Source organism: Ahaetulla prasina, chromosome 14 (assembly GCF_028640845.1).
Source record: "Ahaetulla prasina isolate Xishuangbanna chromosome 14, ASM2864084v1, whole genome shotgun sequence".
Taxonomy (NCBI): domain Eukaryota; kingdom Metazoa; phylum Chordata; class Lepidosauria; order Squamata; family Colubridae; genus Ahaetulla; species Ahaetulla prasina.
Genome location: NC_080552.1, coordinates 19,945,471 through 20,006,418, shown reverse-complemented (window position 1 = coordinate 20,006,418; position 60,948 = coordinate 19,945,471). Strand labels below are relative to the sequence as shown.

General features: G+C 42.9%; 2 protein-coding genes across 2 annotated transcripts in view; both read right to left on the bottom strand.

Annotated features, from left to right (window-relative positions):
• Nucleotides 1–2,686: 2,686 nt before the first annotated feature.
• Nucleotides 2,687–45,805, bottom strand: SMURF1 (SMAD specific E3 ubiquitin protein ligase 1). The gene is made up of 18 exons (XM_058157770.1): nucleotides 45,358–45,805; nucleotides 25,552–25,590; nucleotides 24,492–24,600; nucleotides 23,006–23,139; nucleotides 22,808–22,873; nucleotides 22,090–22,165; nucleotides 20,987–21,231; nucleotides 20,014–20,098; nucleotides 19,305–19,451; nucleotides 17,420–17,513; nucleotides 15,425–15,528; nucleotides 13,811–13,925; nucleotides 9,128–9,306; nucleotides 8,253–8,390; nucleotides 6,270–6,390; nucleotides 4,495–4,696; nucleotides 3,704–3,779; nucleotides 2,687–3,115 (listed from the first exon to the last, which is right to left on the bottom strand). The coding sequence occupies exons 1-18, from the start codon at nucleotides 45,410–45,412 to the stop codon at nucleotides 3,016–3,018; spliced, it is 2,085 nt and encodes a 694-aa protein (XP_058013753.1). The 5' UTR covers nucleotides 45,413–45,805; the 3' UTR covers nucleotides 2,687–3,015.
• Nucleotides 45,806–51,055: 5,250 nt separating this feature from the next.
• KPNA7 (karyopherin subunit alpha 7) overlaps nucleotides 51,056–60,948 on the bottom strand; it is a 13,525-nt gene continuing 3,632 nt past the window's right edge. Inside the window, exons 4-10 of the mRNA XM_058157915.1 lie at nucleotides 60,257–60,525; nucleotides 58,234–58,316; nucleotides 56,411–56,674; nucleotides 54,971–55,204; nucleotides 52,487–52,669; nucleotides 51,993–52,142; nucleotides 51,056–51,207 (exon numbers count right to left, since the gene is read on the bottom strand). Of these exons, the coding sequence (XP_058013898.1) occupies nucleotides 51,124–51,207; nucleotides 51,993–52,142; nucleotides 52,487–52,669; nucleotides 54,971–55,204; nucleotides 56,411–56,674; nucleotides 58,234–58,316; nucleotides 60,257–60,525 (1,267 nt within the window). The 3' untranslated portion in view covers nucleotides 51,056–51,123. The remainder of the gene's footprint in view (nucleotides 51,208–51,992; nucleotides 52,143–52,486; nucleotides 52,670–54,970; nucleotides 55,205–56,410; nucleotides 56,675–58,233; nucleotides 58,317–60,256; nucleotides 60,526–60,948) is intronic.

The window sequence follows — 60,948 nt, the reverse complement described above, 5'->3', positions numbered from 1 at the left end:
GGAAAAGCCGCAAATGCTTATCCGAGGTAAGACTGCGGGGGGGGGGGGGGCAGGAGGAGTTGTTTCGCACTCCAACCTCAAGTAAGCTTTACTCGCAGTTTTCAAGGAGGACTTCTGCTGATCTGTGCGATACTCGGGATGGAGGAGAACATCCTTCATGCTGGTGGGTTGTTGTTGTTTTTTGTCCTAATCGTTGAGCTGTCCCAAAAACTTTCAGCAGAAGTGATCCTTAAGCCTAGCTGAGATTCCAAAAAGCCCACCTGCCCATGTTTTTTTTTTTTTTACAGTTTCTTTGATATGGGGGGAGGAGGGGTGGCTAGGCGGCGTGTTCACCTGAGGCACAAGCCAGAGCCCTTCCAAGCCCCTTGTCAAAAACAAGTCGCACCTAGTTTTGCTTTCTGATCTTGCCTGAAGACCTTCGCGGAGGGATCAGCCGTGCTTTCTTAGTTGATGAACAACTTTAGAAGAAGGCAACTGGAGGAGGTTGGGCAAAATTAAGAGAACTTTCTTCCCATCCTCCAAGGTACCGTCAGAGAGCCCGTTCTTCTGAACCCCACCATCTTGATCATCCTTCTAGGGCGGAGGGGGGTGGGGTCTTCAACTTTGGCCACTTTGAAGACGTGTGGACTTCGACTCCCAGAATTCCTCAGCCAATTCTGGAGTCGGAAAGCCACACGTCTTCAAAGTGACCAGGTCCACTTGTCCTTGGATTTTTGGACGTGGCTGAAGCGCCACGATATGAGACAAGAACGATGCAAGGATTCAGCCTATAAATGCCATGGAAGGGATCTCTGCCGTGGCCAGCCTATTTTAATGCGTGGCTCGAGGAGAATTGCTTACCACACTTCGCGCCGTTTAATAACTGGGAAACAGACTGTGCAAATAATTTTAGCGGGAGCAGAATTCACACCTTTATGATTTCTTTAGAGGCTTAAATTCCAGTGGTAGGGTCAATCGTGATCCCCACGAAATATACAGTAAAATCTTCAAGAGCCCTTGGAAAAGCAGCAATGGTGGTAGATTTCTATTGTCCAGAAGTTTGTTAAGATCCTTCCAAGATCTAAAAGAGCCTCCTTGATCTAATCCCCTCTCAGACAATCCGCAATGCATTTCAGTGGCCTCTTAAGTGCAAACAAACCCCGGAAGGACATTGCGAGTCAGTTGTTAAGTCAACCACAAAACCACAATCGTTTCGCCACACGGTGCAAATATCACAAAAGGTAGATTTGCCTTCTCACGTGGAATCTTTTTAAGTTATCCGTCGCCGAGGGTTACAGTCAACTGAATAAACAGGAAGAAAAACAATCCGGGGATCTGGACAAGTTCTCTAGATTTTGGTTTGTCCTATCACAGTTTAAAGCTATTCTCGATTGGTTGTGTTAAGTGACGATAGAAATATCCTCGTGGACAGACAGAAACAAACAAAAATAAGCCCACACCAACATGACCCACGTTATGAAGTTTGACACCTTGTTAATATGCTTCTTTGCAAAAGGAAGAGGAAGGAAAACTCTCACAAAGTGTCAAGGTTACACTTGATGATTAGTGGAATTTCTGACTCCCCCGCCCACCCAAGGGAAATGTTATCTTGTTAACAATCACCGGCTTTCTTCGTTTGTGCAAATGAAAAAGAAGCGTTTGGACAGGGGGCTGGAAATCTTACCATTCGGATTCGTCCTTGCCCTGCAAGTTGCGTGGAGGGCAACACAAATTGGTATCGGACTGTGAAAATTGGCTAAATTGTGTCTGGGGGTGGGGGGAAGACTGGGGGGAAAAGGAAAAAAAGAAAAAAAAAGACAGAACCTGGAAACAGTTATTTGGGTTACTCAGTCTCTATAGGCCGAGGCCTGGGTTAGAACTCTTTTCACAAGAGCCGTTCTATATTCCACAGAGTTCAGAAATGGAACTGGATTCCGTTTATCTTTGCTGTGAGCTATTTCCTGTGGAAAGAATTTCGGCCGTTTCACATCACAATGAAAGCATTTCAGAAAACAGAGCGAGCGAGAGAGAGAGAGAGAGAGAGAGAGAGAGAGAGAGAGAGAGAGAGAAAGGGTGGGGGGGATAATGTGTGGTTTCTCTTGAGAATCTGAGCTGTGCCCTCCTTTCTCTTTAACAGATGCCAGGGATGACGAAAAAGGAAAAAAAACAGACAATTATTCCAAGGAATGGATTTATCTCCTATGCAAAGCGTCCCCGCAAAGGAGAAAAAAACCTCACATCGTTCAAGATGGCTTGATTCTCCTGAATTGTTCCTCTTAAGAGCCAAGTCATCTCATTCACAGAAAAAAGAAAAAGAGAGAGAGAGCTTCCTGACAAGGAATAATAATCCTCAGTTTTCCTATTCTTAGGGGAGCTGCGCGCTCATCTCGGCATTCCTTAAATGGGATTTCCTTGAAATGTGCTAACGGGAATTCCAGTGCCAATCTTTCTTTTTTTTTTTCTTTTTATTCATTTATCTCCAGAGTTTCTGGATTCTACAAGGGCTCAGGGTTGCTTCGAAGACAAACATCCACAGACACCTACCGACCAAACTCCTCGGCAAACCAATGGCAAAGATACTCAACTACAGTTTGAATCTCCTATAAAAAAAAAGACCACAGGTCATAGACCTTATCACAATATGTGTTACAAATCTAGCAGAATTATCGCGGGTAACCGAAACCGAACGCTGAACCTGGCTGCCTGGGTTTGTGTGTGTGTGTGTGTGTGTGTGTGTGTGTGTGTGTGTGTGTAGTTTTGTTTTGTCGTTGTTGTTTCCTGGGAAATGAAGAAAGGAAAGGGAGGGTTATTGTCACAAGAGGGAGAAAGTATGTTTGGGGACCTCCAAAAATAAAAAGCCTCCCTCTTCGCCGATGCCATCGAAGGAAGGGGGAAAACAGCCTTTGCACCCCTAGTTGTCAAGCAAATCCCAACACTTTGGACAAAAAAAGAAGTTCACAGCAAGCTTCTCCTTACAGCTTTTTTGATTTGGTGGTCCGTGAGCTTTAGCAGTATCGGTTTCCTTTGGTTGCCTGGTCACTCCACCGCAAAGCCACAGGTCTCTTCCACGGCGGTCACTAGCTTTTCGTAAAGCTTCTCGTAGGACTCGTAAGGCGGAATGTCAATTCGGTTAAAGCTGCAGGAGGTTAGGAAACACAGGGTGCGTTTGTTTATTGATTTACTAAACTTACATACAACAGTTCACTTAGTGACCATTCAAAGTTACAAGGTGACTCGGGGTCGTTTTTCCCAGTTACAATCTTTGCAGCATCCCCGTGGCCATGGGATCAAAATTCAGATGCTTGGCAATTGGGTCGATAATTTATGACGGTCGCAGCGTCCCAAGGTCACGTGATCAACTTTGGCAACCTTTTGACAAGCGAAGTCCGGGGGGGGGGGGCGGGCGCCAGATTCACTTAACAGCCGGGTTTACCAACTTATCAATTGCAGTGATTTAACAACGGTGGCAACCAAGGTCGTAAAATGGGGCAAAGCTCACTTAACAACTGCTTCATTGAACCACAGACGTTTTTGGGCTGAGGGTTAGGGTTACACGCAGAGAATAAATGGGTTTAAGTGTCAGGCTGAAGGAGGTTAATCTGGACACGCTCCATGCCTCGTTTCTTTTCGCAGAAGAGTTTACAACTTCCATCTGGGCAGAAACAAAACACATTTTCACAGCCTGGTCTACTCCCTGATTCGCGCTCATCGCGGAGGGACTTACCAAGTATGAGCTTTCGGGAGGTTGTCTGTGTTTGCATCTATCAAGTGGATAGTAAACAGCCTGGGTCCTGCCGCGCCTGTAGAACCTTGCAAATAGACATTCTAGTTAAGGCCCTTCAAAAGCCTGGCTATGTTATCATGCTGCCCTGATCTCTGGTAACCTCCGATATCAAACAAGCCGAGAACAGGAAACCAGGACTCCTGCTTTAGGGGTGTGGACACACCTGGCACAGGATGCCGGGTGCTAGGAAGAGCTCTATTCCCAAGGCCACTCTCTTTTGGCCCCAGATTCTGGAAAGCAGCTGCTTCTCAGAGGACACCAGAGCTGTTCAGGCAGAGGCCCGGAAACATCGGGGACCTCAAAGCTTTGATTGGTTGCCAAACTGTCGTTTTCACCAAGGCAGAGAGATGTTAATGGATAAGGAGTTGCTGTATTTCCTAGGTTAATTCAGGTTTTTGTCCTCATCTACCCCACCTCTTCGCTGCAATTCTGTTTTGTCTTTCTTTTATAAAAAAAAAAAAAAAGAGCACCCCTCTAGTGCAAAGTCTGTCTCTGACCTTTCGCCCCCCCCCCTCCCGGCAAATGGGTAAACTGAATCTTGGCTCAATTCAGTGTTAAGGCAGCTTGGTTTATGTTCAAAGGGAAGTCACGTATTTTTCCAATAGAGGGTTGGGCGGGACAGTTAGAAAGGAGAGGGAGGGAGGGCCAACTGACTGGCATGAAAAAGTAGGTCTCCCCTCCCCAGCTGCATGTGGCCCAAGTCTGCTAACTCAGCCCCCCCGATCAGTCACCTTGCAAAGCCTTGAAACCCTGAAGGGGAACCCGCGTGGAGCCCGTCACAAACTGGAGCAGCCGCGCTCTCCGTTCCTCGTCGAAGGCCTCCACCGCCTGCCAGAACCACTTGACGATATTGCTGTCGGCCATGCAGTGCTTCAGACGCGTGTTGGATTTCCAGTCATTCAGATCAATCTTATCTAGGCCACCGATGATGAGCTGGGAAATAAAAATAAAAAAAAGTCCTTTTTAAGCACCGGGACAACATGGGATGGTAGATTTATATATCGCCCTTGACCAGAGGTCTGCAAACTTGGCTCTTTTAAGACTTGTGGACTTCAACTCCCAGAGTTCCGCAGCCAGCAAAGCTAGGAGTTGAAGTCCACAAGTCTTAAAAGAGCCAAGTTTGCAGACCCCTGCCCTTGACTGCTAGGCTGCAGACGGCTTTTGAGCAGGTTTTTCATATTTCCATCATGCTTTTTAAAACAATAATGACAAAATAGATTAAGATTGGTTAATCGCTGCATATAGGGCAACAGAAATTTAGATAGTCAGCTGAGTCCCCACACAATTTTCAAGCAGTCTGCCTACTGCTCTCCCTTGGCATCCAAGATCTGAGAACTTTAGCTCCCAGAATTCTTCAGTCCACATGTGTGGACTTCCAACACCCAAAATCCTCAAGCCAGAAACTGCTTTTATGGGCTATTGTGACAGCTCTGATACCTAGTTTACTCTTCAAGTCATGCATCATGCCCTCTGAAAAAAAATCTTAGGAAACTGACTCAGTATGAAGAAAAGCAGAACTATTTCAAGATGGAAGCACTGGACTCTTCCAATTCTCTACCAGGATTTTAATTCTGAATACTTTCTTGCATTCCTTAGCATTTCAGGAGACCGTAAAAGGCAGAAGATATTTCTTTTCCACTATGTGTTTTAGAATAGAAGCTGCCCCAAATTTAAGTTTGCCAAGTCAAGGCCCCCAAGTTACGAAATTAACCCAACAAGACAGACACAGACTTCAGAGGATAATTAGAACTTTAGAAAAAACAATGGCTACCAACCTGCCTCCCACTGAGGACCTGTATACTGCACGAGTCAAAAAGAGAGCTGTGAAAATATTTACAGACCCCTCGCATCCTGGATATAAACTGTTTCAACTCCTACCCTCAAAACGATTTTATAGAGCACTGCACACCAGAACAACTAGACACAAGAACAGTTTCTTCCCATCACTCTGCTAAACAAATAATTCCCTCAACACTGTCAAACTATTCACTAAGTCTGCACTATTAATCTTCCCATCGTTCCCATCACCCATCTCCTCCCACTTATGACTGTATGATTGTAACTTTGTTGCTTGTATCCTTACAATTTATATTGATATTGATAGGCTCCTGATTGCTTATTTGTAGCCTATGACTATCATTAAGTGTTATAAGTGTTGTACCTTGATGAAGGTATCTTTTCCTTTATGTACACTAAGAGCATATGCACCAAGACAAATTCCTTGTGTGTCCAATCACACTTGGCCAATAAAAAATTCTATTCTATTCTATTCTATTCTATTCTATTCTATTCTATTCTATTCTATTCTATTCTATTCTATTCTATTCTATTCTATTCTATTCTAAATGTCCTTCAAAATTAAGCTTTCTGGGCATTGCTCCCCATCTTTGGACAGAATTCTATCTAACACATCAATTCAGGACAAGGAAAATATACGTAGAGCTATTTTAGCTTTTGAGGCTACATGAACAGCAGCAAGAGTTAGTGTGAAGTATACAACCGATACCTCAAGTTCCTTATGGTCAAAAGGCTTCAGGAGGTGTTGAGGAATCAGTTCATTAAAACCTTTTTGAAGGGCCAGGAATTGGGCTTCAATCCCTCTCATGAACCGCCAGTTTACATACAGCCTGGGAAAGAGAAAGATAAATCGCAGAATTACTGCAGAATTACTACTGGAGTGGTGAGAATTTTGCACAGAAGATATAAAACCTGCCCTCCAGTGGAAGTCACAGGCTGTCTAAAGAAATAAACCAAAACTTTTGAGGGAAATTCCAACCCTGGTGACTTCATGGACATGTCCAGATAGTATTCTTTTTTAGCATCACAAGCAGCCTCTTCTGGGAGATTGTCCAAGCTCCGTTGAGTCTACAACTCTGATTTTCTGGTCTACCTTGCAAACACCGGCCATGACTAACTCTATTAGCATAGGTTTACAACAGAAGTAGTCCTGACTACGGGTAGTCCTCGTCTTACAAGAGTCCATTTAGTGACTGTTCAAAGTTACAACAGCACTAAAAAGGGGACTTGTGACTGTTTTTCATACTTACGACCAGTGTAACATCCCCATGATCACATGAACAAAATTCAGACGGTTGTCAACTGACTCATACTTATGACGGTTGCAGTGTTCCGGGGTCATGTGATCCCCTTTCGTGACCAAAGTCAATGGGGAGGCTGGATTCACTTAACAACCATGTGACGAGTAGAGTAGAGTACGGTAGGATAGGATAGGATAGGATATAGGAATGAGGAGTAGAGTAAGAGTAGAGTAGGGTAGGGTAGGATATAGGAATGAGGAGTAGAGTAAGAGTAGAGTAGGGTAGGGTAGGGTAGTATATAGGAATGAGGAGTAGAGTAAGAGTAGAGTAGGGTAGGGTAGGGTAGGATATAGGAATGAGGAGTAGAGTAAGAGTAGAGTAGGGTAGGGTAGGGTAGGATATAGGAATGAGGAGTAGAGTAAGAGTAGAGTAGGGTAGGGTAGGGTAGGATATAGGAATGAGGAGTAGAGTAAGAGTAGAGTAGGGTATGGTAGGGGTAGTATATAGGAATGAGGAGTAGAGTAAGAGTAGAGTAGGGTGGGGTAGGGGTGGATATAGGAAGAGGAGTAGAGTAAGAGTAGAGTAGGGTAGGGTAGGGTGGGATATAGGAATGAGGAGTAGAGCAAGAGTAGAGTAGGGTGGGGTAGGGTGGGATAGGAATGAGGAGTAGAGTAAGAGTAGAGTAGGGTAGGGTAGGGTAGGATATAGGAATGAGGAGTAGAGTAAGAGTAGAGTAGGGTAGGGTAGGGTAGGATATAGGAATGAGGAGTAGAGTAAGAGTAGAGTAGGGTAGGGTAGGGTAGGATATAGGAATGAGGAGTAGAGTAAGAGTAGGATAGGGTAGGGTAGGATATAGGAATGAGGAGTAGAGTAAGAGTAGAGTAGGGTAGGGTAGGATAGGATAGGATATAGGAATGAGGAGTAGAGTAAGAGTAGAGTAGGGTAGGGTAGGATAGGATATAGGAATGAGGAGTAGAGTAAGAGTAGAGTAGAGTAGGGTAGGGTAGGATAGGATAGGATAGGATATAGGAATGAGGAGTAGAGTAAGAGTAGAGTAGGGTAGGGTAGGGTAGGATATAGGAATGAGGAGTAGAGTAAGAGTAGAGTAGGGTAGGATAGGATAGGATATAGGAATGAGGAGTAGAGTAAGAATAGAGTAGAGTAGAGTAGAGTGGAATAGGAATAGGAATAGGAATAGAATAGTTGGAAGGGATCAGACTAATTTAACCACTGCAGTGATTCACTTAACAACTGCAGCAAGAAAGGTCATAAAATGGGGCAAAACTCACTTAACAAATGTCTCACTTAGCAACAGGAATTTTTGACTCAATTGTGGTTGTTAAGTTGAGAAGCCCCTGCCCTTGGTAGTGGTATCGTTGTGTGGTCTACCTTGCTGGACTGTCAGCATCACACTGACAGTCCTGGGCCAGAGGAGCCTCCCCTGAGGGTACCTGACATATTCTTTCTTGTTCTCCTCTGTAACGGAAACGTTTCTCCCGTTCGGTTTGAGTTCATGCTGCAGAATTCTGCCGAATGCATTGTGTTCCACGCAGAAGGTATGGTCCAGAACTGGAGTGATGTCATTCTCTCTGTCAACAAGAATGGCAATGCCTTACAAGTCATTTCTGCAAGCGAAGGTGTGTTTTATTTATCTAGCCGGACCTACTGAAACTTGTAATTTTAAGAGCAGAGCTCTCGGTGGCTGATCCACACTTTAGTAAGCAGTTGTGCATCGTGCAGTTTTTTAATATTCCTCCTTGCAGAGGAAAAAAAAACCCTGCTGCAATTTTTGATTATGGTACTTTACTGATGTAAAGAAAGTTAGTTTTATACCTGCACGTAGGAATATTACTACGCAACTGAAACATAGGGAACGCAAATTTTTTTTTAAAAAAAGATATTTTCTGATCGAATTCTGTCCCCAAAAATATTCCTTTTGATGCACTGTTGGTTGACTTCCAGAAATCTAAACTACTTTCTCATGCCTCTGTTATGAGCGAGACTAAAGATTAATTTAGCAATTACAAGCAAGCCAAATCAACTCAGAATCAGAACCCAGCTGAACAGGTTTCTAATGAAGTACAAGAATGACTTTCTCGTATGGAACAGTTATCCAGAAGTTCCACTGCTGATTGTTTATAAAATTATCCCAGTTGTTTTTTGTTTTTTTCTGGGTACTTTTGGAAGTTCTTAAGTATCCACCCTGCCAAAAGCAGCTTTAAAATCTACGTAGGCACCAGTGATCGAGGTCAGGAAATCTGTTTCATTGGAGCTGGTCCTCCTGGGCCAATCAAAACATTCTAAGATTATTGGACAGAATACTTACAAAATCCAGACTAAGCTCTTATGTAGCTCTGGATCCACCGACTCCAAGTCAGACAACTGGATGGGTTTCCCCAGCAGCTGTTTGTAGAAAGGGACCGTGAAACCCCCGTTGATGTAATGCCCGTGGAACACCGCCAGCCCCATGATCCGACCGACAAAGTGGAAATAAGACAGATGGTCCTGAAAGATATGCCAACCACCAAGGTGGTCATTCACCGGGAGAGATGCCAGCCACGGCTATCTTAGTTGCCTTTCGCCAGACTTTTAGTTGGTGTGATGTGGGGAAGGTGTCATTTCCATTATTTCAAAACGGTCTAGCTGAGAAGCATCAGTACGTCCCATGAATCTGGTATTTGCACTTTTCCAATCAGTACAATTAAAGGTAAAGGTTCCCCTCGCACATATATGCTAGTCGTTCCCGACTCTAGGGGGTGCTGCTCATCTCCGTTTCAAAGCCAAAGAGCAGGCGCTGTCCGAAGACGTCTCCGTGGTCATGTGGCCAGAATGACTCAATGCCAAAGGCGCATGGAATGCTCTTACCTTCCCACCAAAGGTGGTCCCTATTTTTCTACTTGCATTTTTTACGTGCTTTCGAACTGCTAGGTTGGCAGAAGCTGGGACAAGTCACGGGAGCTCACCCCGTTCTGCGGCACTAGGGATTTGAACCGCTGAACTGTCGACTTTTCGATCAACAAGCTCAGAATCTTAGCCACTAAGCCACCGCGTCCCTTACTCAGTACAATTAGGTGGGTTGTGTTTTTTTTTACACTGTAAATAGACTTGAGTTTCTCAACCTCATCAACATTTAAGATGGACTTCGACTCCCAGAATTCCCCAGCCAATCTGACAGTCGAAGTCCGCACACTTTTAAACAGCTGGAACAGAATTTCACTAATCAGCTGCTTATAAGAAGCTGGAACAATCCTTTTGTCTCGCTGAAGATTCACCCGGCGTATTTTTAGCCTCCTGCCCCTGGGGCTTGTCAGCTGCAGGTGTTTTGCCAGGAGCGGAGGGATTTCTCTTAAATGCCAAGTTCAAAGAGATTGTAGTTACTGCTGGAGGGCAAGCGCAAGGAAAGCAAACTGAACAGTTAAAGGGAGGCGCTCCTTGGGAAGATAACGGTGCCAGGTATTCTTTTCACCCAGCGTTTCTCAACCGTGGCAACTTTAAGATCGGTGGACTTCAATTCCCAAAGCTCTACTGGCTAGGGAATTCTGGGAGTTGAAGCCCACAGATCTTAAAGTCACCAGGGTTCGGAAGCACTCAGTGGTGGGATTCAAGTAATTTAACAACCGGTTCTCTGCCCTAATGATTTCTTCCAACAACCAGTTTACCAAACTGCTCAGAAAGTTAACAATTGGTTCTCTCGAAATGGTGCGAACTGGCTGAATCTCACCACTGGAAAGACTGCACTAACCCATTTCTGTTCAGAATTTCACCTCTCTCTCAAATTCTTCGCACATGATGCCAACCCCTGACTATACCCAGTCCTTAACTGGGGTGTATTCATTTTTAATTTTTGCACGTCTTGAATGCACGTGGTTTCTTGAAGATGTTAAATGGCAACCTCCTTGCAGAGACATGGTGTCCTTTTGGGGAAATCGTAACGGACAAAGAAGGGAATGCATTTGTGATTAAAATACAGAAGCAACTTTCCTGCTTTGGGTTAACGCTTACTCCGCTAAAAGCCTAAACATCTTACCTTTTCAAGGAGGGTGCACTTCAGCTATCCGTGAGCTGTTTACCTGCTCTAACGCCAAGAGCTCCAGGCGGCATATTTAGCAGGCCCTCTCTTACCATAATTTTAACGCAACCTCAGCCCTGCAAGGTAGGATAATCTAGGAGAGCGGCTTGCGCAAAGAACTTTTGCTATAAATGACCTTGTTCTTGGATCTCTCCAATTCACCCAGGAGTTGAAAAAAATAACTGGATGGCATTGAATCAACCAATAATTTATGGAGACAAGGTGGCTCAGTGGCTAAGATGCTGAGCTTGTCGATCAGAAAGGTCAGGCGGTTCGAATCCCTAGTATAGGGTCTCCTGTGTGAGCAGAGGGGTCGGACTAGATGACCTCCAAAAGTCCCTTCCAACTCTGTTAACTGTTTTACCGGTGCCGCCCCATTTTGAAGTTTTGTTTTTTTCAAATCACTTAAATTTAGGATCAGACTCCATCCAATCCTAACCCACTGTTAGATAGTAGCCTAGTCTATATACACAGGGAATGGTTAGTATGTGCCTATGGTTGTTTGAAGAGATGAATTCCAAGGAGCTGCCTAGGGCAATTAATATTTAGTGGGACATTTTGCAAACAGGGGTGGGCAACCTAATGCAATCACCAGGTTCTCCCCTTCCAGCCGTTTCATGCAGCTTCTCTATGGTTGCTGTTCATTATGAAAACTTGGGGGGGAGGGGAGAGGATGGTCGGGGGGGAGGGGAGGAGGAGGAGAGGAATGATTTTCCCTTTAAAACCGGTCTATAGCCTAGAGCAGCCGAGACAGTTATTATAACGAATTCTTTTGGGTCGCTGCAACATCCTCAGACACTTTTGGGTGCTTCCTGTGATGCTTTTAACCACAAGCTGTAAGTCAGGGCTGAGTCACAGTTTCACGCTGAACTATTGTGGCAGCAAAAGGAAGGTCCCTCCCCTCCCATGAAGAGAACTGTCTCTTTTTCCTCCTTTAGGCAAGTGTCCCCCTCCCCACCCCCACCCCACCCCTTTCCCTCCACAGAAAGGGAGCTTGGGTGATTTGATTAAAACTCAGGATTTTTTTTTTCCTGCCCTTCCTCCTCTTCTTCTCGCCAGGTTGCCCTTCCCAGATCTTCCATTCTTCACCACTGGTAGAGAAAAGCTAGGCTAGTGTTGGCGAACCTTTCGGGCATTGAGTGCTAAAGCGGGAGCATGCACGCCAGGGGTGAAATGCTCCCAGTTCGGACGGGATCGCCCGATCCGGTAGCGATGGCGGTGGGTGGCTCAGAGAACTGGTAGCAAAAATCCCCTCCCCCACGCCTAGCTGAGCCGCGCAATCATCAGAGGTTTTTTTTTTTTAAAAAAACTTTTAAAAGCATTTATTCTTCGACCAAAAAGGTTGTAGAAAAAATGCTTTTAAAAGTGTAAAAAAAAAAAAAAAGTGCTCACGCCCATGTAGTCACATTACCCACCCACCCCAACCAAGCCACGCCCAAGATCCGACAGTAACAAATTTTACATTTCACCACCGGTGCACACATGTGCGGGGGAGCGCCGAAAACCAGAAGAGCAGTTTCCCGGTATGCATACATGCGCCAGGAAGCTACGCACCGGTCACCTGGTCTTTTGGTTTCTGGCGCACATGCGTGTGCGAAGACCAGCTGGCGTGCCTAGAGAGATGGCTCTGTGTACCACTTTCGGCACGCGTGCCATAGGTTCGCTATCATGGAGCTAGGCCTTCTCAAATGCTCACTTTCTGATTCTACTCCACATCCTTTCCGACATGCGCAGGCCGGCGGAGAAGTTCCTATGCATGGATCCCTGACCTGGCTTAGCTCTGTGGTGAAGGCCTCCCAATAGCCCAAAGATAGAAAGGAACTGAGCATGGCAAGCAGCTGCCCAGACCAATCCTTTCAAATTTCAAACGAAACCAATCCATTCGCTGGCAATTCCCTTCATGCCTGACAGCTCTGGGGCTGGCACTAGTAATAGGGATGATACTGGCAAATATCAGAGGAAGAAGGCCGAAAAGGAAAATGGAAACGGATTTGTGGAAGGAGCAGCAATAACAGGCACAAGGCCAAATCTTAGCTAGGGAAGGAGGGAGGACAGGGTGAAAATAGCCAGGCAACATTCAGCTCTAAGCCATGACCTCATTTTGGCCCCACGTACTTTTTGTCCCAGTTGATTGCAAAAGACCAGGGCCATCACGACCCTTCATAGCGTTGCCCACGCCTGCCTTCGTGGAAACAAGTTCGGGCTACACCAATTAGTCCATTAGAAGCAAGTTAGTTCAGCTTTCAGCCCTATTTCATGTATGCTTACCTTCCATGGTCTATGGGGACTCGACTGAAAAATAGATATTCATCGGTTCGCAGAGTGTACGGAAAATCAAACAAGGGAGGAAAAAGATTTCACTTTGGCCTCCCAGTACCGGACTGTGTATTCTCAGGGCTACTTAGAAGAACTCAAGTGGCTGCTGCCAGGTGGGGGAAGGAGCAAGGGATTGCTAGACTGGCTGGGAAACTGTTATGGAATGCGGAAAATGAAGATCATGTGACCACAGCAGCCACCCAGCAGAAACTAGTAGCACCGAGGCAACCACAATTTCCACAAATTTTATTCCTTTGGAAATCACGGGTCCTGGATTTTGAGCTCATTCTGTAAATTAGCCCACTTGAGGTACCTGGATTCAAAAATTGTTTTCCTGTGATAAACTATCTTGCCCAGGTAAAGGTCATGACAATGAAAGTTTTAGTTTTTACATAGTTTTAATTAAGTGTTGTACGCCACTCAGAATCACTTTTCGTGAGATGGGCAGCCACGCAAATTTGTCAAAATATATAAAATAAATAATATCCTGTGGAAATCTAAAGCCAAATGAGCTGACCACTGAACTTTATCTTATATATTTCCCCTGGTTTCAGAGACGGTTGCTCCTTCTAAGGTTCATATTCAAAGAACACAAATAGATCCTTGGCTTTTAAGAGTACTTACGGGGTTGATGGAGGAATCGGGATTTATTTGCAGCGTGTAAATGTTATCAGTTGAATATTGGAAAAGCCCGTAATATGGATTCAGCATTTCGTGGCATAGAAGGTACAGCCATTCCCTGCCGGATGTAATTTTCAACACGATTAGAAATGGTTGGGGGGGGGGGGGGAAATGAAAGTAAAAGTTTATTCCACTTCAGAAATTGGATTAATTTCCAAGGTGGTCTATGATAGTCTTAAGCTCAGCATCTTTAAGACGAGTGGACCGGGGGAATTTTAGGAGTTGAGGTCCACGGATCTTAAAAATTTGCTGAGGTTGAGAAATGCTGGTTTATGAGACAGCATAAGACGCTTTGGAAAAAGGCTGACTCCATCGAGCGAGATTTGCCAACATTTTAAAAAAAACCATTGTGGAGCAGGGTCCAATCGCAACAGTTTTTCTGGATCTTCCTCGCTCTGTTAAAGACAGGCATTCAACAGGAAACAGAATAAGAAACAGGCAATAGAAAGTTTGGGGTTGTTGTTTTTTTTAAAAAAAGAAGTGTGAAGATTTCTTTTTGTGGGCAGATGGTGCCCGATGAGCTGAATACCTGAGATAACAGGTATTTAATTGCATAATGGAGATCTTCTGCCTGCCCCGCCCCCAAACCAAAGGGAGACATCTGGTTAAGGCATGTTAGAGCATTCAGCATCCGTCTAGACAGCATTAAAGCGCAGACGAGATAAAGAGATGCTGAAACTCTTCCGCAAGGGGGAGGTGATGACAAGGGAGAGGTCAAAGGCAGAGAAGTCCCAGACTAAAGAACAAAACGAGAGAACAGTATCAATAGACAAAACAACCAAAAAGGATTTTTTTTTTTTAAAGCAGCCATTTAGATGCTGATGGATTCAGCTGCCTCGGGGAAATGAGGGGGGGTGGGGGGGTGAGAACCACCCAGGTTAGGTGAATCAGGAGAACCTTTTCCAAAACAAGTTAGAAAGTTTGGCTTGCCCAGGTGTATTAGAGGCAAAGGGATCTACGGCAACACATTTCACATTTAAAGATTTGCAGGATAGAAAGCAGGGTAAAAAGGAAGAAATGTTATTTATGTCTACCGGGCCTACCCCACTGAACAGGTTCAAATGTAGCAGAGGCAGCTTTGGTTTCTTTAAGAATGGTTCTTATTGTGGGGTCCTTGGTGCTTTTTGAGCTTGGTTGTTTTCTTGCAGATGTTTCATTGCCCAACTAGGCTATATTATCAGTACTAGAAGGCAGTGGGGTTTGCTTCTGTTTATATAGGAAGCATCTATACAAGGGGCCACCAAGAACCACCACAAGGAATCAGCAGGAACACTTCCATCTAAACTGACTGGTCAAGACAAAAGTATAGAACAGGGGTCTCCAACCTTGGCAACTTTAAGACTTGTGGACTTCAACTCCCAGAATTCCCCAAGTAACTTTAAGACTTCTGGAATTTTTTGTAGCAGGGGTCTCCAACCTTGGTCCCTTTAAGACTTGTGGACTTCAACTCCCAGAGTCCCTCAGCCAGCAAAGCTGGTATAGAAAGAGAGCAAAATCCCTCCCCCCCCCAAAAAAAATATATAATCCTAAAAGCTCTTTTAGAATTCTGGCCCTTACCTTGCCACTCCACCATAATCTAGGCCTTCCTCCCCCCGAAATTTCACCATCAGCCTCTTCTTCAGATCTTTCGGCCTCATCTTCATTATTTGACGGTAAGATTCCTATGCACAGAAAGGGAAGCACTTTAAAAAAAAAACCCACCATTGTTTTACCAAAATAAACTGAACTTCTCACAGCTCTTTCCGACCCTATATTAGAGAAAAAAGAGGAATCTTTCAGCTGTTTCTTATCTAAACGTGGTTTTGTTCTCGAGGCTCAATATTGCTCAAGCCTCTTGGAAAAGTGGCACGATGTAAAAGTGCAGTTTTATGAGCCGAATGGATGTTCTTAGCTATTAGAGGTGCACTGCAGTTACTGCCCTGGTCTACTGGAAAGGCAGATCATAAATAAAAGTACAGGGTAGGCTTCGACTTACAACCACAATATGCAGACATCCCAAGTTTGAATCCAAGTAAGGGTATGGCTAGCTGATGAGAACTAAATAGCTTGAAATAGATCCATACTAGTCTCCCTTTATTTCTTTAAGGGGCGTGCATAAGAGCACAAAAGTGTCTACCGTTCCTGTCCTATTGTTCCCTTCATTATATCAACTTGATACAGTTGATGCATATTTTTTACATATATATATATATTTTCTTCAAAATACGTTGTTTTATCTATGACAATTATTTGTGTATACTGTTGTGACAAAAAGAAATTAAAAAAAATAAAAAAACCTGGGATCCAAATTTCCGTTGCTAAACAAAGCAGTTGTTAAATTCGTGGCAAGCCAATTTTCTCGCTTTCTTTTGACACAGCTGTTAAGCGAATCATTGTGGTTGTGAAGTGAACCACGTGGTCATTAAGCAAACCCAGCTTCCCCCCCCTCCAGTGATTTCGCTTCTCGAACGTCGGTTGAGAAAGCCGCAAACGACTGTCACATGACACACCCGAATGCTTCCACCGTTGTGAATATACACCGGTTGCCAAGGCTCCAAGTTTTGAGCGTAAGATGATGGAGATGCCGCAACAGTTGTATCTGCAGAGGCCGGTCGTAAGTCCGTGGTTTTTTCCCCCCCCAGTGCCGCTGCAATTTCAAAAGGTCGCTAAACGAACGGGTTGTAAGTTGAGGACTACCCGTCTCTGATTCACCAGCTCTTAGCTGGTACCCAAACCGCATCTAGGCCTGGCAGGCCCGACTTGTGCTTTATGGCAGGCGGATGAAATCCAGATTACAGGGCCGGTTTAGCTCACGCTGGTAAGGCCTGTTATTAAGAACACAAAGCCTGCAATTACTGCAGGTTCGAGCCCGGCCCAAGGTTGACTCAGCCTTCCATCCTTTATAAGGTAGGTAAAATGAGGACCCAGATTGTTGGGGGGGCAATAAGTTGACTTTGTAAAAATATACAAATAGAATGAGACTATTGCCTTATACACTGTACCCAGGGCCTGGATGAAAAGATAGTTTTGAGGGTCTTCTGAAAAGCTAAAATGAGGGGGGGAGGCTGCCCGATTACTGGAGGCAGGAGTGTTTTCTATGGTGAGGCAGCCACATAAAATGCATGTTTTGAGGTCACCTTAGTTTAGGGTGTCCAAACTTGGCAACTTTAAGAATTCTGGGAGTTGAAGTCCACAAGTTTTAAAGTTGCCAAGTTTGGACATCCTGCCTTAGTGGGTAAACATTTCAGGAAGGGACCTGAAACATGCCTACTCTGTCCAATCTGGTACAAAAGGAGATACTAGAATAGAATAATAACTTTATCATCACTTTGAAAGTACACTAATCGGCAGATATTAAAATATTTCCCTATGCAGCCTACTGCTTCACTACCTCCATATTATAATTATGGGGTCCTGACAGGACTAATCTTGCTCTGATTCTCAGCCCCACAAACCAAGCAGCAACCGAAGGGCAACCTACTTCATTATGTGATGCAGTCTTGGGTCTGTGAACTGGGTGGTTCTGTTATTATGATCTACAAAATATATTCTTCCTGATACTGTACTTCTAACCTCCCAGCCCGGAGGCAGAGGTCCAAGTTCATCACAATTCACACTGTACCCAGGGCCTGGATGAAAAAGATAGTTTTGAGGGTCTTCTGAAAAGCTAAAATGAGGGGGGGGGGAGGGTGCCCGATTACTGGAGGCAGGAGTGTTTTCTATGGTGAGGCAGCCACATAAAATGCATGTTTTGAGGTCACCTTAGTTTAGGGTGTCCAAACTTGGCAACTTTAAGAATTCTGGGAGTTGAAGCCCACAAGTTTTAAAGTAGCCATGTTTGGACATCCTGCCTTAGTGGGTAAACATTTCAGGGAAGGGACCTGAAACATGCCTACTCTGTCCAATCTGGTACAAAAGGAGATACTAGAATAGAATAATAACTTTATCATCACTTTGAAAGTACACTAATCGGCAGATATTAAAATATTTCCCTATGCAGCCTACTGCTTCACTACCTCCATATTATAATTATGGGGTCCTGACAGGACTAATCTTGCTCTGATTCTCAGCCCCACAAACCAAGCAGCAACCGAAGGGCAACCTACTTCATTATGTGATGCAGTCTTGGGTCTGTGAACTGGGTGGTTCTGTTATTATGATCTACAAAATATATTCTTCCTGATACTGTACTTCTAACCTCCCAGCCCGGAGGCAGAGGTCCAAGTTCATCACAATTCACACTGTACCCAGGGCCTGGATGAAAAAGATAGTTTTGAGGGTCTTCTGAAAAGCTAAAATGAGGGGGGGGGGAGGCTGCCCGATTACTGGAGGCAGGAGTGTTTTCTATGGTGGAGGCAGCCACATAAAATGCATGTTTTTGAGGTCACCTTAGTTTAGGGGTGTCCAAACTTGGCAACTTTAAGAATTCTGGGAGTTGAAGTCCACAAGTTTTAAAGTTGCCAAGTTTGGACATCCTGCCTTAGTGGGTAAACATTTCAGGGAAGGGACCTGAAACATGCCTACTCTGTCCAATCTGGTACAAAAGGGAGATACTAGAATAGAATAATAACTTTATCATCACTTTGAAAGTACACTAATCGGCAGATATTAAAAAGAAATTTCATGGCATATATTAAAATGAAATTTCAAAAAAAAAATCTATTCTATTCTATTGCATGAGGCTCTCAAAGAGGTCACCACCACCTCCAATATACACTACATAAACATGTATTCTCGAGAGGATTCACACACACACACAAAAAATAACATGGTCTCGTGCCACATTTAGAGGTGAAAACTAGTGTTCGCATGGTGATATGGGGGTGGGGGGGAGAGAGAGATTAATTTCTTGACAGCACCAATCCATGAAAGGCAACACAAGCATTTTTTTGTTTCTTTGAAGCAACATCGGGTTGTTCCTGCAAATTCCCTATCAAGCTACCTGCCTTAAAGAGTTACACAACCACAGGGGTGATCCAAATCTCTAATAATCTTGGGATAACAATGACGAATTTCATAGGGGGAAGCTGTGAGAGCGGTCCTTGTGTCCCCCAACGTACCTTTTAAAATGTTGTACCTTGATGAATGTATCTTTTCTTTTATGTACACTGAGAGCATATGCACCAAGACAAATTCCTTTTGTGTCCAATCACACTTGGCCAATAAAAAATTATATTCTATTCTAATTAATTTCTTCTGGAATAAGACTGAGAGCGTTCAAAATGGGAACAACTTGTCGTAAAAAAGCTTTCAACATATTTTAACCTTCCAAATTCTTCCTGGTTCAACATTTGCTCAATGGCATCTATTTTAAGGGCTCCCCAAAAGATATTAAAATATTTCCCTATGCAGCCTACTGCTTCACTACCTCCATATTATAATTATGGGGTCCTGACAGGACTAATCTTGCTCTGATTCTCAGCCCCACAAACCAAGCAGCAACCGAAGGGCAACCTACTTCATTATGTGATGCAGTCTTGGGTCTGTGAACTGGGTGGTTCTGTTATTATGATCTACAAAATATATTCTTCCTGATACTGTACTTCTAACCTCCCAGCCCGGAGGCAGAGGTCCAAGTTCATCACAATTCACACTGTTAAGGTCTCTGCAAAAAGAAAAAAGGGGAAAAAATGGAGGAGGAGGAACTAGATTTAACTCAATGCCAGCATTATATTAAATTCTTTGAACATGTCTACAGAAAAGAGAGACCATGTAAGTCTCCAAATCTAAGGAACGTATGGTTTCACTTCCTGCAAACATCTAAAGCAGGGATGTTAAACTCAAGGCCCGGGGGCAGGATCCGGCCCTTGGGATGCTTAGATCTGGCCCACGGGACCTCCCTGGAAACAGCGAAGGACCGGCCCGTGGTGTCTTTGCCAGCAAAAATGGAGCTCGGGAGGGCCATGTGCGGCCCTCATGAGCTCCGTTTTCGGCTGCGACGGCCTCCTGCAACTCTCTGCCAGCGAAAACAGAGCTTGGTTTTTGCTGGCAGAGCGCTTGGGCCATGGCAGGGGCCTCTAACATGAGTGACGTCGAGCCAGCTATGCCCACCCTAGCCATGCCCACCTGCACCCCCCGAGGTCAAACACAACCCTGATGCAGCCCTCAAGGAAATCAAAGTTGACACCCCTGATCTAAATCTACTCAAAAGCAGCGACTGTACCTACCTTGGTATCCTGGGATCGTGCCAGGTGCTAACCCCAGTTTGTGTATGCAAAAAGTAAACTTGTCCCTGTACTGTTGTCCTTTGCTCTAAAGAGACAGAAGAGAAAAGAAAAAGAGGCTAACAGAAAATGCAGAAATGCCTCACAAAACTTGGTGACTGAAGCCAGACCGAGTAAAACTGAGCTAAAGCTTAAAACAGTAGTTTATTTGCTTCCCTTACCTCTGTCATTGTTACAACATGAAGTGTATTGTGGTTTCCTCGCTTTTTAAATTAATTTTTGCTTACCGCTCATTCAGAAACTCAGTGCTGGAGTTGGAGCAATGTCCAGTCTTGTTTGTCATTCGCATTTTATTGGGCAGCTGTTTTAGGAGCTGCAAAAGATTTGCATGGTTCCCTCCCAACTACCACGAGAATCTGGTTTTAATATTGCCTTGCCAACAGGCCACGTGAACAGCAGTCCAGCGGCAAAATCCTGATACATTCATTTGAGAAATTCAACACTAACAGGGTTAAATTACCATCTGGCCAGTTCCAGGGGAAAAAGTTCTCCCACTTATTCTGCCTCTTAGACAAAAGCCAATCGCACATCAATAAACATAAATATCTCAGAAGTAAAACTATGGTGCCAAGTGAAAAATCCCATAAAGAGAAATGCCATTTCTGGGTGCAAAACAGGATCTTCCCCCAACATCCATTTTACCTATCTTATCTATCTATCTATCTATCTATCTATCTATCTATCTATCTATCTATCTATCTATCTATCTATCTACCTATCCATCCTTTCCTTCCCTTCCCTTCCCTCCTTCCCTCCCTTATATGCCACCTGATTCACTATGCAAAATGACTCTGGATGGCTTGCAGTGCCATAAAAAATATAGGAACAATTACACATATAAAAGATAATGGAACCACTCGGTCTTGGCCTCGGGATTGCCAGAGTAGAGATGGGCATCAACCCCGCCCAAACTCACCATAGCCTTCAGGCAGATCTGGTGATGGCGACTGATGACCGTGGGGCCTATTTTGGGGTGTCTGGACATGGCTTCTTACATCAGGACCCCGCAATCGCTGGACCTGCAGGGTCTGATCCTGGCCAGGGGTTTCCGCGAACCTGCAGTTCCCTCCACCGGCAGCTCCTGTGCTGTCTGTATATGGGGCTGGCTCTTCCATGTAGCAGCTCAGGGGCCTCCCAGGTCCCGAGTCTTCATAAACCGTTCTGAAAGTAGGAAGCTCATGAACAGATTTTCGCACATCCCTAAGGAAGTGTTGGAATAACCGACATTAGGGGAAGGGGCCCAGCCTTTCCAAGGAGATCTCACTCTCTGGAAGCCAAGAACCCAGAAAATTACCTTGAAACACAAAACTCATCTGATTCACAACTGCAAGATTTGGGGGGTGGGAGGGGGGAGGACATGTGTGCCAAAGACTAAATTTGCATTTATCTCTTAAATGACCACACTTCCTCCAGTGACTCACTTAATGATGATAAAATGCCGAGGGAAAGCGATCTGACTTTTCAGCCCTCATTCTTTGCTGCAATTGTTGTTGGGTTGTTGTTTTTTGTCCCAATCACTAAATTTAGCTTTTATTCTTAAACTGATAGAAGAGAATGTTTGTAGCTCAGGGTGGAACTATGTGGTCCTTGGTGCTATCTGAGACTGGTGGTTTTCTTGCAGATGTGTCATGATCCAACTCGGGAACATCATCAATGCACGATCACAGATGATGTTACCTAATTTGGAACTTTTACTAATTTGGAAGTTTCGCTGGCTGAGGAACTCTGGGAGTTGAAATCCACAAGTCTGAAAAGAGCCAAGTTTGCAGACCCCTGTTCTAGGGGACCAGAGACTGCACATCGTGGGACAATCTTGCACAATATGTTTAATAGTCTGCATATCTGCACAATCACCACAAGGGGAATCTTTCCACCCCTAGTGATGTAGGGCAGGACACGTAATTCTATTCAATTTCGAACTGATAAAGTGAGGCAAGTTTGGAAATAAAAGACTGCAAGAAGACTCCAAGCTCGGAAAGCACTAAAGATCCCAAATTGATCGGAAGACAGTATACCTACCCTTCATTCTCCAAGAGCCCCCTGCAGTCTACCACAGACCCTCCTGTGCCTATCCTATCTCGTGTCTGCAGGCTGACTGGAATGAGAAAAAGAGAAACAAAAACTCAAAACATTTCAGTATGCAAATAGAAGAGAGCAACGAAAATACAAAAACATTTTTGGGAAGTGGTTTAATTTGACATGGAAAGCATTTGTACGCCTTTTTTTTATAGACTCTCAAGTCTTTGGCCATGAGCCACATGCAGAGTTCCTTCCTATGAAGGCAGATCTGAGTACTTTGCTGGGACAACTTAAGAGGCAGTGCATTTTCATATTCTAATAATTCAATCAATCTTTAACGACAAAAAGAAAAAAAAGAAGAATATAGTAAGCCTTCTATTCCTAGTGCCGCATTAAAACGTCAGGAATTAAGGCCACTACCAATTAAAAACAATTAAGAAAGCAGCCACTGCCCAATAATTTAGACTGCAGTCCATAAAGTACTTTGGGCTAAAACACAAAGCCTTCCATATTAACATGCAATTGCAAAATTCTTTTCTCTCCAAAGAGCAAGGAGAGCAAATTTCTCACACTAGGGGGCAACCTAAAAAGGAATACTTTTTTTTACCACCTCAGTCACACTAAAAGGTATACTTTTAATAAAGTTATTCTGCTCGTTATATCTGGAGTTGAACACCACAGCTATATTTTAATTATCTGTTCAGGTACTCTTTCTTACCAACTATCTGGCCTCGGATTGCATCAGTGTCTGTGGGATTTAGTTTGCATAGATCCAAACGCTGGTCTAAAATGAACAAGAGGGAGGCAACAATTCAGCCAAGAATATATACACAATTGGGAATCAGTGTTCAGAACAGAGACACAAAATGTTGCCCAAGCCAACCCAGAAAACATTTGGCAATAAAGGCATGCTTACATCCCGTATCTTTTAGCCTGCTGATGGCGTTAGAAAGAAGTCGGACGCATCCCAGGAAGCCAGCTCCCTGTTTTTTGTGAATTTTCTTATGGTTCCAGACACTGATGGTGATAGAATCTGATTTTCCAACGTATCTAGAATAATCAGTCGGAGGAGGATATTTAACCGAGGTTCATTGTCTGGTACAACTTCCCCATTTATGAACCCATTTGAATAATGCTTTGGTTAACACTTCTTCTTTTATCAAAGAAGAGAAACATGCAACTAATCACTAGATTACTGTAATTTGCACAGCATGTTAAATAGATAACACACAAACATTTGTTAATTGCAGACAACCTTATTATAAACTACAAAAGTGCAGAGCTCATTAGACCTTGGAAAAGCTGTTTTTTTTCTTAAAACTGCAGTTACTGCATCAAGGCTGGTTTTTTGCACTACAAAGGACAAGAGACACCTTCAGCTCCTGACAGCCGAGGAATTATGCCAGGATTTCTAGAAAAAGTGATCTAGGCTTCCATTTCTGGAATCCAGAAGTGAGATAAGATGCAATGTTTTTTTCAACTGAGGGGCTTTTAAAAGTACATGAAGACATAGTCACTTGGGCACACCTAAAATAAGTGCCTGGGAGTCTAGCCGATATCTCAACTCCCAAGCCCCAAAATTAAGTCTTGCAAATTATTACACAACACATTCTCTAACAAAACATACTAATAATCATCCCCGGGGGGGAGTGGGCATTGCCTCAATATTACTTCGGATCAGCACTGCTAGTGTAAAGCATTTCAGATGACCAGTTGCGTAAGAGAGGAAATGTAGAAGGAATGGTTATTTTATGGATTATTTGGGAACTGCTTTCTTAAGACTATTCGGTAACCTACTTGCATTCATTGTGTTATTTCTCTCTTGCTGTTAAGTTACCTTAGGCCCTGGTTCCTAGGTACAGATCAAGGTTGTGGATACTTCACGCAAATAAATATGTCAGAAACAATGATGGTGTCTTGGAACCCACCTCAGTGAAGCAGGCGGCATAGAAATTTAATCACTCCCACTTATGACTGCATGACGATAACTTTGTTGCTTGTATCCTTACGATTTATACTGATATTGTTTCCTGGTATGATTTGATTGCTTATTTGTATCCCGTGACTATCATTAGGTGTTGTACCTTATGATTCTTGACGAACATATCTTTTATTTTATGTACACTAAGAACCGTATGCACCAAAGAAGAATTCCTTGTGTGTCCAATCACACTAGTGCAGGGGTCTGCAAACTTGGCTCTTTTAAGACTTGTGGACGTCAACTCCCAGAGTCCCTCAGCCAGCAAAGCAAAGCTGGCTGAGGAACTCTGGGAGTTGAAGTCCACAAGTCTTAAAAGAGCCAAGTTTGCAGACCCCCTGCACTAGGCCAATAAAGAATTCTACTACTTCTACATCAGTGAAAAAAATATGTAAGTAAAATAATTGCTGAACAGCCAACTTACAAATCATAATGCTGGTTCCACTTGGGATCTAAGGTGTTCTTCACAGTGTCGGTGGAATGACACTGACCAGACCCATCCACCACAATCTTCGCAAAGGGGTCAGGAAGCCCTGCAAAGGACGAAGGCAACCCAGTCACCACAAAGACCAATGAAGCTAGCGGATGACTACTGAACCACAATGTTTAACAACTGCTCTCTTTGTAATCCTGAGAGGTAATGTTAAAACAGTTGCTGGGAATACAGAACATTTTCTCGCTGGTAAAGTTTTTTTTTTTTTACTATGGAAGGGGTAGAGCATGGAGTAAAAAAAAACAAAAAAAACACAGACCGTGAGCGAAATACACTCAGACCTCTTTTAGTGGCCTCTTGGCTTAAGGTCTCTATTTCAATCTTTAACCCCACCTCCCCAAAGACCCCAAACCTAGAGCAACGTTGGAGCCAGTCAACTTTTGCTATGCTGTACATGCCTTGGGTGGCCCTTGATTTAAAAGCTGCATGCCCCTGGAAAAGAACACGAATTTCCCGTGAAGCTCTCGATCACTAACTAATTCCATGGTGTGCTATTTTTAAAAGTCCCCTGAAATTCTGAAAAATGCAACTAAGCCTTTTTCGGGTTGCTAATGTACGATCTTCAGCGTGTCACACCAGGCCTGTCCGGGAAAAGAACTTGCGCATTTCTTAATGCAATGGTGATTCCCGGTTAATAAACTGGGACTTGATCCTGCCATCTCACAAGAGGAGATATTAACCGTGGCTTACAGCGCCTCACCCAATTTGGAAGGAAGAGAGTGAGCATGAGCAGAAATGTATTTGCTGGCAGCCGCCAGAGTTGAGCTCTGCCTTTAAGCAGCTCACAGCAAAAAGATCACTGCTCGCTGCTTCGTGGTCTGGTGAATAGAAGTTTCAGACAGTTACGCTTCCGACTCTCGAAAAATTTTCCTTAAATACCCTCAGCAGAAACATACAAGATCAATAGACATACTAACATCAGTAGACTAGCTTCAATAAGCGCGAAGGATGCGGTGGGGAGGTATGAAAAAGTATATTTTCAGTTACTTACTGAAGAAATCTTTCTTTGCAAGATTCTTGGCACAAAGCACTGCGAGAAAAAGAGAAAGGTTAGCAGATTCCACTCATATTTCAGCATAAACAGCTCAAGCTGGGAAAAGATTTCTCTTACACACCCCAGGGCACAATTTATAAAAAGCTCAGAGACGCATACAACTGGATTAATAAATAGCAGCATTACGTTTTGATTATTTTCATGAATCGCACAGCACATATTTTCCCAAACCTGGGCTTTTGCCTTCTAATTCATTTATATGGAGAAACCATGGAAAGTTTGTTCGTTGTACTAGGAACTTTTTTTTTTTAATTGGCCGTTTCTAGGATTTTGAGAACTCAGACAAGGTTTGGCTTGTGTGATCAAATTAAAGCCTTGTTGAGATTCAAGTGTTTTCCAGCCAGCTTTGTGGTTTCTTACTAGAGTTTTTAAAAAGTTATTCTTCCAGCAAAAGGAATCGACACTTAGTATTATCACAGAGGTGCTATTCTTAACAAAAATGTTTTTGATCACTAAAAGAAACCAACGATAACATTACAGACGGGAGCAGAAAAAGCAGCCTGAAAATTCAACCAGTTGCCTTTAAACAAAAATATTGTGAAATGCTGCAATTATGAGACTGATTGAAAAGCATTCATGTGGAACAATTCTCAGGGCACAACTTCTTTTATTCATAATCCTACTGTGGGTAAAGTTGCAGAAGTAACCATGTCACACACCTCAAACTTCAACTTCTGAACTGACTCTCTATAAAAGTACCTTTCCTTACGGGCAATGAACGTATCAATAGCCTTAAAACACACACACTGTTTGCTGCTACAGGCGCTCAATATAACAGGAAGTCCTCGACTTACAACGGTTCATTTAGTGACCGTTCATAATTACAACAGCACTGTAAAAAAAGTGACTTACGGCTGTTTTTCACACTTAGAACCGTTAGGGCATCCCCCCGTGGTCACGTGATCAAAATTCAGATGCTTGGCAACTGGTTCATATTTATGACGGCTGAGGTGGCCTAGGGCCATGTGATCAGCTTTTTGTGACTTTCTGACGAGCAAAATCAACGGGAAATCCAGATTCACTTAACAACCATGTTACTAACTTAAGAAATGCAATGATTCACTTAACAACTGTGGCAAGAGAAGTCTGTGACAACTGTGGCAAACTCACTGAATGTTTCACTTGGCAATTTAAGTTTTGGGCACAACTGTGGCCCTACAGGTCAATTACCGGTATTACAATACCCTTATTTTTGCGATGTACTTTTTTAAACAATTTCTTGCTAGAATTTAATGACAAATAACTTTTGACTTCCAGCATCCACTCATGATAGGGAGTTCAGAAGGCTGTTACTTGTGCATGCACGAGCAAGCACATCAATAGAAACATAAAGAAGACTTTGAAAGCTAAGACCAAAGGTTTGTTTAATCAGAAAATCCATTCTAGTCCTGCTCTGTCAAATACACCCATTAGCTGCCAACAGCTGGCCTTTAAAAGTGAACCCTGAACACGAAGGTTCATTTATATAGCAAAGTCAATACCAAGGCCCAAAACAAGCCACCTTCTCCCGATTAGAGGCGTGTGACAATAGGGGCTTTAAGCTTCATCCGAATCATCCAAAGTGCTTTCTCCGTTTTTAATTTAACGAAAACATTCATTCCTTGACATCTGTAGTTACATGAAGAAAGGAAAAGGCTGGTTGAACAATGGAAACTATGCCATGTGTCTGAAAGAGAGTTTTAGACAAAAGAACATGTAGCTGAAAGGAATGGCGTCTCCTTCCTGCTTCACATTAGGTTTCCTTAAATTCCACCTTTTTTTTTTTTGCTGCTTCTTTCAACTGAGTTTACTTTGCTATCAGGGTTCAGTTGGGGGGACAAAATGAATCTGACAGGCTTAAGACTGTGGGCCGCATCCAACACACTGAAATGTAACAGAAATTAAAAGTCCTGCATTTGGATAGCAAAAAAAAAAAAAGCCCAAGAGATGATGTTTGGCCTGGCAGTGGTGCATACGAGAGAAGGACAAGAGGTGTCTAGCTAGTCGCAAACTGAGCAACATTGCCAGCAGTGCCCTGCAATTGTAAAATAAGTTAAACCCGTCTTAAGCTGCTTTAAGCGAGTAGCTCCATTCTGTAATACAGGGTTAGGCTACGCAAGTGGAGAACGCTCTGGATGAAACGTTTCAAGAAAAAGGCAGAATGAGCGAGACCACTTGCAGGTGGATGGGTAGGGATAGCTAAAGAGGTAGAATGGAAACGTTAGGAAAAACAGTTGGAAGAGCTGGCTATATTTAGCCTGGAGAAGAGAAGATTAAGGGCTGACAGAATAGCAGTGAGGAGATGATCCATTCACCTTCGCTGGAGGCATTTAGTAGAGGATCATTAGCTACTCCTTAGTGGTGCTGCCGTCACAATATTCCTTTCAGGGGATTGGGCTGGATGAAAGCCAAGGCCATTTTCAATTCTATGATTCCCCGACAGCTGATAAGACTACCGGAAGCTAAATCAGGAATCGGGAAATCGATTGTCCCAATATTTTCAATTAGACACGATCAGGCTAGAACTTTAAACGGAAGGATCTGCTGCCACCATACAGCTAGCCTTCGACTTACAACCACAACTGAGCCCTGAATTTATGCTGCTAAGTGAGAAATCTTGTTAAGTGAGTTTTGCCTCATTTTTATGACTTTTCTTGCCACATTTGCTAAGTGGATCCCTGCCGTGGTAAAATTAGTGACATGGTTGTTAAGTGAATCTGGCTTTCCCATTGAAGGTCGCAAAAGGGGATTGTGTGACCACCGGACACTGTGACCATCATAAATATGCCAAGCCTCTGAATTTTGATCACGATAACAGGGGTGCTGCAATGGTCGTAAGTGTGAAAAATGGATGTAAGTCTTTTTTTAGTGCCCTTGTAATTTTGGATGGTCACTAAACAAATTGTTGTAAGTCAAGGACTACCTATATCTAGTTTAGCCTCTCAAGTGGTCATAAAGGGGGAAAAAACTACTGTATCCTAGTTACCAGATCACATTAAAATAGTCCAGAGCTGGATTTTTTCATCGCTAAAGAATCTGCAATCTCGCATTTTTCTTTCTCTTCATTTGGTTTTACAGAAATAACACATCTTTGGCAGGAACAGCGAAACATAGGAACATTAATTTGACTACTTCATGAGATCTGATTGTGGTTCAGTCAAAACAGAACTGTTATTTCTTTTATTCATGTCTTATCAACTGCAAGCCAAGAATGAACCAACAGATACTTCATTTCCTCAAGATAGAATTACAGAGTCTGGTTCCTTACAAAAGCAATCACCAACTGAGTGCCCTCGACATAACCCATACTTCAATTCCCAGAATTCCCAAGCAACATGGATTTTACCTTTGCAAATTGTGAGAACTCCAGGGAGAAGGGCTCGCGACAATAACTGGGTGTGCAGTGGGGACATGTTATAAAGCCATATGCTCATTTTAGGAAGCACAATCTGTTTGGCTCAATGGTTTTCGTGTAATACTTGCAACTTGCTGAACTCCCTAAATTCCCACAGCAAAATCAGAATTCGCTCTATGCTCAGAGCAGCCCAAAACGCTATGAGTTTTTGCTACCGGGCCACCATTCACAAGGTTTGCTTTCGTCATAGTATAAGCTGACTGAGAAATACTGCAGGTTAGACAGCTAGAGATGAAAAGGAAAAGAGACAAAACCAGTCAAGTAACACTTAACTCAGGTTGCAAAAATTCAACCTCATTCTTCGAGGGAAAGAATTTTTTGATCTTTGCAGTAATGGAAGAAAAGCAAAAAGAGAGACTGCCATAAGCCAAGATCAACAGCTGGGTAGAACGATGCAAGGTTAGGATGCAGACAAAGCCTGGAGGTAGCTCTGATTTTGTAGAAATTTTGGAAATAAAGACTTTCATTAGCTCTAGTGTTGGTCAGCTCCCTGGCAGCTTGCCTGGGCAAAGAACAGGGGTTGGACTAGAAGGCTTCCAAGGTCCCTTCCGACCCTATTATTTTATGTTTTATGAACTCTGAAGCGCCACAAGGAATTAGAAAAAAGAATTTTGGAAAGGCGACCAATATCAACAAGTTATGTGAACAACTTGTCAGCCACAACTGATCAGGACAGTCTAAGCAAATCACAAGTTTTATTCCATACTTTAAATGTTGAAATAAACCATTCTCACAACTTAATTCTAAAGCTTAACAAGACCTATAGAAACATCAGAAAGAAACAGCTCAACAGAAAATGCAGATATTTTCTCCTTGCCACAAAAGTAAACATGTACATCATTAGCAGAGCCAGAATGATCAAACCACGTTGTCCTCCCAAAAGCAGGTCTAAGTAAACTCTCTCTTATGTATGCCAAGAAATTCTTGTTATCAAAGGCATCCGGCTGCTGATACAGGGATGGAATTCAGGATATTATTCCTCCCGAATTAAAACCAATACCCTTCATTAATGCAGCCGGTTAGACTCACAATTTCTCTTACGGACAATTAATGAACGACCATCTTGGGGAAGGAAGAAGTTTTCTTCCAGAAGGCTAAAAGCACCGTTCTTTTTCCCTCATGGCCAATAGGTAGTTGATGTTCATTGGATTGACATCAGAACTTATTGCCAATTTCTGTCCAGCCCTGGCCTGAAACTGAATGTTTTGTACCTCTATAGCTATCTAAAATGCTAACATTTTCTGTAATAAACTTAAAGGCAGTATTAATCCTCCTGAGTAGTACCAAGGATTTTATCCTGTCGTATATGCTACAGACACCACTGTAATTCCTGAGTTGGATAAGTGTGCTTGTAAGAACCTGTCTTAAGGCCACCTGAGAATTTGCTTCTATTTCCACAAAATACCAAACTAAGTCGTTCAAAAAAACAAACTACAGTAACACATAATCTGATCATTCAACAGCAGCATGCTACGATTTTCTAAACGTCCATTGGAGAGCTGACAATCTATAACTTCTGCGCATTAAAATAGTATCAACTGTGTAGTACTGCATAAGATCTATTTATACGAAGCTGAAAGCAATTCAGGTAGCTATTAAAGAATAGCAGTTCCTCGCTACTCATCCATTAAGAAGCTAGAATTCCTCAGGATTTATTCACACCTTCTTAGCCACTTAAATTCAGTCTAACAGCATTCACATCCAAAATTTTAAAATAACTCATCATGCTTAGCATTATCCATACTCGACAGAAATTCCATTGAACAGAGTTGGGACCTAATTATACTTCAAGTGCTTTATTAAAGTAACAGATTAAAGACTCAATGGAAAGATAGTCAAAAGAGAGAAAAAAAAGAAGCCTCAGTAGCAGACATTTCAGGGTTGACTTTGATCATCTGTATCATCTGAAGACTTTACCACCTCCCCAGCCCCCCCCCCCCAACAAAAATCCTTGCAGCATTTCTGCGCTGCATTTCAAGAAATCCTTATTTTTAGTTTTCCGTAGGACTTTCCCTGCTTAATTCCACTGAAAGCTATCTCAGTGCACCAAAGTTCCCTTAATGGCTTTCAGATCTGCATAATATGCAATTCCCCAAACTCAAAAATCATCAGTGACCTATTTAGGAGGGAAACTCTTTTCTAGTAATTCTATACCCAACGGAAGGCTATGTGCCTCACAATGATTTCTTTCCTGCTTTCCAAACGGGCGACGTAATTTGAACAACTGTACCATATTAATTAGAGTGTGATATAATATACTACCAATAAATACAATCAAAAATCTACAGATGACCCCTGAGCTCTCCTACTTCAAAAAAAAACAAACAACACACCCCAACACCTAAGTGCATTTAATTGGAAGAAATTATGACAAACAGGAGCAGCTTCATCCTAAATTAAATCCCCCAGAATGCTAGTTCAGATTTAAGTTTTAGCTGAAATTTGATAAAAAGTTTCTCTTGACTCTCTTCCCTATGAAGTTATTAAATATTTATTTTGTCGTAACACCCTCATTGTAGTATTCTTCTCTTGAAGCAGATACATTCATTTCTGACGTGGGAGGCACTTGACAATGAGGAAAATTCATTACCTGTAGTCCTCAACTTGAGGCCATTCGTTTAACGGCCATCCAAAGTTACGACGACACTGGAAAAATGTTATTTAATGACCGGTCCTTGCACTTAAAAGCATTGCCGTATCCACACTTGTGTGATCAAAATTTGGGTGCTTGGCAGCTGGCATGTACTTACCAGGTTTTCAGCCTATCTGGGATCACATTTGTGACATTACAGGCAGTCCTCGACTTACAACAGTTCATTTAGGGACCGTTCAAAGTTACAACGGCATTTTAAAAAGTGACTTATGACTGTTTTTCAGAGTTTCAACCCTTGCAGCCTCCCCGTGATCATGTGATCACAATTCAGACACTCGGCAACTGACTCATATTTGTGACGGTGGCAGTGTCCCGGGGTCATGTGATCCCCTTTTGCGGCCTTCTGACAAGCAAAGTCAATGGGGAGAAGTCAGATTCACTTAACAAACGAAGGGTTACTCACTAATAAACTGCACTGCTTCATTTAACAACCGTGGCAAGAAAGATGGGGCTGTGTGGCTCAGACTGCTAAGACCGTCTGTTATTAACAGCAGCTGCTTGCAATTACTGCAGGTTCAAGTCCCACCAGGCCCAAGGTTGACTCAGCCTTCCATCCTTTATAAGGTAGGTAAAATGAGGACCCAGATTGTTGGGGGCAATAAAAGTTGACTTTGTATATAATATACAAATGGATGAAGACTATTGCTTGACATAGTGTAAGCCGCCCTGAGTCTTCGGAGAAGGGCGGGACATAAATGCAAATAAAAAAAAAAACTGTGGCAAGTAATATGGGGCAAAACTCACTTAACAAATGTCTCATTTAACAACAAAAATTGTGGTCGTAGGTCCAGGACCACATGTATGTTGGTTCCTGTCTGGTTTTTTTTTCCTATGTAAATCATTAACAAAACAACAAAAGCAGCAATGAAATGCGGGTGCTGAATCCAAAAGTGAATTCAGACTTCTAATGTTTTTTTTCTGATTTCCTCAGAGAAGGAAAGAAGTCCAAGCTGAATCTCTAGGGCTCTAAGTCAGGGGTCTCCAACCTTGGCAACTTTAAGCCTGGAAGACTTCCCTAGCCATTTGGCTGGGGAATTCTGGGAGTTGAAGTACACCAGGCTTAAAGCTGCCAAAGTTGGTGACCCCTGCTCTAAGTCACCCTTGTTGGTTACTCATTTTCTTCGACTGCCTGAGAGCAAACCTCTCTGTTATTCAATAAGCCATGACACCTGAAGGAAGAGCTGTAGAATTCTTTTTTTAAAAAAAAAGCAGTTTTAAAATGCTCGCTGCTTGCATAATTCAGACAATGTTGTCCATGTATGAGATGCATGTTCTTCCTCCCACTAGCAAGCATAACTCAGATTCCAAGTTTCACTTCATTTGCCAAAAATGTTATGCATACTTAATACTTACAGTTCGCTGAAAGTTCTGGTTCAGGACAGTGCTGTACAATGACCCATAAGGGCAAATGAAATGAAGAATCAGGCTGTATTGGCCAAGGTCAAAGATACAAACATTTGGATCACGTTTGAAATCCAAGCACTTCCCCAAGCTTTAGTTTCATCAACACATCTCCAATGTTAGTCAACACTTGAGAATGGAAACTGCTAAACAACCTGCTCTTGAACAAAACTTGAGTGGAAAGAAATGAGATTTGTGTAAATCCAGACTGATCAGCCAAAACCAAATGATTTTTTAAAAAAGTAAGTACTGTAAGCTTAGGACCAGATCTTGAATAGAAGACAACCACAAAATGTCAGGACTTGAAGCTAGACTGCAAAGATACGCACACGCATATACATCCAAAGTAACGCAACAACAAACTACTTTCGTCCTATTGCCAAAGAAAGCTCTTGCAATTTTTCTTTCTTTTTGAGGCAGGAGAGTGTGATTACATTGTGGCCCTCAGGAAGCATTCAAATCTCTGCAAATTGTCTAGTCAAATGGATAACTGACATTGGAAAGTCTCCTCTCCTTCCAAAAGGACTCTTAAAAAGCCATTCCATAGTTAGAAATGATGAAATATTTCTTATTTTTATAATACTGTTCAATTTATTCATATAAAATCAATCCATTTATTCATATAAACATTTATATCTTCCCATTCCAAATGCCTCTTTACAAGAGCACTGAAGAAAGGACATCAACCCTCTCCGATACATTTGAATCCCAATCATAGGGTGTTTTTTTTTTAATGTTTTCAATCGGCAAAAATTCATTTCCAGATAAATCAGTTGATAAGAAAACTAATTTTCATATGTACTGAAATATCTACTCTAGGCAAAATACTGATTGTTCAGTCTGCATTTTGGCAGATCACTTTCTATTCACCCAGTGCTCTTTTGTAAGTAAAGATATTTGCACCTTCGGTCCTCAATGCTGACAGAGCAGAGCCAGGAGACTGGATTACAGGAAAACTGTTTGTAGGGCACATTCAGAATAGAGTTGAGGATATTGCCGGATTTGAATGAACCTGTTCTAGCATAATTTATAGCCACTTGTGATACAAAGTTCAGGAAATGTTGTCTTTAGCATCTTCTATTGTGACTGAACAGCCTTGTGAATCATTATGTTAAACTGTCTTTAAAACAAAAAGCAATTCCTGGCACTTGATTTATGTGGCTTCGAAGTTAATAGGTACAGTTCCTTTAAACCCTTGGAAATCAATGGGTGAAACAAGACCCTCAGGCACAGAAACAGTGGTGGATTTCAAAAAATTTTACTACCGGTTCTGTGGGTGTGGCTTGGTGGGAGTGGCTTGGTGGGCGTGGCAGGGGAAAGACACTGCAAAATCCCCATTCCTTCCTGATCAGCTGGGACTTGGGAGACAGAGAATAAATGGGGGTGGGGTCAGACAGAATTTTTACTACCGGTTCTCTGAATTACTCAAAATTTCCGCTATCGGTTCTCCAGAACTGGTCAGAACCTACTGAAACCCACCTCTGGATAGAAAGTAATGTGTGGCCCATGACTGTCCTGGTGTTTCCATACCTATTATCATAACTTGGAAAATTGAATTATTCTGAGAGTTTATAAGTAACTCTTGTTGAGGGAGGGAGGGAGGGAGAAAGAGAAAGAGAGGTGGGGGGAAGCACCAATTCTGTGTTTTAACTTAATTTGGTACTTTTTTTATCTATGCTTGTAAACATTTGCATCTTTAACAAAACTGCAAAGAATGTAAGGTAGCCGTAACAATGCATGCTATTATGAAGGAGGGTCTTTTTCTAACTAAAGCTGTATCAGCCTATGTAATGCACTTTTGTTCCTCAAATATGACAGCATTCCTCTAAATCTGAATCTATACTCTGTTTGTATAGAGTAGATCTGCACTAACAAACACTGAGCGAACAAAAGAAAGTGCAATGTAAACTTGCTGTCTAACCACTGATGAAGAAAGCAGATTGTATTCAGAACATCTAAAATGACAAAATAGCCAAGACCCAGCAGGACAAATTTACTTGTTCTGAATTATCCTAGTAATATTTCTCCCCCACCTTTTTTTTTTGCTCACAGCAAAACTGCACTTAAACTAGGGCACTTAAAACATTTTAATAGTGATATGACTCTACAGTACTGTGGAAACCAGCTTTGTCACTATACACAAGCAATGTGATGCTCCTTAGTTGCAAGCGATATCTTTCTATTCCATGGGTCAAGATGAACTATAGAACTTCGTTTCTATTGCACAGCTAATATGGTAAAGATGGTGGCATTATAACACAACATCATGTAATAAAGCAGCCGTCTGCTTTCAGGGAGGATTAGATTTAAATCGAGTTGATTTAAATCATGATTTAAAAATCACTAGTAAAAAGGCTTGATTTAAATTAACTCAATTTAAATCATAATTTTTAAAGAGCAACTGTCATCTCTGTCCTGCAGCAGCTCCTCCTCTGACCTGCTGTTGACTCACCGACAGTTCCAGTATTGCGGAATATCCAGCCTCATGCTCCTAACTAAGCTCCATTTCATGCTAAATTATTAATGTATCTTAAATAGAGACTATCTTTAGATAGACTTTTACTCCAAAAGCATTCTATTAAAATAAATTTGGCAAAAATAAAAAAAATCCAAATTAAATTAAAAAAAATGATTTAAATTTTTAAAAGTCCATTTTTTTAATTTTTTTTTAAAAAGTCATCATTTTTTATCCACCCTGTCTGCTTTTAATTATGTGGATTATGGAGTGTTTGTGAAAAGTCCATGCAGACTCATAAATAAACACCTAGACAGACATCCTGGAACAGCAGGGAAATTGTAGACAGTGGCATCCTAGAGGAATGAAAAGCAAAATGTACACATCATGCAACCATTTTTCAAAGTTCACTGTTAACAAGATAATTAGGAATGCCCATCCACAAATCTGTTGGGCAATCATAGAAATCCTTGCACCGATGGGCTAATTAAGACACTAAGAGATGGAAAAAAATTCCTGAAATACAACATAGTCCATTACTCTAAATCAACTTTCGCCAACCTGGTGCCTTCCAGACGAGTCAGACCTCAAGCTTTCATAATTCCCATGGAGGAGCAAGGTGACTGGAGACAATTGAAATACACAAGAGGGTAATCTAGAAAAACTGTCTGAATTAAAATGGCAGGAAGAAACTGATTAACATCTGAAATAAGTCCATTGCTCATTTAAATATTGCACTTTAGGAAAGAGCAACCTATCCTTCTGATAGCTGTCACGATTCTGTTGCTCCAATTTTGCAAAGTACAGACAGTCCTCAACTTATGACCACAATTCAGCCCAAAATGTACATTGCTAAGTGAGAAATTTGTTAATTTGAGTTTTGCCTCATTTTACGACTTTTCTTGTCAAGCTTGTTAAGTGAAGCGCTGCAGTTGTTAAAATAATAAAACACTGTTGTTAAGTCAATCTGGTTTTCTCATGGACTTGGCTTGTCAGAAGGTCGCAAAAGGGGATCACGTGATCCGGGGACACTGCAACCGTTGTAAATACGAACCAGTTGTCCAAATGTAAATCACATGATCATGGGGAGGCTGCAATGGTCATAAGCGTGAAAAACGGGTGTCCCTTTTTTCCAGTGCCGTTGTAGCTTTAAACGGTCACTAAGCAAACTGTTGTAAGTCCAGGAGTACCTATAGTCAAAAGTGGTCCAGATCATACTTCCATCCTCCAAGGTGAATTCATCTGAGAATTTATATTAGTCTGAAATGTCCCAGTAGACAGACCAGCTCTCTTTTCCACCTCTCTCTTCGGTCCATCTTCTTTTCTGGGAATAGTTTACAAATATGTGTCGATTCAGTTAAAAACAAACCGTCCTGACATTTTAATTAGAATTTTCCCTAAGAAATATTTTTGACTGCAGGTTAGCACATTTCAGTCTCCCTCTTCAAGTTTTTGAAACCTTCTGAGTGACAGGGGTGTAACTTTAATTTTTCATTTTTAGCAAGGAATTCAACAGATCATGGACCGATTTGGTTTCCTTCTTAGCATTTTAGTATTAGAAAAGAATACAGTTGGCTGCAATTCTGGGAGGCTGAAGGCAGGGTAAAAGATTTAGCAACACCAAACAAACATCACTAGCTAAGCAACCAAGTGGCCTTCCAGATGTGCTGGATTTACATCTCTCAATATTCCCGGCCAACATGATCCAAGGCCAAATGTCAGGAAATACGAGAACTGAAATTCAATTCATCTGGACAGCACCCATTTGCGGAAGGTTACAACAGAGAAAAGCGCTTGCAGAAAGGGTTTTTTCCCCCCTTCCTTGTAATGTTTGTAGCTTCTTTTCAAGATGCTCCAATTTATAAAGAACATCCTGAGTTATCCATTAAACTGTCTTTGACATATTGCAGACATTTTTGATTTTTTACTGTATCTGGGAATTTCTTTCCTATCTCCCAAATGATGATGGCTGCGTGGCTTGATGAAATGAATTAGTTGGAATGAGTGGTTTTAATAAAGCTACTGTATAGTTTGTGGGTGTGCCTATTGAGGAGGATGACTATATTAAATAAAGAGAAAACATAATACAAAAAAAATCATTATTTCCCTATTTGTTTTTCACCTTCTGTAACAGGTGCTCAAAGTGGCATACGTTACATTCCCTTCTCCTATTTTCCACAAAAACAACAATCTTGTTGGTTCAGGCTTAAACTGACCCTAAGAGCTTTTATGGCTGATGGTGGAACAGAATTAGAAGTGAGGAGACCCAGATTCAACACCTTAACTTCTACACTGACTCTTGCTCCTATGCGAATAAGCTTTGAGAAAATTACTTCCAAAAGAACACAAGTAGCACTCCAGCAGTTTAGAAGAGTGCTATAAATTTACTTTTCCTTGAACGAGGAGGGAGCAAAATTTAACCTACATTCTATAATTGTTCTTAGCATATTTGACAGCAAATCGTTAAGGGGTGAGCATGTCGCTTTACGCATCCCTTTATATTTTTAGTGACAGGAGATTTTCAAATTAATCTTTGCCTGTTAGGTAGCTAATAGTTAATCAATATGGTAGTTATTTGTAAAAGTTATTTCTAGAGCTTGACATAAGTAAGGAGAGGCACGCCTGATCCAGAGAGAATTTTGTGCAGCTGCAACGGAGGTGAATCTACTTGGAGCCATGCACCACCACACCCTTTCTCTAGGAGTCCAATTTCTTAAAGAATGGATCATTTTACTCGCAAAGAGAGGCAGAAAGATGACTAAGAGATGCTTAAATGGCATTTATCTCATTTAGTAAACTCAGCAGATAGGATTCCAAAAGACACATTAAATATGTACGATAGGATTTGGGCTCTTTCCATGAACCCTTTGGAAATGGGAAACCTCACTTTTAAAAGCAGAGTGCTTTCATAGACAGAAAAGATGGCTGTAATTTGAGAAACGAGGCCCAAGAAATACGTATCCACGCGAAATTAGTTCCACAGTTCCTCGGAATTCAAACGGTGTCTTCCAGAAACAAGAGATTTCTTTGAGCTATAAATTGGATGGCCCAAAGGGATTTATCTCTGCTGTACGCAAGCTTGCCTTTGACACAAGCCAGTGCAAGTTTTGGCCTCTCACATGATTAAACATTGCTGAATGAAAAGTAACCCCAAACCATGTACTGCATTAGAATTCAGCACATTCTTGCCCAGAAAAATCTCATCTAGCCATCAACCTAGGGGCTATTATCTCTCTCTTTTATCATTCTTCCATGTGTCAACTTTCATTCTCTTGCCAGACTTAGAATTCAAAAGCCAAATTAGGTATTTAGAACGTTGGGTTATTATTTTCATTTTTCCCTTGTTTTTTTGGCATAGCAAATTCTATCTTTGGAAGTTACTCTCTCCCTGTGAAATGTTTTTATTATTCAAGAAATTAAACAGAAACTTTGTATCGGATCAATAGGGCAATGTACAGTCTAAATAAATAATTGAGAGATATTTATTTCGAAGTGCTCCATGCTCTGACATAGCCTGTTCCCATAGTTCTCTAAATTAGAAGAAAAACATTTTTTTTCAAAAGGGCAACTATTTAATCATTACCATATTAGTAGTAAAAATCTGACTGGGATTCCAGCCTATCAGTTTAAAGGGTACTGAAAAGAGTGAAGAAATACAATCTATGCAGAGCAGTCAGTTAGCCACCTAAATTTTCTACTTGGAAGTAATTTTCTGGAGAGGGATCATCCTGGAGAAAGTCTACCCATGTGGTCACTAAAACCCAACACTGACTTGATGGCACATAATCATATATTAAATGATTTACTGGAGCAAAGAACCCAGAGTTAAGCTCATCTATTCCGCAGAATTTGTTTCCAGCTGTAACAAAATAAAATGACAGTAGAAGCAAAAGGATATTATGCAGGCCACATTTTTGAAAAGACGGACCCTGTCATCACACATTTCTGAAAACGACCAGAAAAAAAAAATCAACTGGGCCACTTATAATTTCAGTGTCAAAGATCACTAGTTAACTATGCTGCATCAGTCAACATTGATATTCGCATCCAGCTTTAGGGCATGGTGCTCATCTCCGTTTCTTGACCAAGGGAGCCAGCGTTGTCTGAAGACAATTTCCATGGTCATGCGGTAAACACGACTATTCACCAAAGGGACACGGAACCTTCCTACCAAAGTGCTACCTATTAATCTACTTGCATTTGCATGTTTTCCAACTGCTAGATGGGCAGGAGCTGGGGCAAGGAACGGGAGTTCACCCTGTCTCACAGAGTTCGGGTCTCAAACCTGGACTTGTCAGTTCTCTGACTAGCTCAGCGTCTTTAACTGCCAAGCCATCGTGCCCCCTCAGATGTCAGTATGCTGGGCGTAATCTCTTCAATCTTCTTTTTAACATACAGCTCCAATGAACTTAATTTCAAAATCTGACCTATTATAGTTTGAAGCTTCCATTATAATCCAATTTATGGGAGGCTGGAGAAGAACTGTCTTTGCATTAATAAACAGGGTGATTTCTTATACTTCACATTTTCAAACCATGTTTCTCTTGCTATTACAGGATAGCGCTGATATCACCATACTTCTGCAGCTAATTAAACTCACCATCCAAGATGAGCTTTTAAAAATAATTTCACCCGTCCAACCATCTCAGATCAATGGTTTGTTTTGTTCGCCAGGCTGTATTTAGCTGTACTCTTCTGCTAATGCAATAAATATTGCTGCTGTATTGAATTTCCTTTTCCTTGTTATATTCTCAAATCTACATCAAGGGCATGAATAGAAGTTGACTTAATGAAAGTTTTTTTAAAAAAAGAGCAAAACAGAGAATTAAATCCACAGAAATATTTGGGAAAAAGGAGGAATCAACTTTAATTTGTCCAGTGCTAGTAACTAAAATATAAAATGGCATTTGGACACGTTATACCCACATAACAAATTTCAACATTAGTCACTTGACCAATACAATACTCAATAGATGCAGTCTTTCAAATTTCTTCAACCACATCTGGAGACTTGCAAACGAAAATACAAGCAACATTCAAACCATTCAAAAACAAACCAGTTTGGCTTCGAACAATCAAATCATCTGACTGTTAACAGACATAATATGTGGGATTTGCTATTGAAGGGCAACCTTTTTGCACCCTATGGTAGCAAATTATTAGTTATATCTATGGTATTACATAGTAGCCTCTAAAATGTCATGTAATAGTGCATACGAAGATATGAAAATCTGAATGTGCTTGCAAAAATATATGGAGCAGAGAGCTTTAACCGAAGCCAGGTGTTAAGAAAGTTGATATGTTCAAAATTAAATGAGTATCGTTGCAAGCTAGAAATCTAATGCTAAATAAGTTTGTCAAGATTATTTCAAAAGGATTACACACCAGGTCCCAGCCTACCTCTATAGCCATACTTATATAATAAAAATTAATTTTCAGGGAGTGCTAGCAAGTTAAAAATATTACTAGCTTAATTATTACCTAAGATTTATAATTTACAACTCAGGGTTTATACATAAAGAAAAGTAGAGCTTAGTATGGCCAGCTTTGACTTATTAAAAAAAACAATACTGAAATTCATAAACGAATGGTCTGAGACAGTATGGTAGCTTTCTACATTTCTACCAATCGCATCAACCCAAACAAAGTTTAGATAATCTGTAAAATTCTTAACTCGGTTGTTATTCTCAACTCTCAGGTATCACTTCTGTTATAATGTGAATTTGGCCAAGCCTCTTTTTTCTGACAATATATCTTACTTATGTGTACAATGTCTGATGCATGATTTCATACACACACACACACACACACACACAGACAAGTTTTATTATAAGTGTGTTAGCCTCTAATGAGCATTAAAATTGTTTTCTGGCAAATATTACTTGCTGGGTTTTTTTAAAAAAAGAAGTCTAGCTTTGTATTTTACTTTACAAGCTGTTTCTATCATGGCCAAGTTCCAATTAGTCCAAGACTACTTAACTTAGGCCAAGCTATACACTGACATGCAAAACTATCAAAGAAAGTAACTAGAACTATTCACCCATTATAAATTGGATTGGATAGTTAAAATTAGTTTTCTATCATTCAGAACAATTCTGTATCTAAAATATTTGCATGTAAAATAAAGAAGTCACTTAATATGAGAAGTAATAATTTATTTAAAATGTATCTTCTTGAATCAGTTTTATTATGATTTCCTTGCTTTGGTGATTGTGGGCTGCCCAGTCATTGGGAGTAAGGCAGCATACAAATTTGATTTTAAAAAACAGAGCGAGTTTAGTGTAAATTAAGACATCAGGCTAGAAACCGAGACCCCTTGAGTTTTAGTTCCACCTAAGGCAGGCGTCCCCAAACTTGGCAGCTTTAAGACTTGTGGACTTCAATTCCCAGTTGACTTCTGGGAGTTGAAGTCCAAAGTCTTAAAGCTTCCAAGTTTGAAGACCTCTGACCTAAGACATGAAGCCTTGAGACATGAGAGTGGGTGTCCTTGGGCTAGTCATTCTCTCTCAACCCTAAAAAGCAGACAATGGCAAACCACTTCCAAAAAATCTTGCCAGGAAAACTGTCAGGACTCTTCTAGGCAGCCTCCATGACTAGAAGGCAGTCAATCATGACTAGAATTCACCATTCAGCTCACTCACAGACACAGAGAGACCAAGCAATATCATGGTTAGGTTGTGAAGTCTCCAGTTTAGAAGCTTCAGTCATGAATTTGCTATTCAGCATTAGAGAAATTGTTACTTTAATAGTATCTTCTTTATTTACAAGAAAGCAACAGTTAGCAACAGAATTGCTACTAAGTAGGGATGTTGAAAATAATTACAGGAAATGCATAAAAGTACTATTATAATGCTAAGCAGTGACAAACCTAAATTAAAGAAATAGTTATGGCATATATTTACAGCAGTTATATAAGTTTATAAGAAAAGAAGAAGAAAGCATCAAGCTGGCATGACAATATAATGACTTCTGTATAGTTTTAAATGTTTCACTCCTTTTGCATCTGAAATGCCTTTTAACTTCTGAAAAAAGACATTGAAATAATTAAATTAATGAAGATCAGGAAGACAGAATATCAACAGTTCAATAATCAAGACTTCCATTTAAAAAATGCAACAGTTAATTTGTAGTTCAATGAAACCAATGCAGAAAAAAATGCAATTAATCACTGCCAGGTGCTGAACATTTGGCCCATCATTTACCCTGGTAAATGGAAGTATTAATTTTTTGAGAGAAGTGAAAACACTCTCAAGCAGAAGCCACACAAAACATAAAAAGAAAGTTGATTTCTGAATTATATTTGGCAAGCAAATGTCACTGGGGTGCTGAACTACAATTCATGTGGCTTCCCGAAAGAATTGTCAAACTTTTTTTAGTAATTCTCAATGGAATTAGCAAATATTCCTAGTCGTATCTGAATTTCATTCAAAAAAGAGGCAGGAAGTTAAATACTGTCTAGATTCAAAAGACCAGCTCACATACTTTATCTCCATAGAAAAGTGTGCCATTCTACAAGGTATAGACCTGTCCTATGTGTATTTCACTTACATTAGTAATACACCAGTTCTATAACATAAATCAATGTAATTAACCTCCTGTTACAAGAGAGGGAGAGAGAGAGGGAGGGAGAGGGAGGGAGAGGGAGAGAGAGAGGGAGGGAGAGGGAGAGTGAGAGTGAGAGTGAGAGAGAGAGAGAGAGAGAGAGAGAGAGGGAGGGAGGCCACTGAAGGACAAAAGCTATCCAGCAAAATCATGGTTAACATGCAGTCTAAAAGTTTCCACATTCAGCTTTCTGAACAGGTATCTGACAGGTTTCTTAGTAAAGATGTCCGGTTACATTTATTACAATAAATATTTCACATTAAAAAAAACCAAGGGCACAGTTTTAGAGCCATGATCACTGAGGCTCCCTACTATCCCTTTTCGAAAGCACCTAATTTCCTTCTGACATTTGAAGGAATCCTCAATGGAAAAACCCTTAGATGCAATCTAAGTGCGCTTTAATACAGATGACATAGGGCACCTCTCCAAGAAGTCTTGAACAAAATCTGTCCTTCCCGTCAAGCCTCATAAAGTCTGGTTGGCCAGGCCAATTTTTACAAACATAGACTATCTGTGTTCCCATGAGAAATCTATTCTGTCAAATATTAACACACAGCACTGCTTTAACACAGAAATCCAGTTGTATATAATACAATCCTCTGAAATAGTTTTAAACAAGGTGCATCCAGAAAATTCCAGTTATTCAACAACCCAAAGGGAAAACAAATAATCAAATCCTTAATGAGGTTTATAAATTTGAAAGTCTCCAGCCCCGAGGAGCTGCAGGAGGGGTGAAGGATTCGGCCTCCTTTAGAAGATCCCCTAAATTCCAACCAGCAAGGGGGGAAAAAAAACCCACAACCAACCAGCTTTCCCCAATTCCACTGCAATGCCGAAACACTCAGAACTCAAATGTCTGCGGGGCATTTTTGCCAAGACAGCAGAGCAAGAAATGAAAAGAGGGGACAAGATTTCTCCCAATCCACCAAACTGGGCAGATGCGAGGAAGGATTCCACACATACACCCCAATTTGCCTAGGAAAAGGGGAAAAAAGAAGGGAGAGACAGTCAATCCACAACAGCAGGAACTGTCTCAGTACTGTTAGCCATCGTGTGTTGCTCACCATGTTTGAATGTCAAGGCCCAAATAAGGCCTTCCTTTACCTGGCCAGAGCAGCCCTTTGAAAGGTGAGGCCCACCTGTCCTCCTACCTCTTCAGCTCACCTGGGGAAGGAAAGGAGAAAGGAGGTCCAGCAGTAGGACAACTGTAACCTTCTCCTCTTCCTCCACGGCCCAGAAGGCTTGCCTCTCCATCCAAACAAGGCTGGAGAGGAAGAGAGAGAAAGAGGGAAGGAAAAGGAGGAAAGAAGAGAAAGAGGAGGAGGAGAAGAAGAGGGCAAAGAGAAAGAGAAGCAGGAGGAAAGGAGAAGAAGGAAGAAGGGAAGGAGAGGATGAAATAGGGGAAGGAAAAGGAGGAGGAAAGAAGGGAGGAAAAAAGGAGGAAAGAAGAAGAAAAAGGAGGAAAGTAGAGGAAGAAATAGGGAAGGAGAAAGAGGAGGAGAAAGAAGAAGGGGAAGGAGGAACAGGAAAGGAGAGGAAGGAAGAGGGGGAGGAAAGTGGAAAGAAGAGGGGATCAAAAAGGAGGAAAACAGAGGGGGAAGGAGGAAGACATAGGGGAAGAAGAGAGGAAGAAAAGAAGGAAGAGAGGAAGGAGGAACAGGAAAGGAGAGGGCGGAAGAGGGGAAGGAAGAGGAGGAAAGAGGAAAGAAGAGAGGATCAAAAGGGAGGAAAGCAGAGGGGGAAGGAGCAGGAGGAAGACACAGGGGAAGGAGAAAGAAGAGAGGAAGAAAAGAAGAAAGAGGGGAAGGAGGAACAGGAAAGGAGGGGAAGGAAGAGGAGGAAAGAGGAGAGGATCAAAAAGGAGGAAAGCAGAGGGGGAAGGAGGAAGACACAGGGGAAGGAGAAAGAAAAGAAAGAAGCGGGGAAGGAGGAACAGAGGAGAGGAAAAAAGAAAAAAGGAGGGAAGAAGAGAGGAACCAAGAGGAGGAAGACTCCCTGCTCCAGAACCCATCCATCCATCCGGCCCGCCCGCCACACGCGCGGGACTACAAGTCCCATCACCCCAGCCAAGAGGCGAGGCCCAAGCTGGAGTGAGGGGTGTGTGATGAGCTCCGGGGCCCCTCAGGAAGGCATCCCAGGCGCCGGCTCTCCCCCCCCCCTTCCTCAGCGGGACGGCGCCGGCCGTTGTCGCCCGGGGCGGGTGAGGCGGCGGCGGCGGCGGCGCCCCGGCGTCTCTACCTGTGAGGCGGACTTTGATGCTGGAGCCGGCCCTCCGGGTGCCCGCGTTCGACATCGCTCCCCTCAGACCGACCCACACGCAGGGCGGGAGGCGGGATCAGCCGCCGGCCACGGACGCCCCCATCCGCGCTTCCTCGGCCGCCCGTCGCCGCCGTCAGGCCCGACCTGCCTGCTCGATCCCGGCTCGAGCCTCTCCCTTTCCTCTCCTTCCTTTTCTCTTTCCTCTTTTTCAATAATATATTTATATATATATATATATATATATAATTCGCCTTATTCCCTTTTTTTTAAAAAAAATAAATAAAAAAGGGAGGGTCCTCCTCCTCCTCCTCCTCCTCGGTACGGAAAACTCAACCGCTCCGGTTCTCCTCACGAAGCGGCGGCGGCGGCGGAGGCGTCGCCGCCTCACGGAGCTCGACGCCCGCCCCGCCGGACGCGAACGGCGACTGCGCGAGCTCGCGCCGCCCCTCCCCAGCCAACCGCCCGCCTTCGCGGCAGGGACGGCCCCGCCCACTTTTTTTTTTTTTTTAATTCCCCTCTCTGTATATATATATGTGTGGGTCCTGTGTGCGCGCGCGCGCCGCGCTTACGCCAGAGGACGCGCGTCGCGAGCGCGTCCCGGCGGCCATCTTGGGGAGGTCCCGCCTATCATAAACCTTGGAGCGCGCGAGCGAGCGAGACAGAGAGAGAGAGAGGGAGGAGGCGGAGTCGAGCGTCCCTCTCGGGGGCGTGGCGGAGTGTCCCGGCCTAGACACTCATTGGGGGCCGTGAAACTACCAATCCCGTCAGCCCTCGGGGGGTGGGATGGGGAAAGGAACCAATCATGGGCGGATTCTCTCTGGAAGGTCACAGGTGGCCCACACACCTGAGGAGGAGACGCCTGGGGGTGGGGTCATCAGCCTCCTGGCTCAGGATGATGGGAGGTGTGGTCCCTGCCATCTGGAAAGCAGGATTGGGCTCATGGAAGGAAACAAATGATAGTTCCACCAGGAGAAGCCAGGGCAGGGGAAAACATTGCTTTTGAATGAATGAGATTGCAGGAGGATTCGTGCACAATTTTTGTTTTTAATACCTACAGAGGGGGGAAAGTTGGGTTGTAAATCTGGAAACCATCTTTTTTTTCCAAATCTGAGGGCTGAAAATGGTCAAATTTTCTTTTTAAAAAGCTAAGGATGTGAAGTTGGCTCCTTTTTCCCCATCCGGCATCTCCCACTGGAATTGGTTCAGAAGTTGGGCTGACAGCTTGGTTAAACTGTGGTTTGTGAAATAAATCACGATTGGCTGGGTTTCCCCCTCTTCATTCTCATCAGCCCCCTCCTGGCTGCGTTTGCACAACAAGCTAACTCCTCCACCATATTATTATTATTATTATTTATTTATTTGATTTCTATACCGCCCTTCTCCCAAAGGACTCAGGGCGGTTTCCAGCCAGATAAAACACAATTATACATATAATATAAAAATTTAAAAAGTCTATTAAAAAGCTAATTCAATTTGGCTGAATTAAAACTTAAAAAACAGGAATAAAAATATAATAAGCCCCTATTAAAATTACTAATTACTTCAAGCCAGCCCTGCGTGGTAGAATAAAAACATCTTCAACTCGCGACGAAAGGTCCGGAGGTCAGGGAGTTGTTGTAATCCTGGAGGCAGCTCATTCCAGAGGGCAGGTGCCCCCACAGAGAAGGCCCTCCCCCTGGGGGTTGCCAGTCGACATTGTTTGACTGACGGCACCTTGAGGAGGCCCTCCCTATGGGAGCGCACAGGTCGATGGGAGGCTATAGGTGGCAGCAGGCGGTCCCGTAAATAACCATAAAAGCCGCATGTTACTCAATATAGGATTGAGGTGCCGATTCGCTTTGCAACCGGTACCAGGTTGCAACCACAATCCCCATCTGAAAACGGGAGTGACTTGGGATTTACAATCATGGAGCAGTCAGGTGGACAAATTGGAAAAAGTTCACTTTCAAAATGGAAAGAGGTTAGAAAGCCAGAAGTGTAATTTTGTGGAGCCTCCGACTCAAAAACAAGATATAAAACTCACAAACAGACCATGCAAAGTTTTGAGCCTCACCCAGCCCTTCCAACAGGAGGAAAACTACTATAATCCTGATTTATGGACCAGGATAACAAACTTGTCAGGACAGCAGAGGGCAGATGCTCCATAGATACTATCCTGAGAGTATTCCTGTTTGAGGATGGAAAGGGAGGGGGGGAATTCTTACTAGCAATAAGAATTTGCAGCCAGAATGAAAGTTACGGATGAAGAGAAAGCAGATGGGACTAATAACCTTCTAACAAATACCTCTACGTAGCTACTCTACAAAATCCTAGATTAAATTGTTAATATGCACCTCCTTGAAGGGAGCGTGAATTTGAGCCTTGGCTCTTCCTTTCCCCATGGAAAGCTATTATTCCAGATCAGTTTTGCAGGAATTCACAAAATGGTTTAGGAAGAAGGGTTTCCTGCTAAGCTCTGCCTTCTGGAAGACTGGTTTCGCCATTAAAAACTAGTGACTCCTTGCTTGTTCTCCTCCCATCCCATGCAACAATTAACATTACAGATGAGACAGAGTCCCGACTAAGTTTCACCACACCTCTCGGGAAATGGTGACAGTTCCTTGAAAATCCCCACCCTTGTCTTTGCTACAGTGGGAACAAATAAGTAATTAAAGGTAAAGGTAAAGGTTCCCCTCGCACATGTGTGCTAGTCATTCCCGACTCTAGGGGGCGGTGCTCATCTCCGTTTCAAAGCCGAAGAGCCAGCGCTGTCCCAAAGATGTCTCCGTGGTCATGTGGCCAGCATGGCTAAACGCCAAAGGCGCATGGAGCACTGTTCCCTTCCCACCAAAGGTGGTCCCTGTTTTTCTACTTGCATTTTTTTTTACCTGCTTTCGAACTGCTAGGTTGGCAGAAGCTGGGACAAGTCACGGGAGCTCACCCGGTTACGCGGCGCTAGGGATTCGAACTGCTGAACTGCCGACCTTTCGATCGACAAACTCAACGTCTTACCCACTGAGCCACTGCGTCCTCTTTAATCACTTTAATAAGTGATTAAAGGCACCTAAACATTAAGCATCATGTAGAAATAGGTAGAACATCTAGGGAGATTGTGCATAGCGATTCTCAGTCATCTGGGTCCTGGTTGTCCCAAAGGTGCTTTTCTCAAGAGGCAACTGGACTTTCTGGTTTTTCTTTGAAGATGTTTTGCTTCTCATCCAAGAAGCTTCTTCCACCATCCAGTCAGAGCTGAAGAAGCTTCTTGTCTTCAAAGTAAAACCAGAAAGTCCAGTTGCTTCTTGGAAAAAAGCGTCTTTGGGACATCTATGGAGATTCTCAATCATCCAGGTCTCACGATTGTCCCCAAAAAAAAGCAACTGGAATTTTCTGGGGGTTTTGTTTTATTTTGAAACGTTTCGCTTCTCAGCAAAGAAGCTTCTTCAGTTCAGGAAAAAAGAAAACAACAGAAAGTCCAGGTACCTTTTGGGAAAAGTACCTTTGGGACAAAGAGGTAGAACAATCTCCGCTGTACTTCAACGCAACTAAGGGACAGAACGTGCAGGTGCTGCATAAACCTCATTTTCCTGCAGTTTCTCAGCTCAAAGGGTTTTAGGAGCAGTGGGGTTTTAGCATTACAGTGTGACTTTAACCCAGTTGAAAAGATGCTGCGTCTCCCGGCCGTCACCTGGAAGCAATCCTTGTTCAGGAGCTTTGCAATACCTTAAACACAAAACACCTTTATTATATACCTCGTGCCTCAAGCTACAGGATGGAACAGATGGCATATAGGTGAGATGGTTTGGTGCATGCCTGAATTACGGAAGAAATCCACGCCGTGGCCCGAAAGATATTTTTCTTTTTAAAAAATCTCTTCCCGTGTCTGTTTCAACCTGTCTTTAAGGTCAAAAAGAGGCCGTGATGGCAAAGGCTGTTCTAAACGACCTTTTTTTTTTTTTTTACCAACCTGCCTTCCATTGAGGACCTGTATACTGCACAAGTCAAAAAGAGGGCTGTGAAAATATTTACAGACCCCACGCATCCTGGACATAAATTGTTTCAACTCCTACCCTAAAAATGACGCTATAGAGCACTGCACACCAGAACAACTAGACACAAGAACAGTTTTTTCCCGAAGGCCATCACTCTGCTAAACAAATAATTCCCTCAACACTGTCAAACTATTCACTAAATTTGCACTACTATTAATCTTCTCATCGTTCCCACTACCCATCTCCTCCCACTTATGACTATGCCTGTAACTTTGTTGCTTGTATCCTTATGATTTATATTGATATTGTTTCCTGATCGCTTATTTGTAACCTATGACTATCGTTAAGTGTTATGTTGTACCTTGATGAAGGTATCTTTTCTTTTATGTACACTGAGAGCATCTGCACCAAAGACAAATTCCTTGTGCGTCCAATCACGCTTGGCCAATAAAGAATTCTATTCTATTAAAAAAAAAATCTATTCTATTTTACAAGGATGGTGTTTACAAAGAGACTTTTCCCAGATTCACACATCCCATAAAATCCTCCTAGAGTTCATTGTGCTTGTCGTGTTAGTTTCTCTTCGTACATAATGGGGCAGAACGTGGAATTGGTCGTTGCGTTGGGTAAGACTTCAACTCCCAGAATTCCTCAACTAGCTGGGGAATTCTGGGAACTGAAGTCCACACATCTTAAAAGTGGCCAAGGTTTGAGAACGTTGTCTGGTACAATGTAATGGATGCTTCTACGAGACCAGCTGAAGAAGTCTGCTCTAGAGTGAACTGTTTTTACAGCAAGAAGAAAGGAAGAGAATCCTTCTAGCACACCAGCATGCCCAGTCCCTGTCCTACTGTCCCCATTTATGTAATCCTTCTATGTGTTTTTGGCTATGCTTTGCCTATTTATATCCTTTTATTTGTGCCATTTTTTTTTTCATGTGTCCATGTCTATGTCTATACTGTTACTTGTTTCCTTGTACTTAATTGATAAATAAATAAATACTTGTACCTTGATGAAGGTATCTTTTCTTTTATGTACACTGAGAGCATATGCACCAAGACAAATTCCTTGTGTGTCCGATCACACTTGGCCAATAATTTTTTTTTTCATGTGTCCATGTCTATGTCTATACTGTTACTTGTTTCCTTGTACTTAATTGATAAATAAATAAATACTTGTACCTTGATGAAGGTATCTTTTCTTTTATGTACACTGAGAGCATATGCACCAAGACAAATTCCTTGTGTGTCCAATCACACTTGGCCAATAATTTTTTTTTTTTAATTTGCATTTATATCCCGCCCTTCTCCGAAGACTCAGGGCGGCTTACACGATGTTAAGCAATAGTCTTCATCCATTTGTATATTATATACAAAGTCAATTTATTGCCCCCAACAATCTGGGTCCTCATTTTACCTACCTTATATAGGATGGAAGGCTGAGACAACCTTGGGCCTGGTGGGACTTGAACCTGCAGTAATTGCAAGCAGCTGTTAATAACAGACTGTCTTAGCAGTCTGAGCCACCAGAGGCCCTAAAATTCTATTCTATTCTAGTAGTAGTAGTACTACTACTACTACTACTACTACTACTAATAATAATAATAATAATAATAATAATAATAATAATAATAATAATAATCCAGGCCCAATTTTCGCAAAGCCAGAAGAGTGATTTATTATAACAAATGGGCATGTTTAATCCTTTTTTTCATCCCTTCCTCTTAGTGCTCACCCAAAAAAAAAGCATCCATCACCATGTTTGAAGTTCAACTCTTTCAGAAATCGAAAAAATCCTGCTGTTCGGCTTTAAAAGGCAGAGTTTTCATCTCCTTGTTTTCCTGGTTTATATCATCAACTTCCTAACATGGACGGGAGAAAGAGAAGAGAGGAAAAAAAATTCAACATTTTCCTTGCAGACTTTTCAAATCTGTTACTTTAACTCAAATTCCAAGCATTATAATTTGATGAAAGTTTACGGGGAACTCTTCAATCCTTAGCATCTTTCTCGGAAATACGATTTATGATTATTGTATTTTATGATCATATAATCAGGGATCATCACTTGTGGCTTGTATGGACACCGAGAGCTTATGCACCAGAGACAAATTCCTAAAGAATTCTAAACACCAGAAGCAACTTTTCACAGTTCAAATCTGCAGATTGTGCCAAGCATTGCTTTAGGTTTCCTTTGTGGAGCAAATCACAAACAGCTGCACTCGTCCAGCATATAAAATCAAAACTGTACTAAACCATAATTTATTAGGGTAAGGTAGGAATCGGGCCTCTATCTCTTAAGACATAGTTCCTCCATTATGCAAATACTCTTAACTGTGGTTTATTGAATAAACGGCAGGGACCAAGTTCGTACCACAGGCTCAATCTAAGTCAGCAATATCAGTTATCTTGCAAATGCTTTACCACAAACTCGCCAAACAACTCTGAGGACAGTTTTGAAATCTCAGCAATAGAGTTAACCAGTGACTGTTCCCAACGGGGTTAAAAATATGCTCAGAAGCTAGCAGTTTCCAGATGTTCTTTGAATGGAGAAGGAATGTCCCAGCTGATAAGATACTGTTCGTTCTTCTCTAAAAGCTACCCTTTTCAAGGATAACTTGGGAATTTGACGGCAGCCTCCTCCTCTTACCTCTCCCGAAAAATATTTCTCAATGAGGGCTAGAGCAGTGCGATAGATCAAGTTATTCTCGTGAGTCTGGAGAGCTTCAATCTTCTCCACCCCTTCCAGCTCCTCGATCAGAAGAGCCAATTTTTCTGTCTCGCCCAACTTCTCAGCTGTCTGGTATGGAAAAAAAGAAAACACAAATAGTAGGTCAAACCCTGCCTTCCTCTGCTACCCTGTCCCCCACAAGTCACGGGAGCTCACTCCGTTATGCAGCACTAGGGATTCGAACCGCTGAGCTGCCGACCTTTCGATCAACAAGCTCAACGTCCTAGCCCCTGAGCCACCACGTCCCTTCTCTAGACTAGCCACTACTATGGCTAATCTCTCTTCTCTAGACTAGCCATACTCAATTCCTGCAAGTAGGAACCTAAGTGGATCAACAGAACGACTGACAACAAATCCAGATTCTCTTATCATTCCAGCTCGGTACGATCTATAGTTTCCTTCCTTAGCCTTACCCGAAAGAAGCTGGTGAGACTGTCCAAGATCACAAGGAGAGTGTTACTATCCTTGATGGACAACAGGTTGAGTAGAGGTTTCAGGACTCCGGCCCGGATCATTGATACCACTTGCTGCACCGTGCCACCCATTGTGATATTGGCCACAACCCAGACACCTTCCTTTTGGGCTTTGTAGTCTCCCTACACATGGCAAAGAAGTACAGAACCTTAAGAAATACATGAACATGGTTCCTGCAGGTCGCTCCCAACTTACGAATCGACGACATAACATATGTTCAGTGTTACGATGGACCTGAAAAAAGGGGAATTATGACCCAGATTTGAAATTCAGAGCAGTTGTGAAATCCAAATTTTTTTTACTACCAGTTCTGTGGGTGTGGCTTGGTGGGCATGGCAGGGGAAGGATATTGCAAAATCTCCATTCCCTCCCCACTCCAAGGGAAGGATACTGCAAAATCTCCAGTCCCACCCCTCTCCTGGGGGAAGGATATTGCAAAATCTCCATTCCCACCCTACTCTGGGGCCAGCCAGAGGTGGTATTTGCCGGTTCTCCAAACTACTCAAAATTTCTGGTACCAGTTCTCCAGAACCTGTTAGAACCTGATGGATTTCACTCCTGGTTCAGAGGGCCCTTTTATTTCCCATTCCCACTTGTCATATGATCGCAATTTGAGTGTTCCACACAGCTGCAGATGGCTGTTTGCTGCATCCTCTATCACAGCAGGTTTTACAATGGCTTTTGTCAAAAAATGGTACTTGCTTCCCATTTCGGCAAAACCATGCCGTAGCCAACGATGGATTCGCTTAACAGCTACCACAAAATGGTCATAAAACGGCTCAGTCTATTTCACAACCGTTAACAACTTATGACCCAATTGGGCAGGTTCTGTTACGGTTGTGACTTGAGGGCTACCGGTATCACAACCGTATATCTAACACCTTCACAAAAGCACTCTTTCTGTAGCTGGCAGTTATTGGCAAAGTTCTCTTTGCTAGGGTTAAAATTCATGGTCAAAAACCGCCAGAGGCTCCACTTTTTAAAAATAATAATAATAATAATAATCCTGCAACTTTTAATACTTTGGCAAACCCATGAGTGATTTAATTCTAGATTCAGTTCTCATTCTGTGCAGCTGCCCTAAGCTGGAAGGAACTGTAAGCATCGTGTATCCTGCTTTGAACACCTGCAAAAATAGGCATTTCCCCCAAATTAGTAGCTATCAATTTAGAAACTTAAGATTTTTGTCTCTAAAAAGAATGCAGAATCCCAGGCGGGAGGCCGCTGTGGTTGTCAGTTTGAAAAACGGTCCCAAGTCCATTTTTTCCGTGCCGTCATAACTTTGAACGGTCACTAAGTGAACTGCTGCAAGTCGAGAACTGCTTGTGTTCTGATCTTGTGTGCATCTATTGTTCATATAATCACCTTCCAATTCCAATGGTTCAAAACTGTAGGTCAACCCTGAATTGAGCCTGGCTGAGGCTCCATCTTGGGAAGAGTCAGGGTTGCCACACAGCAATGGCGGAGGGTGGGGGGAATAGTTAAATGGGGTATTGTAGCCAAAACAACGTTTTCCTGTGGGAACCAAGGACATTCTCCCAGGTGGCTGGCCAGAGGAGCAGCAAGTAACCCAGCAACCATCCAGCATTTGGATTGGACAGCATGACCAGTGTTGTGACTCGTCCTCCCTCCTCTCCTCAGCCGGGCCCCTCCTGTCTCCAACCGGGCCTGTTATCAGACTCCGAGTCCGATAATGAAGATGAACGGCCTGTCATGCCTCCAGCCCCCGGCCCTGGCCCCATGCCCTGAGACGATTCCAGGAGTGAAAGGAGTAGCCCAATAAATCTCACTCATACAGCGTGTGTTCCTTTGGCTCAGCCGTCAGAGCAGGAAGCCAGCCAGGTATTGGAATTGCTCGGGCCTACTCCTTCTGATCCCTCCCTTTCCCAGACAGCAGATCCAGCTGAAGACAATTCAGCATGGGAGGATCCTCGCTTCCGGAGATCTGAGAGGCGACGCCAGCAGAAGGAAGGGTGGGACAGGCCTGGATAAATGCTGAGTCATGGAGCCACACCCCACAGCCTATATAAAGGACCTGCTTTTGGCATTCCAACCTTGAGTCAAGCAAAGTCTTATCTAGTTTGCTGATACCGGACCCTATCGCTGAAGTCACAACTTGGACTCCTGCCTGCCCTGATAAACCTCGAAGGCACTTGGCAAGCTGCAGAGGCTTCGTTGCCAAGTTTGTTACGGACTTCCTTGACTCGTTCGTCGGAGTGGGGGATGGGACACGACAACCAGTGACTTGGTGGGGAAAGGGAAACCTTTTACTTTTGATTAGGTGAAAGCTGCGGGAAACCTCAAAGTCGGCTTTCATCAGTCTGCGCCAATATAATATCTCCAATAAACTGTTCTTTGAGAAACTCAAGTGCCTGGGAGTTTGTTTTCTACGGGCGCGTCAGTTGGAAACCCTGACATCGTACCTTGTCCAGCAACTCCACCAGATGAGGAAGCAATCCGCAGGTGACCAGCTGCTGAATTTGGCTGCGCGGTCCGGCAGCAATGTTGCTCAAAGCCCACGCAGCCTCCTTCTGGATCAATGACTTGGGATAATGCAGGAGCCGCGGCAGGACGGACAGGAGGCCCGCATCGATGGCCATCTGGGTCTGTTCGTCTGTCCCGGTGACCACGTTGCCCACAGCACGCACAGCTGGGGTCTACAAAAATGTCCACCAAAGAGAAAGATAAGACGGCCACGGAGGTCCATCACTAACGTTCCCACAAAAGGCATGTTTACAGATTTACAGATTAACAGCTCCAGCACGCAAGCGCAAGGGCCGGTGAATAGCACAGGCTGGTAAAAGCCTGTTATTAAGAACACAAAGCCTGCAATTACTGCAGGTTCGAGCCCGGCCCAAGGTTGACTCAGCCTTCCATCCTTTATAAGGTAGGTAAAATGAGGACCCAGATTGTTGGGGGGGCAATAAGTTGACTTTGTAAAAAATATACAAATAGAATGAGACTATTGCCTTATACACTGTAAGCCGCCCTGAGTCTTCGGAGAAGGGCGGGGTATAAATGTAAACAAACAAACAAACAAAAAAACAGAGTTGGAAGGGACTTCGTAGTCCAGTGGTAGTCAACCTGGTCCCTACCGCCCACTAGTGGGCATTCCAGCTTTCATGGCGGGCAGTAGGGGTTTTGTCCGATACTGAAGCACTTTCCTTTTTTTTTTAATTTAATTGACTTTTGAAAAAAATTTCATAGCATCATTTAAAAACATTTTCATTAGGTTTTCATAAAATTCCCCGTGACAATTCAAATTTCTGAAAATATACTATTTGTATCGCCCGCACATAAGTTTAGTTCACGTTACATAAGTGAAACTAAATGGCGCTATAGTGCGACCGCAAACAAAAGAGCCTCGTCCCAGAATTGCTCGCGCATCTCCTCCCCCCCCACACCATCCAGCTGTAACAGACAAGCAGAGCTGGTAGCCGGGGCTCCCCTCAAACCCAATCCATGATGCGCAAAAGGCATGCGCAGACGACGATACATGGAGCATTACTGTGAAACTGGCGGACGGTTAGAAAATTTTACTACTAACAGAGATACAAAAGTGGGCGGTAGGAATAAAAAGGTTGACTACCCCTGTTGTAGTCCAACACACAAACACACACACATACATATACACACAAACCGCCTACACCACTTTTGATAGATGGCAGTCTAATCAGACTCCTGGGAGGGGAGATATGGGTGTGGCCAGCTGAAAATTAGCTGGCCGGTGTGCGCTTGCGTGCTGGAGCTGAGCTAGGATAACGGCTCATGTGCCCGCAGATATGGCTCCACGTGCCATAGGTTCACCATCACGGCTATAGAAGATGACCGCTAATGTTCCCACAAAACCCACTCTTGCTTACCAGAACGGGCAGCTCGTTGGTGAACAGGAGCTCAACCAGTCGAGGGAGGACTCCAGCCTCCAACACAACCTGGATGTAATTGTTGCTGGCATCGGTCAAGTAGGACATCGCCCAGCAGGTGTCAGAGATAATGTCTTTGTCTTTGTGATGCAGGAGGCAAGTGAGGGTGGGAAGCACCTGCCTCACAGCATCCAGGGGAGGGTGGGGGTTTTTGTTCCTGCAAAGATTGGACAAGGTCCAAGTGATGTTCCTCAGGAAGCCCACCTAAGAAATTAAGATGATGTTCGTTAGGTTGAAAACAAGCAAGCCAAAAAAAAAAAAAGACATACGAACACGTTTCCAGATTCTCAAGGATAAAGCAGGAACTAAGTGAGCCAGACAGCGATTTCAGGCAGACCTTGACTTATACCCATCTGTTTCCAAGTTACAACAGCACTGAATCCAAAAAGCTTACGGCCGGTCCTCGCAGTTACAACTGCTGCAGTGTCCTTACAGTCACACGATCAAAATTCGGGCACTGGAAACTGGCGTGTATTTACAACCGTGGCAGCGTCTCAGAGTCATGCGATTCCCCATTTTGTTGACCTTACCCAGCCGGCTTCCGACAGGCAAAGTCAATGACGGAAGCCGGATTCACCTTAGCGGCTGCGTAATTCATTTAACGACTGCAGCATCAAGGGTCAAAAATGCTCAAAAACCCAGCCGCGATTCACTTAACCGTTTTGTTTCAGCCGTGGAAATAACTGAGCCCAAATTCTGGTTGTTAAGCCGAGGACCAATTGCATGAGCTAAATATTTCACTTCCGGATAGCTGTTATCGGGGGTGGGGAATGGATGGGGGCAGAGTTCCAATCACAGTCCTTAGATCCCAGTCTAGTATATTTTGGACTTTCTTACAGCTTTTCTTTTTTTGAAAAATGTTTTGCCTTATAAAGAGTCCAGTAGAGCTTTAAAAGAGATGTGGTGGCTCAGGGGCTAAGACACTAAGCTTGTCGATCGAAAGGTTGGCAGTTCAGTGATTCGAATCCCTAGTGCCGCGTAATGGGGTGAGCTCCCGTTCCTTGTCCCAGCTTCTGCCAACCTAGCAGTTCGAAAGCAGGTAAAAAATGCAAGTAGAAAAATAGGGACCACCTTTAGTGGGAAGGGAACAGTGTTCCGTGCGTCTTTGGCGTTGAGTCATGCCGGCCACATGACCACAGAGACGTCTTCGGACAGCGCTGGCTCTTCGGCTTTGAAACGGAGAGGAGCACCGCCCCCTAGAGTCGGGAACGACTAGCACGCATGTGCGGGCGAAACTTTACCTTTAGAGCTTTAAAGCACGGTTCTTTATACCATAATAGACATACGCATGTTTCCAAATCCTTTTTTTTTTAATTCAAGAAAGGGAACCACTTTCTAAAATCATGAAAAATCTTGCCAGATCAAATCAAGAAAACAAACAAACCAGTGGTGGAATTCAATTTTTTTTTTACTACCGGTTCTATGGGCGTGGCTTGGTGGGCGTGGTGTGGCTTGGTGGGCGTGGCATGGGAAGGATACTGCAAAATCTCCATTCCCTCTGCACTCCAGGGGAAGGATATTGCAAAATCCCCATTCCCACCCCGCTCCAGGGGAAGGATACTGCAAAATCCCCATTCCCACCCCACTCCAGGGGAAGGATACTGCAAAATCTCCATTCCCACCCCACTCCGGGGCCAGCCAGAGGTGGTATTTGCGGGTTCTCTGAACTACTCAAAATTTCTGCTCCCGGTTCTCCAGAACCTGTCAGAACCTACTGGATTTCACCCCTGCAACAAACCCAAGGAAACAGACTTTCTACATACCGGGGTAGAAGGCATCACCAGTGATAGAATTGGTGGAATTACACCGAATCTGATCAAAGTATCTCGGTAGACAGAACCATCTCCTACACAAAAGAGGGATGGGAAGGAGAATTGTACTTTCAAAAAAAAAATATCAGCAACTCCAGGGAGTCAACTTACAACAGTTCATTTAGGAACCATTCAGTTACAACGACACTAAAAAAAATTAATGGGGGACCGCTGCAGCATCCCCAAGGTCCCATGATCAAAATTCAGATCCATGGGGAACTGGCTCACATTTATGATGGTCCCAGGGGGGTGGGGGTGGGGTCATGTGATCCCCCTTTTGCAACCCTCTGACGAACGAAATCAATGGAGAAGCCAGATTCCTTTAACCCCCATTGTTATTCACTTAACAAATGCAACGATTCGTTTAACAAACGGTGGCAGGAAAAGTAAAGTGGAGCAAACTCACTTAAGAAATGTTTCACTTAGCAACCTAAATATTGGGCTCGACTGTGGTCGTAACTCGAGAGCTACCTGCTTCTTGGAACTATATACCCGGTCAGATAAATTGGTCAGACCCTGCCAATTTAGAAGAGATTCCGGTTTCTAATCTTCCACTTCCACAGTTGCACAGTGGTTTCAAGTACTTTCAAAACTTGTGGGAGCTTCATCACTGGACGCTTTCAAGAAGAGACTCGACTGCCATCTGTCAGACATGGTGTAGGGTCTCATGCTTGGGTGGCGGGTTGGACTAGATGACATAGAAGGTCCCTTCCAACTCTGTTAATCTGTAATCTGCAGGCTACTTCTGCTGCCTGCTGGCTGCCTGCAATTTGGCAGTTCGAATTTCACCAGGCTCACGGTTGACTCAGCCTTCCATCCTTCCCAGGTGGGTAAAATGAGGACCCAGATTGTTGTGGGCAATTGGCTGACTCTGTAAACCGCTTAGAGAGGGCTGTAAAACACTGTAAAGTGGTCTATAAATCTAAGTGCTATTGCCGACTCTATAAACCACTTAGAGAGGGCTGTAAAGCTCTATAAAGCAGTCTATAAATCTAAGGGCTATCGCTGACTCTGTAAACTGCTTAGAGAGGGCTGTAAAACACTGTAAAGCGGTCTATAAATCTAAGGGCTATTGCCGACTCTGTAAACCGCTTAGAGAGGGCTGTAAAACACTGTAAAGCGGTCTATAAATCTAAGGGCTATTGCTGACTCTGTAAACCGCTTAGAGAGGGCTGTAAAACACTGTAAAGCGGTCTATAAATCTAAGGGCTATTGCTGACTCTGTAAACCGCTTAGAGAGGGCTGTAAAACACTGTAAAGTGGTCTATAAATATAAGTGATATTGCTAACTCTGTAAACCGCTTAGAGAGGGCTGTAAAGCACTCTAAAGCGGTCTATAAATCTAAGGGCTATTGCTGACTCTGTAACCCGCTTAGAGAGGGCTGTAAAACACTGTAAAGTGATCTATAAATCTAAGGGCTATTGCCGACTCTGTAAACCGCTTAGAGAAGGCTGTAAAACACTGTAAAGTGGTCTATAAATCTAAGGGCTATTGCTGACTCTGTAAACTGCTTAGAGAGGGCTGTAAAACACTGTAAAGTGGTTTATAAATCTAAGTGCTATTGCTATTCCAAAGTGAAGCTAGCTACCATAGCATAATACAAAGCAGCTGGTTTCATGCCGTATGCTAAATTTTACACCCTTATTGGTGCCAACTGGGATAATAAAATTGCTATGTTGCTGCAGTTACATGCAACCCAATGATGTCTTCCGTCATGACTTGGCCCACCTCCGTGCAGAGATGATGCTTGGGTTCCTACAGAACAATAACTGAAGGACATTGTTGTGGTATCAAAGAAGCCATTTGTATCCTCTCCAGGTAGATAAAAGTCCATTGGACAGAAGATAAAGAAAGATAGGAGAGCCATTCTGTATCATAATCCACTAATAAATGAGAGTCAAGAGACACATATTCTGTTTCCATGAATTCTGTAACCGGCGTTCCTCAGACCGAGCCAGTTTACCCACAACTTACCGGCAATGTTGCCGAGCGCCCACACCGACTGCTCGCAGATGTGGATGTGTGGAGAAGATAAAAGGACAAGCAAGCCCTGGATACCATTGGCATCTACCACAGCTTTGGTTTGCTCAGAGGTTCCTGAAGCGATGTTGGTGAGTGCCCAGGCAGACTCGAACTGCAAGTTGGGAGTATCGTGATAATATAAGAACTCCACCAGTTTAGGGACGATTCCAGAGTCAATGACTTGATTGATGGGTGGGTTCTTCTGCTTGGACAGCATCTTCCTGTTGGGAGAGGAGAAACCTTTAAGGCGGCCTCACCCTTCTGGAAACACGACACCAACAGTGGCATTTCTCAAGGGATCTCTGAAATAACCGAGGCACCTTCAACATTTGAAGGTCATTCAGAAGCAAGCTGACTATGCATTGCCCATATCTGTGGTGGGATTTCCAATAGACAGTATGGTTCTTAGAGGCAGGAGAACATGGGGATTGACAGCTTAGGCCACCTTTCATGCTGGATCACTCTGATTCTACCAAACCATCTTTAGATGGGAATTTAGGGTCCCGCAGCCATATGCTATCTGTTGAGCTCCTCTAGAAACCTAGTGACCTCCATTGACCGAAGCCTGTTTGGTCTCCTGTTCTTCTCCTATGCCCAAGAACCAACCCAGTTAGTTAAGTAACCAATGGCAACTGAGATTGATT

Coding starts and splice junctions, on each gene's coding strand:
- SMURF1 (XM_058157770.1), bottom strand. CDS start 45,412: ATGTCGAACGCGGGCACCCGGAGGGCCGGCTCCAGCATCAAAGTCCGC. Junction 25,591..45,357: donor CATCAAAGTCCGCCTCACAG/GTAGAGACGCCG, acceptor TTTTTCTCGCAG/TGCTTTGTGCCAAGAATCTT. Junction 21,232..22,089: donor GGGCTCTTGGAGAATGAAGG/GTAGGTATACTG, acceptor TCCTACTTTCAG/AACGGTTTATGAAGACTCGG.